The 72,089-nt window shown below is 39.2% G+C and overlaps 4 protein-coding genes and 1 long non-coding RNA gene across 8 annotated transcripts in view; 2 read left to right on the top strand and 3 right to left on the bottom strand.

Annotated features, from left to right (window-relative positions):
• The window catches only part of casp21 (caspase 21, apoptosis-related cysteine peptidase), a 2,674-nt gene extending 1,037 nt beyond the window's left edge, over positions 1–1,637 (bottom strand). The window contains exons 1-3 of the mRNA XM_056258271.1: positions 1,434–1,637; positions 1,231–1,319; positions 22–156 (exon numbers count right to left, since the gene is read on the bottom strand). Of these exons, the coding sequence (XP_056114246.1) occupies positions 22–156; positions 1,231–1,319; positions 1,434–1,462 (253 nt within the window). The 5' untranslated portion in view covers positions 1,463–1,637. The remainder of the gene's footprint in view (positions 1–21; positions 157–1,230; positions 1,320–1,433) is intronic.
• An 11,401-nt stretch (positions 1,638–13,038) lies between these two features.
• On the top strand, positions 13,039–29,420 carry crb2a (crumbs cell polarity complex component 2a). The gene is made up of 13 exons (XM_056258258.1): positions 13,039–13,174; positions 22,939–23,598; positions 23,972–24,167; positions 24,387–24,526; positions 24,623–24,793; positions 25,023–25,136; positions 25,212–26,180; positions 26,511–27,091; positions 27,187–27,352; positions 27,513–28,383; positions 28,688–28,804; positions 28,901–29,027; positions 29,149–29,420. Exons 1-13 carry the CDS (start codon positions 13,081–13,083, stop codon positions 29,368–29,370), a joined length of 4,428 nt encoding a protein of 1,475 aa, XP_056114233.1. The 5' UTR covers positions 13,039–13,080; the 3' UTR covers positions 29,371–29,420.
• Positions 13,070–23,976, bottom strand: LOC130090754 (uncharacterized). The gene is made up of 3 exons (XR_008807727.1): positions 23,571–23,976; positions 23,245–23,377; positions 13,070–13,205 (listed from the first exon to the last, which is right to left on the bottom strand). It is a non-coding gene; the product is annotated as an uncharacterized LOC130090754 (long non-coding RNA).
• Positions 29,421–32,180: 2,760 nt separating the features above from the next.
• dennd1a (DENN/MADD domain containing 1A) lies at positions 32,181–58,322 on the bottom strand. Of its 4 annotated transcripts, XM_056258259.1 has the most exons (24): positions 58,161–58,322; positions 56,608–56,672; positions 53,366–53,409; positions 49,288–49,337; positions 48,999–49,118; positions 48,811–48,880; positions 48,256–48,336; positions 47,650–47,703; positions 46,984–47,094; positions 46,784–46,884; positions 46,029–46,074; positions 45,785–45,886; positions 44,966–45,091; positions 44,621–44,722; positions 41,993–42,080; positions 41,839–41,876; positions 41,636–41,707; positions 41,355–41,411; positions 41,139–41,255; positions 40,902–40,979; positions 38,634–38,704; positions 37,369–37,497; positions 36,031–36,313; positions 32,181–35,504 (listed from the first exon to the last, which is right to left on the bottom strand). In XM_056258259.1, the coding sequence occupies exons 1-24, from the start codon at positions 58,175–58,177 to the stop codon at positions 34,530–34,532; spliced, it is 2,997 nt and encodes a 998-aa protein (XP_056114234.1). In that variant the 5' UTR covers positions 58,178–58,322; the 3' UTR covers positions 32,181–34,529. The 4 variants fall into 4 exon arrangements, with proteins under 4 accessions (XP_056114234.1, XP_056114236.1, XP_056114235.1 ...); XM_056258261.1 differs by lacking the exon at positions 37,369–37,497; XM_056258260.1 differs by lacking the exon at positions 40,902–40,979.
• A 907-nt stretch (positions 58,323–59,229) lies between these two features.
• Positions 59,230–69,022, top strand: lhx2a (LIM homeobox 2a). The gene is made up of 6 exons (XM_056258267.1): positions 59,230–59,414; positions 59,886–59,929; positions 61,721–61,911; positions 63,343–63,695; positions 67,013–67,200; positions 68,651–69,022. The coding sequence occupies exons 1-6, from the start codon at positions 59,378–59,380 to the stop codon at positions 68,867–68,869; spliced, it is 1,032 nt and encodes a 343-aa protein (XP_056114242.1). The 5' UTR covers positions 59,230–59,377; the 3' UTR covers positions 68,870–69,022.
• The last annotated feature ends 3,067 nt before the right edge of the window (positions 69,023–72,089 follow it).

Below are 72,089 nucleotides of genomic sequence, written 5' to 3'. Positions count from 1 at the left end.
GAAAATGACGTTGAACTGTACCTTTTCTCAGCACACTAATCATTTCATTTGCCGACAGGTTCTTCTCCACCTGTACTTGAAACCCGAGGGACTTGAACGTGCTCGACAGTAAGCGTTCATCTACTGAACAGCCCTTCCTTTGCAAGTGTGGTGAGTCTGGAACAAGAAGGCATAACTAAGGAATAGATGTATAGGGAATTTAATGTTTCTGGTTTAAGTTTCATTTCCAACAATTCCATTGATTCTTTTCGAGTTTTTGAGAAAGTTGAATATGACTGAAAAGAATTAGGTGTGTTTGAATTAAAGCAGCACATCATCAAAGTATGACATCAAAGTCCCGCGAGAATGATTCGTCCGATGATACTGAGCCGTCCGTTCTCTCGGGGTACTTTGATGTCATTGGCGATGTCATCGTGGTACTTTGACTCACCGAATCAATGTGTGATTCATTAGACTGATTCAAACCCAATACAGGATCACTGAATCATTTAAACTCATCACTATTTATTTATTTCATATGTAACCGTGTGTACAGAGTTATAATTTACAGTCAATCATTCATTATCACAAAACAGTTTTTAGAAAAATCCAGAGGTTTTGTTTTTTTCAGGAACGGATACTCTGTGAAATGCCACAAAGCAGGACTAGTGTGCTAAAAAATCACATGAATAGAACTCAAGACTGTAAACCACTGTGGGATTAGAACTCAAAACAGAAGAGCTGGAGTCAGCAAGAATCAAGGTTAGAGGCAAGGTTAACACTTAAGTTAAAATTCAGATATACACTACAGTATAGGGCTCTTGAGTCAATTTTAAAGAGCATTTTATGCCAAAAAGTTTCAATATTAGGAGAATTGTCTAAAATGATTACATAATACTTTTGTGCGTAAAAGGTTATTCTTTGTAGTGATAAAGTGTGTTTATTAGATTTTTTAATTCAGAAAAATAGATTTAAACAAAAATTAATTAATTAAAACATAATCCATAAAATGATCCCATGATGGGAACCTTAAAAGGTTCTATAGCCAATATGAAGTGCCTGACAGAACCCTTTAAGGTTCTATATATAATTGTTTTCTTCCTAAGTAGCATTAAGTTCAACTTTAAAATTATTGTAGCCATTTTAAAGGGCAGATACGTATCAAAGAGCAGTTCCAAATAGCGTACTGCAAGCAAGTCAGAGATTACACAACTTTATAGTTCAGTGGAGATACAGGCTGATAATACTCACCAGGGAAGTGCTCATTACTGATTATTAGACATTTGCCTATGTTTTTATGCTTCCTGTATGGCTCAAATACACAAGACTTCTTGACAGCACTGTGAACACAAGATGCGAGTTAAAACACCTTAACAAAAGTAAAATGAAGAAATTCACTTAAACATGCTTGGCTTGACAATGATCTAAACGTTCGGTTTTAACCAGAGTCTTACCTGTGATCTTCAGAAACATGCAAATTCATTCTGAGACTTCATTCATAACACCACCGCGTCTTCTTGAAAGTGACGAATAGCTTCCTACAATCTCACTTCTTTCATTCTAAATTTCCTCCTCCTTTTACTTTCATTTTACAGCGACAGATTTCAAAGTCTGCTGGCTCCCAGGCGGGGCGTTGCACTGGATCTGTGACCAGCTTCCTACAGAACAAGGTTCACACAAAACATTCATATCCTTTTATTAACAAGAAAATGTTTTTATAACATCATAATCATGCACTCTATAGCTTTTTATCATTTTACTTCAAAACACAATGGTTGTGGACAGTGGTACTGTGCTGTATAGTTCCCTCTGCTGGGAATTTGCAGTATCTACTCCGAAAGGCCACTTCATTGTGGTGAGAGCGAGAGAGCGCGAGAGAGAGAGAGAGAGAGAGAGAGAGAGAGAGAGAGAGAGAGAGAGAGAGAGAGAGAGAGAGAGAGAGAGAGAGAGAGAGAGAGAGAGAGAGAGAGAGAGAGAGAGAGAATTATGTAAATATACATTACACTGATCATATAATCACTTTAATATCGTTTACATTTATTTCAACATGCCACTATACTTGCGGAAAACGTCTCGGGTTATGACTATAACCCTTGTTCCCTGAGAAGGGAACGAGACACTGCGTCGAGAATCGACTCTTTGGGGACGCTCCCTTAGCGTGCGCCTCTGAAGTATGAATGAAACTATTCCAATCCTGATTGGTGTTGCGTCATGACGTAACATGTGACGGCATAACCGGATGCATAAAAGCTACGCCGGAACAAACACAAACTAGCCTAGCGATGAAGCAAGCCGCTCTCAGGCCTTAAGGGGCGTGGCAGAACGACGCAGTGTCTCGTTCCCTTCTCAGGGAACAAGGGTTATAGTCATAACCCGAGACGTTCCCTTTCGAGGGAACTTAACACTGCGTCGAGAATCGACTCTTTGGGGAACGAGTGCCCACTAGGCCACGCACCGAATAGGCCTGTCCCGGAGTGAAACTGTCTAGGCACTCAGCGAGGACTAAGCACGTGTGCACCAGGCGTACTAGGAAGGTGGAGACTGTAGAACCTAATAAAAGTATGTGGAGTAGCCCAACCGGCTGCCTCACAGATCTCCTGTAGGGGTACTCCCGAAAGAAGGGCCCTAGAGGAAGCCATGCCTCTAGTTGAATGAGCCCTCACGGCTAAAGGTGAAGGCAAGTTGCGCACCTTGTAAGCCTCAGTAATAGCTTGAACAATCCAATTACTAATAGTCTGCTTGGATGCTGGGAGCCCCTTCTTAGGTGACCCAAAACACACTAATAATTGGTCCGACCTTCTCCAAGAAGAGGACCTCTCAAGGTACACGCTCAAAGCTCTGACGGGGCAGAGCAAATGAAGCTTCTCTTCTTCTGCCGACACATGAGGTGGAGGATGGAATGCCTGAAGGACTGTAGACCGAGCCGTACTAGATGGAACTTTAGGCACATAGCCCGGACTCGGGTGCAAAAAAGCTTTTACTCTGCCAGGGGCAAACTCCAAGCAAGCTGGTGTCACTGCCAGGGCTTGGAGATCTCCCACCCTCTTAAGTGAGGTAATAGCCAAGAGAAATACCACTTTTAGCGTCAAGTCCTTAGGCGAAGCCGACTGCAAAGGTTCGAAGGGGGCCAGGGATAACCCTTCAAGAACTATTGCCAGGTCCCAGGTAGGAACCCTGGACCTGGTTGTCGGTCTCATCCTCCGAGTACCACGGAGAAACCGAATGACCAACTGGTGCCTCCCCAGAGGCCCCTCACTCAAAGGTGCATGGAAAGCCGCAATGGCAGCCACGTACACCTTAAGTGTGGAAGGGGAGAGACCCGCAGAGAAACGATTTTGAAGAAACTCCAGAACTGAAGCCACTGGGCAGTTAACTGGATCTAACTCCTGTTCTCTACACCAAGCGGAAAAAACATTCCACTTGAGGCCATATAATCTCCTAGTAGATGGAGCCCTAGAACTAAGTATGGTTTCAACCACTCCGGCTGATAGACCAGCATCTAGGTACTGAACCCCCTCAGAGGCCAGACCCACAGCTTCCACAGCTCTGGGTGAGGGTGGAAGACTGTGCCCTCCGCTTGAGACAACAGATCCCTCCTCAGAGGAATCTGCCATGGCGGAGCTATCAGGAGTGATATTATGTCTGAAAACCATACTCGGGTCGGCCACCTTGGGGCAACCAGAAGTAAACTGATGCCCTCCTGACGGACCCTCTCCAGGACTCCCGGAAGCAGAGCGATCGGGGGAAAAGCGTACAGGCGAAGCCTCGGCCAGGCCTGTACCATGGCATCCAACCCCAGTGGGGCTGGATGTGAGAGGGAGAACCAAAGTGGACAGTGGGACGTCTCTCGAGACGCAAACAGGTCCACTTCCATCGGTCCAAACCTCTCCCATATTAACTTCACCACCTCTGGGTGAAGTCTCCATTCCCCGGGCCTCAGCCCCTGCCTCGACAGGATGTCTGCTCCCTGATTCTGAACCCCCGGAATATACATTGCTCTGATAGACAGTATTTTCCCCTGGGACCAAAGAATAATCTGATGCGCCAGTCTGCACAGAGGGCGCGATCTGAGTCCCCCTTGTCGGTTCAGATAGGCTACCACTGACGTATTGTCTGATCGTACTAATACATGGTGACCTTTGATGTCTGGGAGGAAGCTCCTCAGAGCCCTGAACACAGCCATCATCTCCAGGCAATTTATATGCCAAGAATGATGATGGTCCTGCCACAGACCCCTGGCAAAGCGGCCGTCCATGACCGCGCCCCAGCCAGTGAGGGAGGCGTCTGTCGAAACGGTTTTCCGGCGACAAGACACTCCCAACACTGGCCCTTGGGACAGAAACCAAGGTTTCTTCCATATTTGTAGAGAACGAAGGCATCTGCGCGTTACTCTGATCATACGAAACGGATTTCCCTTGGGAGAAAACCCCTTGGTTTTTAACCACCACTGAAGGGGCCTCATATGTAGAAGGCCCAAAGGAATGATGTTGGATGCCGCTGCCATGAGGCCCAGCATTCTTTGAAATTGCTTTACAGTGATGGCTTGGCCTAGCTTCAACCTGGATACCATCCCCAGAATTGACTCGATACGTGCGGGAGACATTCGTGCCTGCATCGTAATCGAGTTCCACACGACTCCCAAAAACATCGTGCACTGGGATGGTTCTAGCACACTTTTCTTTGTATTGAGTCTCAACCCCAATTTCTGAATGTGGCCAAGGACGACATCTCGATGCCGAACTGCCATCTCCCGAGACTGAGCCAGAATGAGCCAGTCGTCGAGATAATTCAATATACGAATGCCTTGAAGTCTCAGTGGAGCAAGGGCTACATCCATACATTTGGTAAATGTGCGGGGAGAGAGAGCTAGGCCGAACGGAAGAACCCGATATTGGTAAGCTTCGCCCCCGAAAGCGAACCTCAGGTATCTCCTGTGACATGGAAGGATGGAGATGTGAAAATAAGCGTCTTTTAGATCTATCGTGACAAACCAGTCCTCGGACCTGATCTGACTCACGATTGCAGGAATGGTTAGCATTTTGAACCTGAACCTCCTCAGAGACCGGTTCAAAACCCTGAGATCTAAAATTGGCCTTAACCCCCCATCCTTCTTTGGAACTATAAAGTACCGGCTGTAAAACCCGGACTCCCTGTCCAAAGGAAGAACACGTTCTATGGCTTCCTTTAGCAGCAGAGTCTGTACCTCCTGTTCCATCACCTGAGCCTGCTCTGGAACCACTGTAGTCTGCACTACCCCTGAAAACCTGGGGGGGCAGCGCGCGAACTGCAGTCTGTACCCTGATTTTATTATATGCAGGACCCATGCAGATATGTTGGGAAGATGACACCATGCCTCTACAAAATCTACTAGGGGTACCAGCCTCTCGAGACTGGCCTCTGGTGTTTTTCGAGCATCTTTCTCGACTCCCTGAAGCGGAATACCGGCAGGGTGTAGTCGATACGGCTTTTGTGACCATAATTGATGCTTTTTCTTTATTAAAATATTTTCGCTGGAAAGAGATGCGGCCCGAAGCGTCGTGGACGGCGGGCAACATACATCGTTTCCTAGAGGGCTCCGCTGTGAGAACAACCTCGGTTGCCCTACAGCGGAGGGGACAGCCCTCAGAGGTCCTACCACTTCGGTTAGGACCTCTTCCCCGAAGCCCTCCTAGCCTGAATGACGTCCCTCAGGTCGCCCTTCTGGCTGGAGGACTTCGACTTTTGAGAGTGTTTCCTCTGTTGCCAAGCTCCAGGAGGAGGGGCTCTAGAGGAAACGCTCTCTCTCTGCTCTGCTCGGTGTGAGGAGCCGGCTGATGGCTGGGGCTGATCTTTTGGCCCCACCCTACTCGATTTGGATTTCGCCTTACGGGGGAGGTACTGCTGGAACGCCGCAGATTGTTTCTTCGCCTCCTGAAACCTGTCGACGACCGATGTAACGGCGTCGCCGAACAGGCCAGAAGGCGAAAGCGGCGCATCCAGCAGAAAGGATCTATCCTTCTCTTTCATGCCAGATAAATTCAGCCACAGATGTCTCTCCGTGGCCACCATAGCTGCCATAGAGCGGCCAATAGCGCGGGCCGTCTCTTTTGTGGCCCGAAGAGACAGATCTGTGGCTCTCCTTAACTCCGCAATATCTTCAGGAGTTGGCCCCTCCCCCTCATCCAAATCTTTCAGGAGGTCGGCCTGGTATGCCTGCAAGAGTGCCATAGAGTGCAGACATGAACCAGCCCGACCTGCCGCCATGTAAGCCCTGCCTATTAATGCAGATGTATCTCTGCAGGGCTTACTAGGCAACGCCGGGGTTTTTAGGGAAGATGCCGACTCAGGAGAAAGATAACCCGCTAAAGCCTCTTCCACCTTAGGCATCTTCCCATAACCCATATCCCGTGCCCCCATAACATTGCTGTAATCCACCATACTGGGATTGGAGACACGGGATGAGTGCGGTTTATCCCACGATCTCGAAATCTCTTTGTGGAGATCGGGGAAAAACGGCAAACCCCGGCGCTGAGGTTGCGATCTGTGCTGCAGGAAACGCTCATCAAGCTTGCTTCTCACTTGCGTTCCCTGCTCATCATGTGGCCAGCTGATGTTAAGTCTGGCCACAGCACGAGTCACAACCTCCACCAGCTCCTCATAACCTTGGCCGTGAACTGGCGCGCCTAGATCACGGTCATCCGCATCGATGCTGAGCACATCTACTTCCTCGGAAGCAGAGAGCTCAAGCATCGGGACCTGATCATGGGCAGGAGAAGCCGCGATGCGGGCTCCTGCACCACTCTCAGAGGCTACGAGATCCTCGGATGAAGAGTGAGAAGGTGCCTCAGCAGTCTCAATCTCATCCACAAGATCCCGCTGCGAACCCCACGATCTCAATCGCCGCGCCGCCTCAACGGACGCGGGACCAGAACCATGGGGAACGCGAGCCTGACCGTGCTCATCAAAGCACGCCAGCCGGGAGCGCAGCACTCTAATGGGAAGTGCTTCACAGTCTACACAAGCAGCTCCCTCGAGAGCTGCCCGTGCATGCTGCGCTCCCAAACAACTCACACACAAAGCATGTGTGTCCCCACCCGTGATAAAACGAGGGCAGGGAGGCACACAAGCTTTGAATTGTTCGCTGGCCATAATATACAATATATGTGACAAACAACACCAAATAAGACACACAGTTTCAACACAGAGCGCTTGCTGAAGAGCGAAAGCTAGTTTGTGTTTGTTCCGGCGTAGCTTTTATGCATCCGGTTATGCCGTCACATGTTACGTCATGACGCAACACCAATCAGGATTGGAATAGTTTCATTCATACTTCAGAGGCGCACGCTAAGGGAGCGTCCCCAAAGAGTCGATTCTCGACGCAGTGTTAAGTTCCCTCGAAAGGGAACCAGAAAGCACATACAAAAAATAGTTTAAATGTTTTTAATCTTGAAATCATGTTTTTTATATATATATATAAATTTCAAATACAACTTTAAGGTCATGTACAGAAAAACAGAAACGGTGGCTTGTAAAATCAAAGATGCTTTGTAGTTATATGCCGCATTGAAAGGATATAAATTCACCTGTATAAGTAAGACTATCTGTATGAAGAGTTTGAGGTCATTACATTGTGACAGTGCAGTTAAGGGCTCATGGTCTGGGTGCTGTCAAAAAGATTTACGACTAATAATCCAATCACAGTCATTCTTCTGTACTAAGCCTTGCGGTTATAAGCGTGGTGTGCATGTGTCACTCGTATGCAGACAGCTACAGATTACTGTTTATTAGTGTACTTAGCGTTACATCTCGGGGGTCTTACAGCAATGAGCCTGGGACTCTTTTGAGCCTGCCATATGTGCCGATTTTGAAGACCCCATGGTCGTTTAGGGGGTGTTGATTAGGTTTCTGCTGGCGAATGACCAGTCTGACTAGCATTGTCATTTTAGTGCATCTTAATCTTATTAAAGTTCAATATGGGGAAGCTGCAGCTGAGCTCATGAGTAACTGAAATTAAACAAATGAAATGCATCTCTTCAGTTAGGTTACTGCTGCATTATATTTACATATAGGCCCTCAACTACAAATATATCAGCAAACGTTGATCAAGTGTGGGAAATATTATATTTATAATATGTTAAATATGATTTTTCTTTTGTATTATGTAGGTAACGTTGGGTTTTCAAACAACACATTTCTAGAAATGCTTTTTCTGGTAACACTTTACAATAAGGTTTCATTAGTTAACATTAGTTAATGTATTAACTAACATGAACTAACAATAAGCAATAAGCAATTGTTACAGTATGTATTGATCTTTGTTAATGTTAGTTAATAAAAATACAGCTGTTCATTGTTTGTTCATGTTAGTTCACAGTGCATTAACTAATGTTAACAAATACAACCTACAACTTTTATGTAAATGTTGAAATTAATGTTAACTAAGATTAATAAATGCTGAAGAAGTATTGTTCATTCTTAGATCATGTTAACTAATGAACCTTGTTGTAAAGGGTTACCGTTTTTCTTTACGTTTGCCTTGTAATAATACTTAAGTAGACAGGCAGGCTCAATGACAATGCATGATGCAGCAAGCTACAATCTTGTTTTCTCAAACCTGCCTGGCATAAAGATCCAATTTGCTGAGCCACTTAAATCCAGTTCATGCCTACATCCAGTATAGCTGCTAGCCAATCAGATCACTGGACCCTTGACCATTTTATCCACTTAAATCAGTACTTTGTATTTGGGGAACTGAAGATTATGTTATGTTTAGTGTTATTGAATAACTTTTACATCCACATCCACATGCATTAACTTGCTCTACATTGTACTGGGGCTCTGGGACTTATAATAACCGCACGGCTAAACTGGGAAAGGAAATAATGGGAAGACAGGCAGTAGTGGGATCAAGAAATGACACAAGGCATGCTTGAAGTCGGGTCATCCACAACACGTCGTAGCACGTGCGCTTGTGCACAGTCCGCCAGATCATGTCAAACTCAGATTTATCTACAATTCTAAGATGTTTTGATTCATTTGTTCTGTTGAAATACCAGTTGGCTTTAGATCGGAAAGTTATACTACAAAGAACAGAATGCTGTAGATAAAATCACAAATCTCAATAGTATCTCACAAGTATCAATGAGAGCACAGCTTGGATACAAGAAGAGTAAAACAGTAAAACACTCAAAAGAAACACTAAAGAACATCTCAGACTAATTTTAAGACTTAATTCAAGAAAAATGTTCTCATTTCACTGTCAATTCATTTCAAACCTGTATGACTTTCTTTCGAGTAAATTCTTTCTTCCATGAAAGGGCACCCTTTGTCAAGCTCCAAAAAAAGACAGTTGATATATATATCCGCCTCAAGGTTGCAAATTGTAGCCTCTTTTTCCTATTTGTAGTGGAGATGAGTGGTACCCGGTGGGGTCTTCTACTGTTGTAGCCCATCCGCCTCAAGGTTGTGCGTGTTGTGGCTTCACAAATGCTTTGCTGCATACCTCGGTTGTAACGAGTGGTTATTTCAGTCAAAGTTGCTCTTCTATCAGCTTGAATCAGTCGGCCCATTCTCCTCTGACCTCTAGCATCAACAAGGCATTTTCGCCCACAGGACTGCCGCATACTGGATGTTTTTCCCTTTTCACACCATTCTTTGTAAACCCTAGAAATGGTTGTGCGTGAAAATCCCAGTAACTGAGCAGATTGTGAAATACTCAGACCGGCCCGTCTGGCACCAACAACCATGCCACGCTCAAAATTGCTTAAATCACCTTTCCTTCCCATACTGACATTCAGTTTGGAGTTCAGGAGATTGTCTTGACCAGGACCACACCCCTAAATGCATTGAAGCAACTGCCATGTGATTGGTTGATTAGATAATTGCATTAATGAGAAATTGAACAGGTGTTCCTAATAATCCTTTAGGTGAGTGTATATATATATATATATATATATATATATATATATATACACATGAATACATGACTCATGACTCTCAATATGATTTCATTAACACCATTTATGGATTTGCCACGACTTCCTCTTGTGGCACAGAGATAATGTTCTAAACTTATGATGGTGCATGTCATTCCAAACCTATAAGATTGCTTTATATGATCACATGTAAATGAGGTTTGTTCCAACGCATCGAGCAAGCATTCTTGAGCTTCCGTTTACCATATTTGAGTGCTGGACGTAGTATGTCAGAGTTTTGGGTGAATCTATTTTTAATGGAGGGACAGAAATCGCTCGGATTTCATTAAAAAAATAGCTTGATTTGGGTTTCGAAGACGGACTAAAGGTTTAGAATGATATGAGAGTGAGTAAATGATGATTCACCCTTTAAGCTTTGTAAAAGATGTTTAGATGTATGTGAATGAGTGTGAGAAGCCTCTGTCCGTATCTCAAGGCCAGTGACACACTGTCACAGGCTTTAAAGCAAAAGTCAGCATCCGGTGTAATGTGCACACGCACTCACAGATAGGACACCTCATGCTATTCCTGGATCAGAGAACAAAACACTATGGAAATTTACTCTTGTAAACAAAATGTCTGATGAGTCACAGATAAACAAAAATGAGTGTGAGAGGAACAGAATCAGTGTTTTTATTATCAGTAAATATAGTTTTCTTGGTTAGAATGATCATTACAAGAACTTGTGCAGACAGACACATCATATTTTATATCATAACATGAAAATAAGGATTATAACAAACGGCTTTGGTAATTGTATTGCAGATTTATTTAGTAAGCAGTCTTGTAGTACTGTAAGTGGGATAATATTGCAGTCATTATTGCAAAATAAAGCCCAACATGGTGATACCATAAGACCATTTCACTTCGCACCAGGGTCCTGATCACTCTGTCTTGCTTATATTTTGCGATAATGATCGGCTGTTATGCTTACATATTTAATATAGTGCTTTTTATGGCTGCATTTTTTAAATCCCTGCATTGAAATTTCCTAAACTAATTCTTAAGGCAAGAAGCTTAGTGGAGTTTGTTTCAAAACATGTTTTTTTTTATTCTCACAGCACACACCAATAACAACTTACACTGGCAGTCCACCAGAAAATGAACCCAAACAACATCATGCTAATCTGCGTGTGTGTGTGTGTGTGTGTGTGTGTGTGTGTGCGTGCGTGCGTGCATGCGTGCGTGTGTGCGTGTGTGTGTGTGTGTGTGTGTGTGTGTGTGTGTGTGTGTGTGTGTGTGTGTGTGTGTGTGTGTGTGTGTGTGTGTGTGTGTGTGTGTGTGTGTGTGTGTGTGTGTGTGTGTGTGTGTGTGTGTGTGTGTTGTTTTTCATTAATTGGGTCAAACTCTTCAAACAACCAATAAGGAGAAGTTCAATCCAAATATAGTGTTGGATCAAAAAGTTGCGTAGTTCATAAAAACAGGTAGTTGTGGGTTTAGTAAGTATAAAGAAATGCAGCCTTGAATGACGAATGCAAATGTGATAGCTGAACTCAGCAGGATATAAGATCTCAGCTGCTCATTATACACTGTTGGAAAAAATCAGCAGGGAATCACTTAGGAAAGCTTTTGTGATTGTCTTGATTTGTGAAAGAAAATATCCAGCTGGGCTCAGTGTTTTCTAACAAAACAAAATCCAAATTTCCAACTTCACATCACTGTGGCTATAGTGTAGTATGTTTTTCTAACACAAAACCCAGTGTTATTATTGTCAATACCTTGAAAAATCAGTTATTGTTAACAATATAAGTAATTGAAATAAAGCTGAAATAAAATAAAATATAGATTTTAGAAAAAAGGCTAAAAAACAAACAAAACTTAGAAAATGTTGCCTTAGAAATGTTGCAACTAACTGAAATAAGTTAAATTTGAATAAAAATAAAAAATAATTTAAAGCTATTTAGAAATATTTCTTAAAAATGAGGTAAACTTTACAATAAGGTCCCTATTAAAGTGCTAACTAACATTAACTGACAATGAGCAATACATTTTTTACAGTATTTATTCATATTTTTTAATGTTAATTGGTTACCTACTATAATAATATATAAATAGTACTAAAATAACACTGACCTGAGCCGTCTGCTGTCCACCTGCAAAAGTGTAGAAAAGTTAACTAATAAAAGACATAAATCATAGCAAACTTACTTTTACAATAAATTAGAAATGTTGTCATTGTACTAAAGGGATAGTTCAGCCAAACATTTACTCACCCTCAAGATGTTCCAAACCTGTATGAGTTTCTGTCTTCTCCTAAACACAAAAGTAGATATTTTGAAGAATATTGGTAACCATTGTTTATGGTTGATGGACCCCATTGACTTCCATAGTGAGAAAAAGTGGGGCACATCAACTGTTTGTTTACTGACATTCTTCAAAATATCTTATTTTGTGTTCAGCAGAAGAAAGAAACTCATACAGGCTTGGAATAACTTGAGGGTGAGTAAATGATGACAGAATTTTTATTTTTGGGTGAACTATCCCTTAAAGCTCTTATCATGGTTACACTTTATTTTACAGTATGTGTGCTTACAGTGTAGTTACACAAGAAAGTACTGGTAATATAAGATAACTACATTGGTTAAACTTAGGTTTTAGAGTAGGTTGAAGTTTAGTATCTATAACCCAGTTATTTTAACGGAACAGGACTGTAATATAAAGTGCTACTGATATCATTGTTATTAAAACATTTTTAACTGTATCTTTATCTTTGAGGACATCCCTGAATGTCCCTATGTCCTGTTTTGTCTGAATTAGTTCCGTTCTGTTCCCAAAGTGTAGCTAAGCAAGCCCATCACACACACAGGAGTCCTGGTGCTGAAGTCCACTTCTGGTTTTCCGGCCCCTCCCCTCTCAGGGTGATTAGTGTGGTAAGCCGCAGTGGGATTGGGTGAGAGAGTTAGTCTCATTACTACACGTACAATGTGCCACTGCTCTCAGCCTGACCGTTCTGATGCTGGACAGAGGAACTTTATATGAACTACACACCCTGACGCTTAGGAATTAAGAGACCAAAGAGAATTTCAACAGAGCAGACTTTCAGCTTCAGAATCATGCGGGAACTCAGACGTTTGATGTTCCCCAAGACGGTTTAATTTGAAGGTTGCTCCACTATGAAGGACTCAAAGAGACATTAAGCTAGTTTGGTATGTTTGGATTGTCTCACGTCACCATGGAGATCAGGAAAGTGCATCTGAAATGCCCCGGGACATTTTTACTGACCATGATGATGTTCAAATGGGGTAAGTTCCCTCTCTCCTTCTGTCTCAATGCCTTGAAAACAAGATATAATATTTTATGAACATATATTTTCATAAATACATATTTATAGAACATTAAGTTAACTATTACTTGGCAACCCTGAACAATGAAAGAAGGAACTTCTTACAAGAGGCAAAAAATGGGACACTGATCATTAAAAGCTGTTGAGAACATCTTTCATAAAATCAGGGATAGAAATAGAATGTGATGTTTTGCTAATATTTGCTCAATTAGGTGTGTTTTATTCTAAGAAAGACCAAGTTTAATCGTATATGTCTTTGCTAGAGTCAAAAGCAACAGGTTGGATGTGGCTCTATACTGGTACTTAGATTTTTTGGGAAACTTTACTTTTTAAAAAGGCAGATGAAAGCAAGTAAATTTACTTTTATCAACACTGTAAAAAAACTAAAGTATTAGTAATAATTGTTTTGTAATCATGCTAGGAGACAAAAGCGCGAGGAAGGGGGGGCTCTTTTGACTTGTACCTGTAAGCAGCCACCTAGCAACCCCTCAGAACACTCTAGCAACCACCCACAAAACTCTAGCATCATGGTGGTTTAAAAAAACTGCATGGTAAGCCCTTGGTGTTCATTTAGCTATTTATTAGATATCATATCTTCTACACTTTAAAAAAATGCTGGGTTGTTTTAACCCGTAAAATTTTATTTTGAAACCCAACGGTTGGGTTTGTCCATATTTGACCCAAACATGGCTTGAAACAACTCAGCATTTTTTCTTTTTGTCTGTTTTTACTGACACAGAATTCCTGGCTCTGTTACTCGCATTAGTGTTGTGGTCATTTTCTGTTATCTGGGACTCCCAAAGATGTGCACTGGAGTGTAACTCGCGTCCCTCCTCCTGTCTGGACTGGATATGACTGGAGCATGGTAGACGGGTGTATGGGGGAGGTTACCCATCTATTTTCCCTCCCTCCATCCATCCAATCTGATTCATCCAGGGGGGGGGGGGGTTCCATTGTTTCCCGTTGCCATGACACCAGGGCTGAGTCATTTGGACGTTGTGTGCGGGTGGAATCTGCGTTAAGCACTTTTAACAAGCTCTGTTTACTTTTGCGTCCTGTAGGCTTAACGCTCTTTCATCTGACTGCACAGTCAAGCTGTCTCTGAGTATTTAACTCTATGATGATCATATCCAGGATAATAACAAAGTTTTGAGTCTAAAGTATTAATGGTTGTATATAAAAGCAAGTATACATTTAAGTAGAGTAATAATAATAATTGAGTAATAATAATTAACTACATGCATTTACTACAGGGTTAGGATTAGGGTTTGGTTGTGGGTTAGTTGCATGTAATTATGCATAATTTATAGTTTTTACTACAGTAACTACATGTGTAACAGGGACACTGTAAAATAAATAAAGTTGTATAAAATCGAAATGCGTTTGGCACTTACAATAATACACTTTGCTAAGTCAAAACTCATTGTTCTGACTCACAGATCCTGCTGTTTAGGTGTCAAGTGTTGTATGCAATTACAACACTGCATCTGTAGTGTATTTGCATAGACTAATGGGAGTCAATGGGGGAATTCAGCGAGATGAACAGTGAAACTGGTCTAATGTCCTGACTGAGCTGATAGTTCATGTCAAATCACGCATGCAAATGTAACATCAAGCGCTTAGGGAAACGAGGGGGATCCTGGAATTCACATGACTTTTTCAATGAAAATGTCTACAATGGACCCTGCCCCCAACCCTAATCCTAACAAGAACACTGAGAGGGAAGAATAAATTCACATGACAAAGTCCACTGCATTCTCACAGTCAAGATTCTGCTAATAAAAGTGAGCCTATACTAGCTAGAGGAGCCTGCGTTGATGCTAACATTAACAAAAAACACCTTTCTGTTGATCAGGGCTCAAAAATATCACCTATTTAGAAGGTTCAATAAATGTTTTGGGTAATAGAGTGTAATATATAGCTACTGCATGGCCAAAAAAAAAAAGTTGAGTCTATGATTGGATCATTATTGTAGTGATTATTATGTTTCTAGAATGATATATGTTTGGCAACAGTTCTTTGGAGTGTGTAGCTTTTCATTTCTCAAACATCCATGTAGGAAGACACATCTGACCATATTCCAGGATGACAATATCAGGCTCAAATTGTGAACGAATGGTTGGGAGGGAGCATGAAGAATCATTTCCACACATGAATTGGCTCCTCTGAATCCAGACCTTGAATTCAGTGAAAGTTGTTTGGGATGTGCTGGAGGAGACTTGACAGAGTGCTGGACTCTTGCATTGTCAATACAAGATCTTGACCACACATAGATGCACCTATTTCCATCAAGAGGTCCATCAATTGTTGGTCAAGATCTAGTATATTATAGTAAATAAATAATATTATTAATAATAGTATAACTTTTACTAGCTAGAGGAGGTGTTAAAGGTGCCCTAGAATGTTTTTTTTTGTGTTTTTTTTATAATGTTTCCTATAATGTTTCCTCAAAAATAGTCATAATTTAGAAATAAAAGGCATTTTTCCTAGCCTGATTTTAGCCTCTGATTTGAACGCTCTGTTTGAAGGGGCGTGTCTGCTGTGTGTAACCGGCCTCTGCTGTGATTGGCTGACATGCTTGCATATGAAATAGCTATGTACATGTGAAACTCTCTCGAATAATTTTACTACAGCTATTATACGTTTTTACTATTACAGCTATCGAGATTAACGAATCGTGAGATGTTTTTAAAGTATTTCGATCTATTCCCATCACATAAAATGTTGCCGTGATGAGCATTGAGCAGATCACAGTCTGTTGATCGCGAGCATGAAGATCTTATCATTGCAACGCAGTTTCTGCACTCTCTCTAATGCTTTCACCAATGCAAACACGATCATGTAATAAGAGCTTAGTTGTGCAGTGTAACGTGCGTCATTGAATTCATAATGAGTTTGGCAAGTGCATTCTGAACGGACTGCAGACCTCTTTGCGTGATCACGAAGCGGAATTTATAAGCAAGATCACGGGAATCAATAGCCTAATACAGCCCAGTTGCGCTAAAATAAATATCATGAGATGTCCATCATCAGATGAATGACATGGAAAAGTTAAGTTAGAGCCGCTAAAGCCAGTGCTACCCATGCGAACATGCACACTAGCGTTTCCCTCCAAAAATATAGCCTAAAACTTATCTAAGTTTTCACCCTGCCTCTCCAAATGCAAAACTGACATTAACAAAATGCAATAACAGCTGAAAAAGTACTTGGGTGTGTGTTTTATTTTGTATCTACCGTTTAATAATGCAATCGCTGCTGTCTGTCCATAGAAGAACATGACAGCCCGCGTATGTTTTGGAACTATTGGGGCTTACATGAACCACGTGACAGCCGTCGCAGCGACATCAAAGCGTGTCGCAACTCTTTCTCTCTATGGCTCTGGGTAGCTCGATCCGAGGCCAGCTCTGTATTGGCCCAAGTTGAGGAAACAGTCGTCGGTGAAATGTTTGGAAATTTCCAGAGAAAATAAAATTAACCCATTGTTTCTTCAGAGGCTCGGATGAAGGAACTAAAAAACACTTTTGTGTTCATGTGTACATCAAAACACTGAGCAACTGCCATGCTTCGGCTGCGCAGTTCCGCCTGACATTGAACATGGGCTGGCATATGCAAATTTTTGGAGTCATGCATATTAATGATCCCGACTGTTGCGTCACACTCGGTGTTATGTGGAGATTCGCCTATTTTTCAGGGGTGTTTTTCAAAAACGAGGTTTAAGGAGAAAACAATGGTGTTTGAGACTCACTGTATGTCATGTCCATGTACTGAACTCTTGTTATTTAACTATGCCAAAATAAATTCAATTTCACATTCTAGGGCACCTTTAAAGGAGCTGTATGTAAGACATTTATTTGAATTAATCATAAAATGGCCCTGATATGTCACTAGACATTGAGAAATCATGTTCATTTCAAATACTTATATCACTGACAACAGTAGTCCGGCCAGGATATTGTCATTCAAAAAGTGAAGTTGCAGCCCTCAACTGATGTTGATGTTGTCATGTTGTGTTTTGGTCTGTTGCTCCACCCTCCACCTATCGACCATTCACGAAGTCAGTAGTGTTGCGGCATCCGGGTTGCCAGCTCTGCTCTAGTTACCACAGCTGCAGCTACACACGTGTCGGATAAAAAAATGCAGCCGATCTGGCAACCTCGAGTCAGGGGGAGGGGGAGGGGGAGGGGACACACCGCTCTACAGTAATTTGAAAGTGATTGCAGTACCAGTTTTGGCCACAATCTTACATACAGCTCCTTTAATGCAAAAATTGACATGCTTTTGTGTGGATTAATGCTCACAAATATCACCTTGTATATTTAGAGGGTTAAATTAATGCTTTGGGTAGAGTATTATATCAGTGCTATCAAATCAATTAATCACGATTAATCGCATCTAACATAAAAAAGGACGATTTACTTGCAAATAATAGCTGCTTAATAAAAAGGTTTTTACAAAATAATTCACATGTGCTCTTACAAAAAATCAAGCTTCACATTTCTGCATTTAAACTCTCCAGACGCTGACCATGCAGGTTTACTTAAGTAGTATCTGCTACTTAACAGATATTATGCAAATTTGGTTGATAAAACAGAAATCTTTTAAATTCTAATATTATGTTTTGGTTTTAAATTTACTTGACAGAATAAAGCTAATTTCCTTCAGTGCCAAAAGCCTTGTGTTGATGCTCATGAGGCGTAACACTCAAAAGCATCACCTATAGAGTGTTAAAGGTTAAAACTTTGTGTCTAGGTTTAGATGCAGGGGGGGATAAAGCTAATTAGCCTATTAGCATCTGAGTCTAGAGCTAATGACAGAACTGTGCTAAGTCTGAGTTCATATTAATGCTAAGAACAACCACTACTCTCATATTTACAATGAGTCAAAACTATATATTTAGTCTGAAAAGTTTGATTCTTAATGTTAGAATTCTTAATTTTAGGTTCACATGAGAAAATGAAGCATGCATAAGTACAAATAAACTTGCACACACCTCTCCAGTGCCTGTGAAAATGACCAGACCACAGGTTATCAGAAAGTCCTGTCACACATCACACACACGTCCCAGCTGCCCTCTTACTGTCATTCTCTCTGTAATCCATCCGTTCCCACTCATATCTCTGGACAGATGCATATTAGTGTTATCTCATTCAGATGATCTCCCCATCTGACTGGGCCACTAACCCTGACAAATTTCACAGCCATTGTATAGGCAGTTGATCTCTTACCTCCAAGATCCATACAGTGTGTTACAGGGTTAACTGAAACTAAAACTACAACCATTAAAACAAAACAAAAAACTAAACTTCTTACTTGAAATAAAATAAACATAAACTGAAATACTGTATGTATACTGTATATATTATGACAAATGACAAAAACACACAACAAAATAACTAAAACTTGACATAAATTTCAAATATAAAAACAAAAACGGATTCAAAATAGTAATAAAAACTACAATAGTATCTTAATTATATTAGAATAACGCTGGTGTTACACACACATACAGATGCCGTTTCCCCGCCTGACCCCTCTAAAACAATCTGTAACCCCTAAAATTGTAAAACTAACCATTCACGCCCCCTCACAGCAGGAAGTAAGACAAACAGGGATGATTGACAGGGATGTAAACAAAAGGGGAGGAGTTCTCCTTGATTGACAGTCAGTATCAGTGTTAGCAGTTTAACTCTAAGAACCTGCGTGGCTAACATTCTTCCAGCGGCCTCACACAGATAACCTTAAACACTGACACAAGTAAGCCGTAGAGCTCAAGACAGATGTCAGGAGAATGTCTCCGTCTGCCACGGGATGCCAAAGACTCTCAGATCTCTGTGAAACCTCAATGTTAAAGTCTGTATAATCAGAACCACTACAGCCTGTCTCCACTATGAACCTAAACGCGTCACATCTGGGTGCTGTCCACATTCCAGCGAGATCACATTTAAGAGAATACAAATACTGTATGAATATGAATGGAACATGACCAGATCAAAAGGTGACGAGCTCACATTGGTAGCAGACAGATATTGTTGCAGTGCAGTGGGTAAAGGCTGCACATAATTGATCAAAAATACAGTAATATTCTGAAATATTACTAGAAATTAAAATAACTGTTTTCTATTTAAATATTTTTAAAAATGTCATTCATTCCTGTGATGCAAAGCTGAATTTTCAGCATCAGTGTCACATGATCCTTCAGAAATCATTCTGATATGCTAATTTGCTGCTCAAGAAACATTTCTTATTATTATCAATGTATTATCAAAAGTTTTTGCTGCTTAATACTTTTGTGGATACTATGATTCATTATTGTATTCTTTTATGAATAGAACGTTCAAAGGAACAGCATTTATTTGAAATTATAAAATGTCTTTACTGTCAGTTTTGATCAATTTAATACATCCTTGCTGAATGAAAGTAGATTAGATAGATAGATAGATAGATAGATAGATAGATAGATAGATAGATAGATAGATAGATAGATAGATAGATAGATAGATAGATAGATAGATAGATGGATAGATGGATAGATGGATGGATGGATGGATGGATGGATGGATGGATGGATGGATGGATGGATAGATGGATAGATGAAAAAGGTATAACCAGCACTTTTTAAATCGGACAGATGGTAATGAAAAAATAATCACTCTCTGGAATCTCTTGCTGGCACAAGGTGGGAGAACTGGATTCTAAGGTTACAAAAGCTGTCTGGCTTAGCAGTGTAGACTAACCCTAAAGCTGTCCTGTTTTACACACACCACTCTGAGAGGATTACGTTCAGCTCAGTACGTGAAGACTTTGGCCTACTCGCTCTTTTCTCTCTGATGGTATAGGCACCGTCTAATGAACTTTAAATTGAGTCTTTTCATTGTATATGACAGACAGAATGTAAAAATATTTCATCTAAAATTATGATGAAATTCAAGGTCTAACATGTGAGCAGATAACACAGATATTGTGAATTAAAGGTTCAGTCAGTGAGAGTGTTCAAGCACACGTGTTTGTGTGAGAGTACATAAGCTAAATGAGGTACAGACAGTTTAATCCACCTTAATTTTCTGTAAAGAGTACAACACAGGTTAGCAGAGGGCAAAACAGAAAGCAGATAATCAGTGTCCTTCCGTGACAGGAAGGGGTACGTAAAAAAAGAAAACTAGAAGAGGAACTTCATGTATGTCTGCCGTCAGTGGACAGGACGCTTCTGTCGGGCATCATTATCCACCATATGGCTTAGTGACCCTTCATGGCAGCGTGAGCTGGGAAATCTTCTTTACTTATCACACTATACTGACAGGAAATGACATTAGCTTTAAAGAGATCTAAGATGGTGAGAAAGACAGAAAATAAAAGGAGAGGAGAGGAAGAGGGGAGGTGGATCTGAGGTCACAGAGGTCAGAATATCTTCGTCTCAGGGCCAAATTAGCTTAGGAGTAACTATGGAAACTGAACACTTGCTGGGTCAGTCTGAGTGGAGCTCGTTTTCCTGGGCCGGGGGTGGGGATTGAGTGCTTGTGTGGGTGTCAGACGGATCTGCATCCTACACAGTAAAACATGCTAAAAGTGTTCTTAAAATAGTTTTTTGGGAACATAATGTGTGCATGAAAAATACTCCTAAAATATCCACTTTTTCGTTTTGTTTGCTTTAAGATCGTTGTGTAAGCCACATTTTAAGATAGATGTGAGTGTGTTCACACTAAGATCAGTGTGTAAGCTCTCAATTGTGTTGTGTAAGAACAGTCTGTGTGTTCTGAGAGTGATAAGATGTTTCTGTTCTAAAAGTAACACTTCCGTGTTGATTAAAGTGTCTGGGCAAATGCATTGCAAAGTCTGGAACTGACAATCCGGAATTCAAAATCGAATTTATTTCTGGAAAGAAACAAAGATTTGGGATTTTTAACAATTTAGAGTAAAGGAACATTATGATGTTCTATCTTACACTAAAATTAGAAGCATTTTCGCTTGTAGTATCAGACTTTGGGAACCTACTTGTCACTGCTATTATGATCTGTACACTGGTTGCTCCCCAAATCGAGACAAGTTAAGTCATGTTTATCCATTTACTCCTTCAAAGCAGCTTCACAATAATAGAAAAATAAGAGAATCAATGATGCAAACTTACAAAAATGCATCATTTCGCTTCAGAAGGCATTTTTTAACCCCCTGGTGCCGTATGGATTACTTTTATGATGGATGGATGCGCTTTTTGGAGCTTCAAAAACTCTATTCACTCCCATTATAAAGCGTGGAAGAGCCAGGATATTTTTTTTATATAACTCCAATTGTGTTTGGCTGAAAGAAGAAAGTCATATACACTTAGGATGGCTTGAGGTTGTATAAATTATGGGATCATTTTAATTTTAGGTGAACTAACCCTTTAATGTGACCGTAAAAAGGTTTAAGAATCAAATTTTACCCTTGTGGGGACATTTGATTCCCACAAACATATCAAAAGTTAACACACATACACACTTCTGAACTATATAGACCCCTTCACGCTTCACCTTATTTTCACAAAACGCTGCCCCATTCCAGCTACGCTGCCTTGCTACACACAATGCTCAACATGTGCACACAGACACACACACACAACACCTCATTCCTTTTGCCCATTCATTAATATCTTCCGCCTGAATGAATATTTGGGATGAAGGTCTGATCAAAGCGACATTGAGGGGGCCAGGGCTGCAAAGTGGTTGAGAGAAGTTGAGGGAGTGTTTAGGGGGACGAGGGGCCCCACAATGGTTAAGGATGGGTGGGCCACACTAATGGATCTGAATTGGATGCGCAGTGGGGGTTGAGGGTCGAGGTCATGCAGATAACAGGAATTTGGACTGACTCAAAGAGCTCTCATGGGATTGGTCGATTTGCACGAGAAAATCCCCTGAATGCTTCGCTCCACATTCTGATCTAAAAAATACACACTCATATAAGCAAAATAGGCGATTTACAATACACACAAGGTCGCAAATTACAGGGGATCTCTCAAATTTGAAGAGTTGTTATGACTAAGAAATGTAAAAAAAAATATATATATATATATTCTGAACCTCACAGATGGGCTTGGTATTTGCAATGCTAACTTTTAAGAGATTCTCTCACTTTATTCCTCGGGCTCAGTCGGTCTTACCCAGGATTAAGGTTTGTGATCAACAGCCTGTTATTAACTGATGTCAGTATTACCTTTGTCTTGAATGGTATATGTCTGTTTTTCATTTTTCTGAAAGGTTTTCTGAAGAAAACGCACATGCAAAATTAATCATCACTATGTAAGAATCACGCTATGTGGTTGCTAAGGTGTTCTGTGTGTTTATTTTGTTTGTTTGTTTTTGTAGTTTGCTAAGTAGTTTCTAGATGGTTGCTTACCAGCCTAATCAAATGAACCCACCACCTCCAACTTTCTATGACATTATGGGCCCTAGAAGATATCATATGTTTGTTATTCAAGGTCTATGGGATTTATTTCCCAAAGTTATTGACAAGACATATAGACATCTATCATAAATCTGATTGCTTAAAAAGTTTCAGGACATCTCTCCACTCATGCCTCTTTTATTCCATGTCTATTGGGCAAAATGGTGTAGGTCACCAAACCCCAAGCCCCAAACCCCAAGTATGATCAAAGAAATGACATAACTTTTACTTGGAATTTACATCGGGTTTCCCGTCTGTGATATGCATCAGTTAGAGGTACCATATTAAATCCTGTCTTTCTTTCTCTAGGGATATTCTGTTCCGGGTCATCTGATTTGTGTGCATCTTCTCCGTGTCAGAATGGGGCGACATGCGTAGATACAATGGATGATTACGTGTGTTTGTGTTCACGGGAAGGAGTACGGTACATGGGGAGGGACTGTGCGGAGCTGTACAACGGTTGTGTGTTTGCTGAATGTGAAGGGTGTGTCGGTGAACCTGGCACAGAGCACTACACTTGTCCAGAGGACATCAATGAGTGTGAAAGTGGGCCGTGTGTCGGTGCCCACTCTGAGTGTGTGGACGAGCTGAATGGCTTCAAATGTTTGTGCCCACCTGGTTTTGGAGGAGAGGACTGCAGTCGTCGCATCACAGACTGTGTTGATGAACCCTGCCTCAACAATGGCACCTGTAGACGTATAGTGGATGGATTTGAATGCACTTGTTCAGACGGTTTTCGTGGTGAGACCTGCGAAGAGGACCTGGATGAGTGTGATTCACATCCCTGTCAGAACGGTGCAATCTGTCTGGATGGGGCCAACACGTTTTACTGCTTCTGCGTACCTGGATACCAAGGACACAACTGTGAGATTGACATTAATGAGTGTGCATCGAGACCTTGTAGGAACAATGGAACATGTATTAATGGGAAAGACCGCTACCTGTGTGAATGCCTGCTGGGATATACAGGTAATCTGTGGGTGTGGGTGAACATATTATTAACTTGTTTGAAACCTTAAGTTTGCACATTTTGTAACTGTATGCTAAGAGTCTAAAGCAGGGGAGCCCAATCCTAATGCTGACAGGCAAAGGTCCTGCAAAAAATAGTTCCAACACACTAATTTCAGGTAATCCTAGTAAATCTTAATGGCTGATTCAGATTTGTTTTATTAGGGTTGGAACTAAACTCTGCAGGACTATGGCTCTCCAGAAGTAGGATTGGGCACTCCTGGTCTACATGGATGTTGACAGCAATTAATAACGGGTACTTGCCAAGTCGCAAGCTGTTCTTTATAGGGCATCTGATTTTTTAAGTCATGTATTGTGTTTTATATCTCTGTAGGAGTGAACTGTGAGATGGAGATTGATGAATGCCAGTCAAATCCCTGTCAAAATGGAGCCACCTGTCTTGACCTAGTGGGGTTGTACACCTGTGACTGTGTGCAGGGGTTTGAAGGTTCCGACTGTGAAACCAATATCGATGAATGTGAGAGTGATCCATGTCAGAATGGAGGAATCTGCCACGACTTTATTGATAGGTAACGGAACTCTAGAATTGTGGGAATGCCTGACAGAGTCATGTCCATGCACTTCCCATTATTGTTTCACTTACTCACTGTGAGTAAAACAAATGTTACATGTTAGTCAGACATACTCTTCCTATCTAAGTGGTTGATTATTGGCCAAAAAAAGCTGTAATGCAGAGCAGATTTTATGCTGATATTTAAAATAGTCTGATTCTGTGTGTTTGTATGCAGTTATGAGTGTGAATGTGAAGGCACTGGTTTTATGGGGGACCACTGTGAGGAGGATATTCCGGAGTGTGCATCTCATCCTTGCCAACATGGAGCTACTTGTCTAGAAGCCATTAACCACTACAACTGTTCCTGTTGGCCAGGTAGCTCTCCTTTATCCAAAACCGCACTCAAGTCTTTCAAGTCTTTATATAACCTTAACTCTGCAACAAACTGAAACAATGTTAATGTGTGTATAGGTTTTGAAGGAGATAACTGTGAGGTGGATATAGATGAATGTGCTGATACTCCCTGTGAGAACGATGGTGAATGTTTTGAGAAGTCAAATCCAGAACTCTGGGAAACGGACTGGGAGTTCACCTACGCCACAGCTGTGGGTTACGTCTGTCAGTGCCAACCAGGATACACAGGTACCGGAAACATAAAAACAGATGTAAATGTAAAACAGTACAGTAAAACAATACACCGACATTGCAACCGCTTTCATTTTAAGAACTTGTTCCAGAGTTGAGCCTAACTATTTTGTGACCCAATATATGATTGAATGGGTGGTGAAGGTTACTCAAGTAATGACACAATGTTTTACCTGAAAAGAGTTTTGTCATGCTGTTTATGTGTTTTGTTTGTTTATTTCCACAGGAGAGAACTGTTCAGTGAACATAAACGAGTGTGTATCTGAGCCTTGTCACAATGGAGGAAGCTGTGAGGATTTGATTAACGGATACACGTGTCTATGCCCGGAGGGGTTTGCAGGTTAGTGTTTGCATATGGGGAAACTGTTTGCATGTGTATTTGTCTTTATTGTTCATTTTGGTCTGTCTTTCTCAGGCGTGGAGTGTGAGGTTAATATAGATGAGTGTGAGAGTGCCCCCTGCCTGAATGGAGGTGTATGTGAAGATGGAGTAGCTGAATACAAGTGCCAATGTGCAGAAGCTGAGGAAGGTCACCTGCCATGGGGGGGTCCCCAATGCACTGTGCAGCTGCTTGGTTGCATTGAGCATACCTGCCAAAATGGCGCCACCTGCTTGCCGTGGTTAGATGAACAGACACATGGACATACTTGCCTTTGTCCTCCTGGTTTCTATGATGACATATGTTCTACACCAACCACATTTTCCTTCTCGTCACTGAGGTTCTTTCTGATTGAGGTTCCACCACTCGAGCGCAGAAGGAGAGACACAGAACACGAGCACCCTCTGGGGGTTCGTCTGCGCTTCCGAACCACTCTGCCGGACATGCTGCTGTTCTTTCGTGGCAATGCTGAGCTCTTCTTATCCCTAGAGATTGTTGGGGGTGAGCTGCATGCTAAGGCAATATCTAAGGAGGGAGGGTCACTGGAGGCACAATTACCAGGGCTTGTAAGTGATGGAGGTTGGCATGAGGCAATGGTGACCATTGATGAACAGGATATCAGACTTGTGCTTCAGGTCAAAGGTCCAGGCTGTGACAATCAAGTATGCAGAGCTGAAGACAAGCAACCAAATGATCATGAAATTTTCTTGCACCACGAGACGTTCACAAAGGTATATGTGGGTGGAGTACCAGAGGAGTACATGGAGCTTACATTGAGCGGCCATGGCTTTTTGGGCTGTATGGAGGACCTACAGATTGATGGCCATCCTGTCCTGCCCCATGATCTGGATGACAAGGAGGAAAGTGTAGAGTTAGGCTGTATAAAGACAGAATGGTGCGAGGTGGACCCACATCCTTGCTCTCAACAAGGGCACTGTGTTGACCTCTGGACGAGCTACCGCTGTAACTGTTATAGACCACACTATGGACATGACTGCAGCCAAGGTGTGCATAAGCATATCCTCATACACTCAAACATTGATCTTGTTGTAATGTGTAGAGCTGGGATATTCCGATCTGGTGCTGAAGGGCAACTGTTCTGCCAGGTTTAGCTCTAACCCTATACAAACACACCTGAACAAACTAATCAAGATGATTACTTGAAAATACAGGCAAGTGTGTTTGATTCTGGTGGGACTGAAACTCTGCAGGACAGTGGCCCTCCAGGACTGCAGTTGAATAGTTTTGGTGTAGAGGAAACCAAACTTATACAATAATAAAACATTGGCACATTATCATACTTGATTTTTGTCTCTATTTCTCTTTATTTTCCAGATTTTTCCTCTTGGACATTTGGTCATGAGAATTCCACAAGCTTTCTTCCATTTGCACTGCTGTCTGATATTGGCAGGAACTTTAGTGTCTCATTCTTCCTACGATCACTTAAATCAAGTGGATTATTATTTCAGCTACGAAGGGCAGGCCTTCAGGAGACCGAGGGAGATGATCCTTATTTTACCATGTACCTGGAAATGGGACGAGTACAGGTGACCTCTGTAGCGGAGTCACCCACCCTATCATCACCAGTGTTTGTCTGTAATGGAGAGAAGCCACTGCTTCAGTTGGACATACAGGAGGGTCAGGTATTCTTTAGTCATGGAGGATTGCGCTATAGGCTTGGCTCACTGCCTGACATGGAAGTTTTGAAGGGAGACCTGGTGTATGTTGGTGGAGTACCAGGTGAAGAGGGTGCAACGGATTGGGGTGGGCACTTTAAGGGATGCCTGCAGGATCTGAGACTAGACGATGTGCATCTGGAAGTGGAAGCCTGGAATAGTACCCTCAGTGAAACTATATATTTCTCCAGTGATGCAGAAAATGTGCTACCTGGATGCATGAGTGATGACACATGCAAGGTATGTAGACTTACATTTTTGTTTTCATTTCATGAGACCTGTTTGCAATGATAATTACAGTTGGAAAGAGCTGTCGTTGTGCAATTGGTTTGCAGGTGGAGCCTTGCTTGAATGGTGGAGAGTGTACAGTCACATGGAATGACTTTACTTGTTCCTGTCCACGGGATTTCACTGGAAAGACATGTGAAACCAAAGTTTGGTGTGTCAGCGACCCGTGCTTAAATGGTGGACGCTGCATGGATCTGTTGGATGGTTTTGAGTGTATGCTTATCTCGAATACCTAGCTGATATTCTTCAGTTTCTTGTTTGCTTCCTGAACATCCTATTGGCAAAATAATTCAAATATTATTAATGTATAAATGTTTATAATCGAGTAGTAAATATAAATGTATGTAAAAAAAAAATGTTTTTTTCTTACCAGGCATTGCTAATGCAACCTTTGACAACACACCCTTACACTACAGTGCTAAGGGATCTGTAGTTGACCCAGTGACCAATGTTACCATGGAGCTCCGTACAAGGCAGGAAAATGGTGTGCTACTTCGTGCATGGAGAGGGGTGGAACTTCTACTGGTTGGTCTGTTGGATTCAGCCATTTATGTGGAGCTTCATACAGAGAACAGTGTGGAGCCAGTAAAATTCTCTGGACAGAGACACATTGCAGATGGAACCTGGCATCGCCTGCTTGTTGCCATGGCCAACCCAGAGCGTGATGCATCACAGTGGTTGGTTTTGGTGGATGGCATCATTGATGGTAGCAGTGCCCCAGTGCTTGCTGGTAGTTTAAGTTTTCTTAAAGACTTGTCAAGTGAAGTTGCACTGGCAGAGACGTACACAGGATGTCTAGGTGCTGTCAGAGTAGGTGAGGTGTATCTTCCATTTGTAGACAATGCCAAATCACCCCAAACATCTCGGTTTTGGCGGAGACAAGATGAGCGTGTGCACATAGGGTGCTCCGGGGCTCCAGTGTGCCACTCTCATCCTTGCAGGCGTGGTGGTACATGTGTGGATCTCTTCAATTCTTTTGGCTGCCAGTGCTCACCCGGCTGGGAAGGGATCACCTGCGAGAAAGAAACAGACGAGTGTGTCTCAGGACCCTGTCTCCATGGCAAATGCAAGGACAAGTTTAATGGGTTTGACTGCTTGTGTCACCCAGGATATGCTGGACCTACATGTTCGGAAAACATAGACGACTGCAAAGGATCGGAGTGTAAGAACGGGGGAACCTGTGTGGATGGAGTTAATGACTACACCTGTATCTGTCCCCCTAAGTACAGTGGAACACGTTGTCAGTGAGTTCCTACAGATCACACATTGATGCCTAGACTTGACTCAGCCATAACTTAGACTCCATTTACAATACATACGCCATTCCACAGGGTTATAATGTGGCCTTCATATTACAACCAATTGCAAAACTGCTTGCAATTGTAAATACTAATGAACGCCAGTGGAAAAAAAATTAAATAGTTCACTATCCATTTTTCTATTTTATACAGTTATTTCTTGTTACCCAAGTTTGAATGAACCAGTGAGGCTGCATCCTTATCTGTTTGGGAGTTTGAGCATTTGTTTGTTTGTGTTCTTGTGCATCAGGTATAACTACCCTCCTCTTAAATGTCAACTGGATTTTGAATGTGAAAATGATGGCATTTGTCATGACACTGAGTGGGGGGCAAACTGCTCCTGCCTTCCAGGATTCACAGGAGACAGGTGGAATTAACACTTGCGTTCTTGTCCAATAGAAATAAATTGAATATACAAATACTGATATAGATGACTAAGTCTTCAAGTTTTTTCCCCCCACAGATGTGAGAGAGAAATGGATGAGTGTGCATCTAGCCCATGTCTAAACGGTGGATCGTGTCTGGATCGGCTGAACCGGTTTCAATGTTTGTGTCCAGCAGGATTCAGTGGGCAGTTCTGTGAAACAAATGTAAGTAAACACAGAGTATAATACAATTTAGGAGCTAAAATAAGAATGCAAACTAGTTGAGTAGTGTTGATTGTTACTTTTTATACCTGCCAACAACATCAATTTGAATCTCTCTCTGCAGAAGCAGGCTCAGCAAGATCATATACCATGGCTGGCGATTGCGGTTCCATTGGTATGTGGCTGTATCCTCTTGGTGGCTATTGGTCTCATTTTCATGTTGATGACAGCACGCAGGAAGCGGCAATCAGAAGGAACTTATTCCCCAAGCCATCAGGAAGTTGCAGGTGCTCGCCTGGAGATGGATAGCATGCTGAAAGTACCACCTGAAGAGCGTCTAATTTGAGACATGTGGACAAGGTGACAAAAACAGATATAGACAAGGGGGCTCTAATACTATCGGAGTGACTAAACAACCTTTTCAAGACCATGTAGTGTTATGGAGCAACAATAATAAGCAAGTGCTACATCAAACAAGCAACCTATAGATCAACTGTAATACAAATAAAGAGGAAAAATTTAAATGAGAAGTCATTAAATATGGTTGATCTTTCACCATAGATTTTGTCGAGACCAACAACTCTGGAATTTAACCAGCAACTCTCTCAAGTCTAGTTGAACTTGAACGTTGTGATTCTTTACCTCACACGGCATTATATGCCTGAACGACTTTGACAAAGTGTCATACAGTAAAGAGGCAAACATATGAGTTTACATTCTCCCCACACTTCCACAGCATTTAAAATCTTTAACAAATCCCTCTCAAAGATAAACGCTGAAAGTAGTGCTAATGATGGAGAAAGCACCATTTTGAAAGTATTTTTTTCCACAGCATTTGAATGTACAAGGTATGATATCTGTAGCAAGACTGTTGTGTTAACTAGCTACTATTTCTGCTGTAGGCAACACTGGATATGATAATTGACACTAAGGAATGTGTCTTCATATTCATGCCAATGTGAATAATTAGCTATACATTAGCATTTACAGGGGAGGGGAACAACAAACTAGTTACCCTTTTAGGCCCTGTTTACACCTGGTATTAAGATGTGTTTTGGTCGATCGGATCACAAGTAGACGAGGGAGACACATTCCTGTTTACACCTGGTGTTTTAATCCATCTCTTTTGTCCACTTTCGACCACTTCTGTCCTGATCTTTTTTTGGGGGGGGGGGGGGGGGGGGGTCTGTTGGTGGGTAAAAATATGGGCTTTTTTCAAATCTAATGGACGAAATAAGCTTGCGCAATTAACAAATGAACGCAAAAGGGGACGGCAGAAAAACTATGGAGAGCATCAGCTTTCTTTTTTGCTCTGATAGCCGCAAGACCACACCGAACGCTGTGAATGTGTGTTGGAAATCAGGAGAGAACAATGAGTTTGGTACGTTTTTATTCTTCAAACCAAACTGAAGTCTTCTTCAGCTGGCAAAGTTTAAATCCTTTTGCGGTTGTTCGAACACATTCGATAACATGAGCGTTTACAGTACGAAAAGTAATCCGCAAGATTACAAGACCTCTGGAAGTGTTCGAAAGTAAACAAGCGCAAAATGTTTTAGACCCCGTTTACACCTGTATATTTAGCATCGTCCACTTGTGATCGGATTGACGAAAACGCTAAATACAAGGGCCTTAACGTAATAAAAAATTATATATTTTTTGCTTTGGGGCATAACTTTTTAAGCATTGTTGCGTTCACATTGTGTCAGAATTACCCTACGCATTTATGATTACTAAAAACTATTCACTTTGTCTTTGTTGAGCACATTTCTGTAATATAAACAACCAAAAAGACTACAATTAATGCGAGTTAGTTGGCAATATCCCTAGGTTTATATTTGATATGACATTTTATTTTAGCCAATAACCTGCACTTTCACTATTCAATATTTGAGACAGCAAAGAGAAATAAATTAATGTATTGATTATTTTTTTTTTGCTATCATTGACAAAGCTGCATATGGTGCTATTAATCTGTCATGGATGGAGTCACAAGACAAATAACTTTAAGTAGAATCTGAGCATTGTAATCTTGTAATTATGGTCATTCCAACAAAACTGTGAATGCAGCATAATCTGATTGAGACCGTTATTGGAAAAACTGTGAACATTTTACTGTTTGACAATCACCGCACTTCACATTTTTTTTATGGGGGGGGTGCGATTATACACATACCAGTGTGAGACTACTAAAGATACAAACACCAAACTCAATGTTTATACACACTTACCTCTGGAATACACATGCAAACATGAACGCCATGAGTGGTAAAATAAAATTCTGCCTGTGTATATGAAGATAAAAACAGAGAGATGAGATGAACATAAGAACAAATCCTTGCTGATGCCTAAATGCTGTAAAAACTGAGTGAATGCAAGTTGCATTAATTTTACAAGTTGTATGTATATGTTGTAAATTGTGGCTATAATTTGTGTTTTCTGGTCTGTTGTGTATCTGGCTTCCTTCAAATGTATGCTTAGGAATTACTAAAACTAAAAAGTACAGTGTGAACTGCAACATCAACATAGGAATATATTTTTGAATGTGTAAATGTGCAAAAACTGTTTAATAAAGGTGTTTGTGTTTAAATGTGTAAATGGAGTAAAGGTCGGATCCATGATTATTTGTGCTTGACTTTTTAAAATGTCATCACTATTGCTTGTAATTAGCAGCACTTAATTAACATGTTAAACACCCCTAAAATAATAATACATAACAATATGTGCAATAAGAATGAGAATGGTTAAAAATAAATAAATGGGAGCAAAACAAATGTCAAGCTCACGACTTTCACAGGAATACTGTGCTTTTTAATTATGGCAAACACCAAAAATAACATCCAAATAAAAATTAAAAAAAGTGCAAAATGATAAACAGGATATGAGTTCACATTAGGATACATTCCAAGAGAAAATTGTATTTTACACATCAGAAATGCATTTTGATAATTCCATCTTGCTGAGAGCCGCCATATCCAAACATCAAAGGATCCTGTCAAAATACTATAGGTCGTATAATGGTTGTTAAATCCATGCTAAGTCATACTTTCAAAACCAGTTTTGTATTTGACATTTTTTTCGCTCTCAGAATACATGGTCACATTCAGGGACGTGCCTCTTTGTCTGTTGTACAGTGATGTGCAACACTTTACCCAGTACAACATTTAACACTTAACACACTTTAATGACTTGCCAGTTAAATATTGCCTTTTAAACCACTGTGTATATCACAGATTCAGCTCATCTGACAGTTGAAGAAAAAATAACAAAAATACTGTATCTGCTTCAGCCAAAATTGTAAAGGTACTGTTTTTTTTTTTTAGATATTTCAACTTTAAGTCTATTTTTGCCATTTTAAATTAGCACTTGATATGCGAACACACATTTTGATGTAAATAATGTAAAGTTTTGCATTTATCAAACATTACAGTCAGTGTATTCTTTAAGGGTGACTCGTAAAAAGTTCCAATTGTGTTTTAGCATCCATTTCTGCTAAACATTTTCTTTAAAACTTTCCGTATGAATGATTTACTAAGGACAGTGTTTGCAGTACCAATCATATATCAACCTAACAGCCCAAGTGAACATGTGGAAATCATCTTATAACAAAGTCAATATTTGAACCAAAATGTCTGAACAACCCATGCTGTAAGACTAGGTATACACAACAAACCTCAGCAAAACAGCTCTGAACTTCCACACACACACACACACACACACACACACACACACACTTGCAAGGACCAACTTAAACTCACTCTTTAAGGCCCAAATGAAAAGGTGGTCCAAACGGATCAACTAACAGAAAATGTGATTTTTTTTAACAGCTCTACAGGGTGGATACAGATGTTCAAGAACACTTTAATAACACAAATAACATTATTTCATATATTTAAATACAACAATAAAACCAGAGAAGAAGAGACACCAATTCACTCCCTGATGTTCCCTGACATGGACAAAATAACAGGTTTCTTTTGGATTTGAGCATTTGGTTGTACACAATTCTTTTCCATGTCAAGATCTGCACAAACAGTGTTCTCCTACTTGCAAGTCTCAGACAAAAATATAGCAAAAAATGGCATGAAACAATGCTCCTCCAAAACAGATTGTGTATCGTGCTAAACTAAACCCAATAAACAGGCACAGTCTATGACAAGAAAAACAGCTTTTAGAGTTAGGATTCATTTTAACACACTTTATAGCAGTATGTATGTTTAAAAAGCGCAAAACAGATCCATTCGAATAAATACCCATAATGCAGAGTGCATGGCAGTAGCAGATTAGATGGAACGGGTAGTGCTAAAAAGAAAGGTCTGATTGGTCGCTTTATGAAAGCTATAAGTCTATTATATGATGCTCAGAATAAAAGAAGATTTCAAACTTCGACATCAAATCAAAGCAAGTGGACAATTAGCATCTAAACTAAACTATTTTGAAACTGAACAGAACCCAGTTCCAGGAGACCCATTTTAACACTTTTGGACTGACACGCAGGCAAGCGGAAGAGGTAAAGCCTGTACCAGTAAGGGGTTTCCCACATATTTAATCTAATAAAATGAAAAAACGCACTCTTGATCAGTTTACCTTATTTAATGACACTTTTTGGGTCAAGAGCTAATGCATCAAATGCATCCTGCATTTTTGACCTCTAAAATAACTGACCTCTAGGGGCAGTGTTGTGTTCTGCAGGGCTGTTAATTCTGACCCGTTCTGAGCTCTATGCAGCGAGTAGTATATAGCTTGTACTAGGGCACAACATGTAGTGCAGTATGCACTGTAGTATAACGTATGTAATGTAGTGCAAATATGAAGTACACAGCAGGTACCGCAGCCACAACATGTAGTATGCAATGTGTATTTTAGGGTGCAGAATGTCATATGCTCTTGTGTCATGTAGTAGGTAGAGTGGAATGTGTAGTATACAATTTACTAGGGATACACAATATTTGTATTCAAGTGTGTTAGAAATGTCAATTTAACAATTGTTTGTATACGTATGAACAAGAATGTGGATGTTAGGGTATGATGATTTAAATCAATATATGTGTATGGTTAAAAATTAAGCTTTTTATTAAAACAGCACTGACTGTTAACAGGATGCAGTTTACTGCCATAAAAGCAATGTCAGTATAATCGCTAATGTTAGGATGTGGGTCATTATTGTATGGTAATGGTATCTTTAATATTGTAGTCTGATCCCTATGGGAACTACACTGCTAGCTACAGAAAATACAGTGTTATTCTGCTAATATGTTTTTCAGTGTTAAAATTGGTGCTATTGGAGCAACACGGTTTATCCAGTTGTTATGGGAAATACAGCATTAGCATCAGTGTGCATAAGGCTAAGTGAGTGAGCTAGGCGCGAAAAAAGCACAACACACTCTGGAGGAAAATGTCAACAGTGCTTTCAGGCCACTAGGAGGCGCAGTCTTAAATACCCACTGGCTCTAAATTTGCAGTCCTTCACTGGTTGGTAGCAGCAGTAGAGGAAATATGTGGGCAGAGCTAGTCGAAAGTTTCCCACCTTCTCCGTAAGTCCTCCACCTTTTTTGGGGGGGGCGTGGCCATTACTGTTGGTGTGGTTGCCATGGTAAGAAGGTCACTAAACGGGTCTGTGGAGACTTGCGCAGGCTGGGCAAGAGTAGCCGGAGCAGGCGAGTCTAAGAGGCTTGAGAGAGAGCCACTACTGCTGGAGGATGGAGGAACGCGCCCAGTTGACCACGCCCCTCCTGTTGGGGTCACAACCACAGCAGACGCCTGACCATATACTGAGAACGGGCGAGCAGAGGTGGGGAAGTAGTTGGCACCTGGGGAAGGCATGTAGGCTGGGGTGAAAGGGTTACCTGGGGCAACAGGACTATAGTGCCTTTGTGGCGGGTACTGGGACTGTTGGGTGAAGGGGTTCAGTGACACTGGAGGGGGGAACGCGGGCAGGTTTGGGGGGTTGGGTCGAGGAGGTATAGGGGGTTTAGAGAGGGATGGGGCAGCCTCGTTCTTCATTGTTCCGCATAGAGGGTCCAACAAGCTGAGCAAATCCAGTCCCTGTTCCTCGTTTGGCTTCAACAAGTCTGCCTGAGTTTGGGCTTGGGAGTGGGGAGACATGTTCAGCGCTTGCCGAAACTCCTGCCCTCCAGTGGACCCCCCTCCCTCCTTCTCGCAGACCTGCTTGACCCCGCGCAGCAGGGTCACAGCTGGTGCCAGCACTGCACCCGGTTCGGGTGTTTTCCGACCTTGGGGACGAGGGATTGTGATACAAGCCCCCTCGGTCTTCTCTCCACTGGGATTTGAACTGTCTCTGCTGGGTGGGCGTGCCTCAGGGGGTTCCAAGGGTGGCACGGAGAGAGGTCTCTCCCAGGATAGTGACTCTCGGCCAAGCAACGTAGATGGGTCCTCCAGTTGGCTCCAGAGCTTGTTGTACGGATTGGTGGTTTTAAGACCTGGGAGAGTGCGTGTGCGCTCGCCAGAACTAAGATCCATCCGCTGGAGAAAAAACAATTAGAACAAGTTTTTAGATAGATAGAGACCATGCACACAGATAAATATGGTTGCTTTGGAGTGTTTCACGGTTTAGAGTGTTTACAGGAGTGAAAACTGCAATCCAATCCTAAAACAATCAAGTAGTGACCAGCAAATGTTTGTTAAATGCTTCTCGTTTACCGCCGTGAGATGACAATGCATTGCTATGGTTCTCATCATCAATTATTGTGATTTGGGGAGTGTCTTCTGTATTCTGTGCAAGAGGAACAATAATTTAGGACAGTGTTTATCAAACCTGATCCTGGAGACACAACAACAGTACACATTTTGGATGTCTCCCTTATCTGACACATCCATTTCAGGTCTTGAAGCCTACTAACAAGCTGATGAGTTGAATCAGGTGTGTTTAAATACAAAAAGTTGTATTGCTTCCAGGAACAAGGTTGGGAAACAGTGATTTAGGTGATTCTCTCATGCATTAAATTGTGGCTGTCACTCCCAAAACTTTTCAGTGCTTACATAGGCTAACCTGGTAGTTGAAGTTGGCATGTTGTGGGTCTGCCCGAAGCTCCTCCAAACTCCGTGCAGAACTGATTGTAGTGTGTGTGCTGAGAGATGGTTTTGTGTTATTTGTAGTTTCTGTACATTCTGGTTCCCCCTGCTGACTACGGAAGGCATCCTGCAACAGGCTCAGGTCAGAGAACTTGTGTAGCACAGGGCTGGACGGAGCAGTGTTACCTTGGAAGCGCTCCCCAATCTCCTCACCTTCTTCCACAAGCTCCGCCTCTTTTAGAGACCTGTATGGCTGGGGCCTAAGTCACATACGCAAACAAAAACATATGTGCACAACATCCACGCCACAGAACACAAACAAGCACACGCAACACACAACACATGCACAAACAAGTACAGACACACATTGTAATTTTCATGTTAGATGAAAAGCTGTTGAAATGGGCAGACGGTCAACATACAGTAATAATCAAAATCACTTTACGTAAATAAGCTGTTGCATTCCACAGGCATAATTTTTTTTAAATCTAGCCATGCAATAACACTGATTTAAGCCAGCATTAAAAGACATTTAGCAGGCCGCAGAGTTACTAAATATCATGGTGAGCAGTGGCCCCAAAAACTATTTGGACAATTAAAACACACTTAAAGGTATAGTGGTCATTGCATTAGATAACAACAGGCTCTCACAATAGGCTAACATGCTCTCAGGGCCTGATTGAAGACCAAATACTCTGCCCTATTTTGGATTACTTGCAGACCTTTAATAACATATGCATTAAGGCTGGCTAGAAGAGCACTTCAATAGTCTAAACAAGTCAAAAGATAACAAGAGTTTGGACAAGGAGCTATGTGGCATGCTCAGATCCGAAAGGTTTGATCTTTCTGTTGCTGTATGGAGAAATCTGCATGACTGAGAGGTCGTCATAATATGGTCTGCAAAACAGAGCTGGTCTCCAAACACAAAGTTTGACTATCAAAAATATTTCAAAAACTTTATCATTGGAGACCAAACACACCACCTTATCCTGGGTAGAACACTGGAGAAAAGGATGGGGCCAAGCACCAAACCCTGAGGTACCCCTGTGTGTAGTTGATACAATTCATACTTACAAATTGCTTCTACATGTACCATTAAATTTGACAACTTGAATGTGTTTTGAACAGTATCAGTATATCTAATGCTTCAACAACATGGTTTGATATTTTCTAATCTAATGCAATGACATCCAAACATATTTTAGTGTGTCCAAATACTTTTTGGGGGCACAGTAGGTAAAAAGGCCATCAAATATTCACATTAAGACTTATAGACATTAGAGAAATCAAGAATGAAAACCACTTGAACAGAGACCATTCAAAAGGAGCAGAAAGCACGAAGTGTTCAGGAATAGCAGCAATGGAGTCGTCATCCTGAGACAGCTCGTCACCCGAAGAGTCCTCACACAGAAACACTGTATAGTGACGAGTTGGACGCACATAACTACAGCGTCAACACGCACGCATACAGAGATGCACAGCAGCAACAACAAAAAAGAAAGCATGAACACAAATTGGCAGAGACAGAAAGCCAAGTATCAGGTGTAACCACACACAAATACACAGATCACAAACAACCATCCCAGTGTGAAAGAGAACACAAGAGTGAGAGAGAGAAGGAAAGAGCAAGTGAGACATGCAATCACACAATCAAGACCACAACATTTTTGCTGTGCTAATTTGTATTTGAGGGATAATGTACAGCCTGCCAGCCACCAGTGTTATCGCTAACTAAAAATATTAAAAAACATATTTGTCAATTGAAATAAAATGTAAATTTTAAGTAAAAAACTTTGAATTGAACATGTTAAAATAAAACCAAAACATAAAAATATATATATATATTTTTTTTTTTAAATAACGAAAGTGACAAAAGTACATCAAATTAGTAAACATTAAAATTAAAAGGAAAACTGAAAATGTAAAAGTAAAAGTACAAGCTAAATCAAAAAATGTAAACAAAATTATAATAGTATATAAATTATACTAAAATAACACTTCTACCCACTATTGCAAAATGAAAGGAAATCAGGACCCAGATGCAAAGCAGAGGCATCTTGTATTAAACCAAATAAGTTTATTTTAGCATAATGATCAGCTGGCTGTACATTATCCCACTTATTACATGGATACTAGTCAAATAAAAAAAGAGGGGATTTTTTTTCCCCTTATTTTGAATTAAAGACTGGCTTAAAGCTTCTGCTAAATAGTTCATTACAAATAAAAACAATTGGCCAAACAACAACATAATGTTACAATATTACATTTATATATTATTATCAATCTGCAACTCAAGTTACTTTTTCCTAAGCATTGCTACAATATAGCATGTCTTCTATTTTAAGTTCTCTTTCATCCAGCTCTTTGTGTTTCCTACCAGTTCATTGTTCTTCTGAACAGACAAATATACAGTTTAGAGATCATTAAACAAAAAAAATCTGACCACTCAATGCCATGGTTGTGGAGCAAAATATTCCATATAGCCGTGCAATAAAAACCAACAGAAGCAAAAAGACCATTGTCTATTTGTTTATGTTTTGCAAAAGTATATGTGAGAAGGGTTAAGCATTTAAGTCTTACTGTTCAGGGCTTCCCTCTACCCCAATGTTACTGCGTGGTCTCTTTGCCACCAGAGGACGAGGAGGTCGAGCCTGCAAACACACGCAAATACACGTTTTAAACAGCATTCTAATGTCTAAAAAAGTTCAGGACTTGTTAAATCACTGTTAGGTCAGAGGTTAACTGCTCCCGTCAGGTCAGAGGTCAAAATCCTGTCAAATGTAAACAAAATTGCGGTATCCAAGACCTAAAGAGTGGAAGCCTGAGTAAAGCGCCTTTTAAACCATCCCAAATTGGTAGAGGTTTCCACATTCATTCGGCTCACAGTTTCTTCTATACTGATAGCAAAAGTAAAACTGATTCTGAGACAAAAATGAGCTGAAAAGCTTTTTAAATACACTTTTTCTAGCTCTCAAGATCCAGAATCAGGGCTCGACGGTGTGAGCATTTCACTTGCATTTGTGACTAAAAGATGTGTGCGAACTGTAAAATGTATTTAGAAGTATACGTGCGAATAAACAGTAGATCCCCATGGGTTGTGTCAAATTTAAAGTAAAAAAAACAATTCTTATATATTTTAAAAGTCCTAATTGTCATTTTAGGAGGTCTTAAATTTGAGGATGGAAAACATGAATAGCAATATGGCTTAATGTGATTATTGGCGATTATTTATTTGTGAGCGCTGCACGTTCAAAGTCATAACGTGGCCCTGTTGCGCATTCTAGAGGCTCGTGGTTTCAGAGCAGTTTGCACTCAATGTATTTATTTCAAACGATTGCTTATGAATTATGAGAATGTTTACTTTATGGTGTTTGTATTGTAATGTTTTAGATGGTTGTAAGAGTGCATATTTTAGCTGCCTCATGTTTGATTGAGCAGCTGGAAGCAGTAAAGACATTTCAAAATAAGAGTCCCGGTGTATTTTGATTAAAAGTCCTTAAAAAAAATTCTGGTTATTATTGGCATTTCATTACAAAATAAACTTTATCTTTACATTAATTAAATGCTTAGAATATACATAATTATTAAAGTCCCCATGAAATCAAAGTTTTTGGGCTTTTAGTATGAATATGTTAGCCTTAAGGTTGTCTATCTGTGCTCCAAAACAATGACAAAATTCACATTTGGGATATAAGCTTTCAAAACCTACAGCCTCTCACTTCCGCCAATATGGATCAATGATTTTGATGACATCACTCTGCACTTCAGCTTCTCATCAGATTTTCTGTCCAATCAAATGCTCTCTAGAATCTAAAGCGTCCCGCCCCCTACATTATAAATAGACGTTGAAGCTGTGGCTTAAATCAATCACTCGTTCACAGATTTACTATTTTTTATATAGAGAATGGCACAGTGCACTATATAGGAGATAGTGAACGATTCAGACAGTGTATACATGCATTTCATTGGGGCGAATGAAGTCTGGTTTCACGTTAGTGTCTCGCAAACCACCGTCGCACGCACACAGTCTCCTCCGGTCCGGAGACACGGTAGCACAGAGCGGATCACATGCTCTAGTCGCCGCAGACCAGAAAATCTATCGGACCCATATGAATTCTACACAGAATGCTATATTTTAATTGAGGAGATTAGGAGGAGAAATGGTTAGACACACACGGCATTAGAAACAGCACTGACGAGTAGTAGAGATAACTTTTGTGCCATACACCAACATAAATTACACACTTTTCAAACTACACATCCTCAGCATGATTGTTCAGTTTTTCTTTAGTAAAAGTTTCATATTAAATCTTAAAGTGGAATCTACTGTGGCTTTCATAAGCTGTCAAATTCGGCTTTGCTGAGCTCAACGGCTCAGGCTGAGCTATGATATAAACAAAACACTATTGGCCATTTTTAAAAAGGGGAGGAGCTGCTCTATGTCCCGCCCTGTCTTTCTGCTTCAATGGAAATTACATCAACACATTGAATAACGCTGAGCGTTTCAAGGCACTTCAGTGACCCTTTAAATAAATACAGTTTAAAGCAGAAAAGAAAAGAAAAAAGTAAGTGTCAAACCCTGAGAAGAGATTGAAACCAGAGAAAAAAAGTTTGTGCGGTGGGAAAGTAAGTGCAAACACACATGATAAACTCACTCATGTGTGTGAGCGAGCATTAATCTGTGGAATAGGAACTGAAGTTAGATCACACAGACATGTGAATACACACGCATGCACACAAACAGTGTCCAGCAGAACCCAAATATAACAAACTCCAGTGCAGACGCCAGGTCAGAGGGGAATATTTGAGCTCAGGGTGACAGGTCAGAGGTCAGCGGCATGTACTCACTGGTTGTGTGCTGCGCTGCAGTTTGGAGGGATGGGGGGGAGGGGGGCGTTGTGGCCGCGGGGGCCGTGCCTGATCAGTCTGCTCCAAACATACAAACATGCACACTTTTATCTATGAAAATATGGTTTATCTTACACACTTTCTAAAAATGAACAATTCAACACAGACTAAATGGACTGAATCCTAATTACTATGTCCATGTTAACTGAAATAACTTAAATAATTCCCCACACCCACCTGTCCAAAATGAACTGTGATTGGACGTCTCTGGTCCCAGGTGAGGGAGTCTTTGCTGTGTGTGGAGGGTAAGTTGGTGGAGCCAGGCTCTTCTGAGTAGCCATTCTCTGCAAGCTCCTGGAAGTGAACGAGTTTGAATGACAATGCATGCACATTTGTTTATGCAAAAACAATGAATAATTGTGTTTTTGTGTGTGAGGGTGAATGTTTGAACACCTTTTGTTTGAGTCTACTCTTGACTTCTTTGATGCCCATCTTGGCATGGTCTTTGGCCTGTAGAGGAAACATCAGAAGATCTCTTACACACAGAAAGCACAGAGAAATCTCTCATAATTAAAAGAAAGAAAAATTATGAAATTATTTATATCTTATATAAAAGAGTATAATAAAAATATAGAGAAAATCATAGAGAAACCCCTCTCATGGAGAAAACGATAATCCCCCCACACAGAGACAGCTGAGAAAGAAGTAGCAAATATTTACACATGGATACATACAAATTTGTAAACTGTCTTCATTGCAGGATTTGCCTTTGTCTTCACCGTGTTTAAGATGGCCCCACTGCCCTTCTGTAAGCGAAAGATGAAAAAAGACATCATCAGATATGAGCAAATATTCACACTCACTCCAAAAGAAATATTAGAATAAGTACAGTTCAACCTCTTCAGCACACACACAAACAAAAAGCAAGAAATTTCACCTTCACTGTGAAAAGCCACTGATATGTCTTATCACTGCCTGTAACCGAAATTTTGAACAGACACAGAGACAAGCAAATATAAAAACAGTAACATAGAATTACATTAATTTATTAGCTGTACAGTGACCATACAGACAAAGTGGGAGTCTCTTACCAGCATACTCTCCAATGTTGATCTCCTCCTCAAACTGATCGCTGAACCCTTCACCAGAGTTCAATAGCTCCAGACGGCCGTCTATAAACTGCAAACACACACACACACACAAAATAAAGCAATGATCTCTATGTAGGCGTCTCGCACTGAGAGAAGAACAAATATGACACTTTATAAAAAACAAACAAACATTTTTTTTATCCATTTAAAACAAGTGAAGAAAGAACTCACAAATAGCTTGAACTGATTATGACTAATAACATGTTATGACTAATAATCAGTGTTGGAACACATTACAAGTAACGTGAGTTACATAATCAGGTTACTTTTACAAGTAACTAGTAAGGTACCGCATTGCTTTAAATTTAAAACAAAATATGAGTTACTTTTTCAATCAAGTAACACTAGTTACTTTGTTTTCCCATTTATGTACTGAGTGCTCTCCAGTCCCCATGTTGAGAGAAATAGTGAGTAAGTGCCAAGGCTTTGTATGTGCTGTGTGAGCAAGCATTTACTCAATTGCACAAAAACAGATTCAGCATTTCTCAAAATGAAGAAAAACAGTAAATGCAAACTTGGAATATTACGCAAACCTGCAATAATTAAATATGTTAAAGGTGCTATATGTATTTTTTAGCGGCCTCTATCGGTGATGTTTCGGATTCCAACCAATTTTTACAAGATCGCTCGTGCTCTTGCGCGTGCTCGAACACAAGAGCGAGCACTCATGGTACCGGCCACACTGAGACTTTCAACACACCGGAGAAAGCATCACACAACATGCTGGAAACTCATGTAAACTCCCACTGCAACGTTACAATAATAGGCTACTTTTATCAGCTTGACGTTGAACTAATGCTCCATGCTCGTACCATGATAACGTTACATTGACAGCATTTAGCCGACATGTGGTGTTATCTAGCATAAGGCATTTCACTAACTATTCGTGTATCTTTCACAATCAGCAATGTCAACATAGATGAATGTATAATATGATAACGAAAACGGTTAGTGAACTAGACTGAACAATTTCAGTGTAACAGTAAAATCGTAGGAAGTAACATTACTGTACTGTGTCTGGAAATGTGTATTATAAACAATATGATAGTAGTGGGATGATTGACAGTATATCTAGTACATAAAATAAAAGTTACATCCTAAAGCACCTACTTTTTGTTATCCTGGAACAGTCTTTTGTATTAATTTCATATCTCATGTATGTTGTAGTTTAACTTGCTATTTCATTACAGTTTACCATTAATTATTTCAGCATATCTGAAAACTTGTAATTTATCACAATAAAAATAGCGGAGGTCTCTCCGTAATTCAAACGCTCTGCCGATGTTGATCCGTGTTTTCGTCCTAAGTCGATCCGATTCACGTTTGGCCTGACAAGCTTCAGCAGATACATTACATACATACGTTTTGTTTTTTATATTTATGTGGAGTTTGTGTTGGAGTGTGTGTTGTGCTGGAGGCAGGTCGTTTTTTGGTGTTATCAGACTCCATGTCGTTAGCTGCAGTGCCGTCGCATAGACTGTATATAAAAAGGAGAGAGCCTCAGGAGCGCGCATGCACGTCACATCCGATGGCTTTCGCAGAAAATCCGACCCGGAGACTTCACATAGAAATAGGAATACTGGCCTTCAGAGGTAATAGCAAAACCCGACAAGTGGATCATTGTAAATTGTGATTACAACCCCTTCACACACAGACAATAAAAAAAGGATTCATTTTAGAAGAAAAGTTACATATAGCACCATTAAATTACACAAGTATACTTTATGTATTTAGTCTCACTTTATAAAAACAACAATGTCTTTGTTGCTGACCTTCGATGATCCAATTCAAACATACCAATAGGCAAACATGACTTTAGCTGAACATCACATTTGTGTTTAATTAGTTGTTTTTATTGCTAAAGTAAGAGTGTTGAACTTTCTTCTCCTGCATCCTATTCTTGTGCAATCCAGAATGGCAGCAAGGTTTGTTTGACCTACTGTACAGATGTGAATTTGCATTTCCTTCAGCCTGAGGCTTATTAATTTCACTTTTGGTGTGAAAGGGCCTTTACATTTACCATAAATAGCAATTTACTAAAATGCATTACTTTTTAATAGTAACTTTCCTCAACACTGCTAATAATCATGATGCATTAATCAAGTGCTTACAATATAACTCAGCTATACTTTGGGGACAAAATTCTCTGAAAGTTAGCTAAAGTTGACAAATGCTCTGTGTTTGATTCTAAAATTGCTATTTATACAGAACATGTAAAGCATGAGTATGAGAAGTATGACAGTGGTATTTCAGTATTATTTACATACAATTATAGCAATTTTTTGTATTTTGTTTTTATTTAAATTGTGGTGCAAGTATTCGCAATTTTGTATGAGCCTTTGCCATTTTTATTTGGTTTGGTTTTTTTATATTTCTAATATAGCTTTAATTCAATTTTATTTCAGTTTTAGTCATTTTAGAACTAAAAACCAAATCAACTGTTGTTTTATAATACAAAAGATAAACGTATAAGCTTATAGAATAAATTGAGCAATATTCATAATTAGCTTTATATGAAAACAATAAATGTCTATTGCATGCTCTCGTATAGGTAAACGCATGTAATACCTGTTTAAAGAACTGTAGTTGGATAGCGTTCTGGAGAAACTGTCTCATTGTGCTGGATCTGTGTGTGATGAACGTTTCCTCACTGAACGTGATTGGCTCCTCCTGAACATATGGACACATGGGAAGGAAAAACATGCCGCTTTATACCTGAGCAGCATTTATATTCAGAGAGCTACATGTACTGTCCACTAGAGGACAATGTCTCACAGCTAGCCTGAATATTCTTGCACATTCAACTGCACAAATACCTCATACCTCAAATGCTCAGAGCCAACATTTATAACCATTTCTGAACTTCACTCAGCACATCATAAGCACATCAATACTACTAATGATCTCTCTCACCGGTTCAATGTGTAGCGCGTTCCTGTAACTACCGAACAGAGCTGCCTGCGCCTTCAGAAACGCCCTGGCCACCCCGTCTCCTGTCGTTGAGGAAACTTTCCTTAGGCGGTTCTTTAACGAAGACACCTACAACACACACACACGTATATCACTTATATCATCATTATAAATATATTTCGTTAACACTTTACAATATGGTCTCATTTGTTGTTAAACGCAACTATGAAACAAACAATGAGCAATATATTTTTACAGCAGTTTTTTAAGTGCCCCTATTATGCAAGGCTTGAAATTGCGACCATTTTGGTCGAATATGCTCCCGCAATTTAGTCTGTGCGACCTCAAAAATATTTGGGAGCATTTGTGCGAGTGCACATAATTGTTGTGGTGCTACCTGTTTTTATTTCTCTAAAAAAAGTTTGCTAATTACTGCACAGTATGTGCCTGATGTGAGCTGATACAGTGACCTGTGTTACAATACATTCGGCTCCTGTTATGCTATTTTAAAGGTTCCTAATTTTGCTTTAGAGGTCTTTTACAATAGGTTTGCATGCAACCAAAAAAAACTATTCTCAATCATTTAAAAAAAATTATTGGTAAATGTTGTAGAAATTAACATTAACTAAGATTAATAAATGCTGTAGAAGTATTGGTCTTTGTTAGTTCATGTACCGGTAGTTAACTAATGTAACAAATGAAACATTATAGTAAAGTACCTATATGTATATATATCAGATCATCCCTTCCCGTCATATCAAATTACACACTTACAACTTTTGTGGAGATCTGAGCAGGTTGTGCTTATGCTTATTTACTTACCACATCATTAGGAAGGTTTTGCAGGTCATCAAACGGCGTTTCAAGAGTGTTTGTGTCTACATTGAGAAGTACCACATCATCTAAAGCCATACCTCGCACCTTCTGTTACGACAACAAACACAGATACACACAAAACTTTCTAAATACAGCCTAGAATTTAGCTATGCCTAAACCAATAACCACAACATGGAGAAATATGAATATGCAGTTATGGTAAAATAAGGTCAAATGAGGTCAAATATACCTCCATGAGACTGGAGTGCACGCCGATGAGGTATGGCATTGGAGCGCTAACAAAGAAAAAAACACCACACATCAGTATACTTTATGCCTTTTAAAATGTATTAAATATATGATTATATACAAACATATTGAAAAAAAAAATTTTTTACATTATTACAAAATATTTCTATTTTAAATAAATGCTGTTCTTCTGAACTGTCTATTAATCCAAAAAAAATTAAAAAGGTATCAAGGTTTCCACAAAAATATTAAGAAGCACAACTCTTCTCAACATTAATAATAAAAGAAATGCTTCTTGAGCAGCAAATCGACATAGAGGGATCATGTGACACTAAAGACTGGAGTATTGATGCTAAAAATTCAGCTTTGCATCACAGGAATAAATTACGTATTAAATTGTAATCATATTTCACAATATTTCAGTTTTTACTGTGTTTTTGATCAAATAAATGCAGCCTTGGTGAGCATAAGTGACTTCCTATCTTACCGACTATCTTACCGTTAATGTATTGTATGTAATTGTTAAAATATTTTCGTCTTAAAATATATAAATATATTTAATAAAACCTTAAAATATATTAAAACCTTCTACATCTTGTGAGGAAAGTCTCATGGAGATAAAAGTTAATAACTGAGCCAAATAATGCCCTTATTGATATATAAAAATTGAGGTGAAGTACTAAGCAGCTTAATTTAAAAACAATAGAAATGGGAGGCCCTTCATAAGTATACATGAATAAATGTGAGTGTACTCACCAGCAGTAGTCTATTAAATGCTGTGGCAGGACTGGAATGTAAACATGCTGCCAGAACATGGGATATAACATGGCTGCTGCACCATGAACACATGCGGTTAACTGAGAGAGAAAGAGAGAGGGGGGGGTTTATTAATGCCCCTAAAATGCATAAAGAAGCGACCAATGCTAGAGAGAGATGGTGGTAGAGATGTTGCTCACAGTACTCAGCTTGCTGCAGCTAATAAGGATTCGTCTTTCGTACAGCATGCTAGCGTACAGATGCAGCATGTTATTCACATCCACTGCTACGAAATACTCGGTCAGATTTCTCTGCAAATAAAGAAAAAGACAAATCTGACCAGTTAAAACATTTTGCATGAGTTTCAATGTGTTATATGGCTTAATGACAACTAGTTAGAAGACGTCAGATAATTTTATTTTCAGACAAACTTTATCATTTTAAACGTGTATTCTCAGACATCCTTTAATATTTGTAAAAAGTCTGTTCCAAATTGTAATTAGTCACCATTGTGACTAAATGGTAAAAATGGTAAATGGACTGCATTTATACAGCGCTTTCACAGACACAATGGCCACCAAAGCGCTTTACAATTTGCCTCACATTCACCCATTCACTCACTCATTCATACACCGACGGGCGACGGCAGCCATGCAAGGCGCCATCCAGCTCGTCGGGAGCAGCTGGGGTTAGGTGTCTTGCTCATGGACACCTCGACACTTGGTCAGGTGGAACCGAGGATTGAACCACCAACCTTCCGGTTTGTAGACAACCAACATGAACCACTGAGCCACTGCCGCCCCTAATAGGGTTATTTAGGGACTAATAGGGTTAAGATAACTTGGTCAAGGTAAAGACAGACTTACATTTTCAGGTATACTGGGTAATTCCCTAGGATCAGGCACTGTGAAAAACAAATGCTAGAGAGGGAAAGAGAAAAGTAAAATCGAATTAGAAATGCAATTAGATTTATACAAGAGATGAATGTAATATGAACATCTTGTCGGATGAAAGCATGTGTATTTCTGTATATTAGAGGTCTTCACGGGGCCACTTGGATCTGAAAACCTGAGGTTTCGGGTCCAAAACTTTGACGAGTGCCTTGGACACGGATCGGGTCTGATATTAGTAGCTTCAGGTCTCGGGTAATTTAAGATAAATGTGCTTTTACCAAATGGACCTGAGAATACCCGAATTATTTTATTAAAATATGCCAGCTTTCCACTATTCGTTTCAGGTTTTCAAGTATTTTTATTTTAAACAAATAGATATTAAATAATTATATGACAATATTATCTTTCTTCCTTCTCTGTCAATAAACACTTCTATGGGTAAATTTCCAAACACTCTAATTATATCAGCTTTTGGCTTTTTTTTTTTTTTTTTAAGTATTTATGCACTTCAAGTTTGGTAAGAAGTGATTTGGGCTGATTCAGATCGAGGGACCAGAGAAGACCTCTACTGTATATTACCACACTCAAATGCACAGGCACTCCAGGAACAGGGATGCTTAACACATGTAGAGACTCTAACAATTCTCTCCATTGACTGTCCTGTAACACAAATACACACAGATTTAAAAAAAAACTTTTTACACTTTTGCTACACTTCTGGGGTCAAACAGCTGAAAATATCCTCATAAATGATTTGCACTACCATTCAAAAGTTTGAGGTTGGTAAGATTTTTTTTAATGTAAAAATGTATGTCTCTTATGCTCACAAGGCTGCATTTATTTAATCAAAAATGCATTTAAAACAGTAATATTGTGAACTATTATTACAATTTAAAATATTTTCAAATATAATATTTAATAATAATTTAAATGTAATTTATTCCTGTGATTTAAACCTATAATTTAGGGTCAGGGTTACAGTTTTTCAAGGGAATTGTAATTAAGGCCTTAATGTAAAGTAGGAAATCAGTGAGAAATCCTCATTTACATGGCTAATTAAATGTGTAAATTTGTGCATAAAAGACCCAGTGACATATGATATATGACATATATTGTCATACGTGCACCACTGACCTGTCCTTTGGTTGAATAGTCTGCCAGGATATTCAACAGCTTGTAAAACACCTCAAACCAGGGCAGGTAGCTGAACAGAGACAGATAGACTACAATTAGATCAACTTGATCTGCAGGAGGTGGATGACCAAAATTGTTTCTTTTAAATGAAAATGTAAACTTGTACTCTCAAAACCAACAATTTGTACCTGAGGATGCAGTGACAGCTGTGAGCTCCCGATGAGAGGCGACAGAAACCAAAGCGCTGTTTACTCTCGATATCCGTTAGAACAAAGGTGAAGTTCTGCCCCACGTGGCCCACTGACATACTGAAAGACAAGACAGGGTCAAAGACAAAATTAGAGTCAAAACGTATAAAGAAGGATTTAGAGAATCTGGAATTAGTAAAAGACAGTGATGCTGGAGGCCCTTCAGAATACAGTGTAAAAATGAGGTTCCTCAATAACTAAACATATTAAAGCTTGCATGTAACATTACCTGTCCATATTGAAGGGGAAACAAAACTTTGGGATAGTCTGTAGCGTTTCCTGAAAACAGATTGAGAGAAAAAAATAACTCATACACTACCAGTCACAAGTTGAGTAATTAAAAACTCGTTTATGTTTTTATATATTTTTAAGTCTCTTATGGTCACCAATGCTGCTTTTATTTGATTAAAAATAAAGTAAAAACAATAATATTGTGAAATATTCTTACAATTTAAAATTACTGTTTTCTATTTGAATATATTTTAAAATGTACTTTATTCCTCTGGTGGTAAAGCTGTATTTTCAGAATCATTACTGTAGTCTTCAGTGTCACAGGATCCTTTTTTATATGCTGATTTTGCTGTGAATTATTATCAATGAGAATCGAAAGAACAACCTTTATTTGAAATGGAAATTTTTTGTAACATTGTAAATGTCTTTACTGTCATATTAATTTCTTTAAATATTACTTACTCAAAACTTTTGAATGGTAGTGCATCACAGTCTCCCAAAAAAATATTACTCCAGTTTTCAACATTGATAATTAGGAAATGTTTCTTGAGCATCAAATCAGCATATTAGAATGATTTCTGAAAGATCGTGTGACACTGAAGTAAATTCAGCTTTGCGTTACAGGAATAAATCACATTTTGAAATATAGTAAAATCAAAAACAGTTGTTTTAAATTGAAATAATATTTCGCAATATATTATTACATTCACACAAAAGGCCCAAATGTAAAGATGACACTGTGTGTGGGACTACCATAGTATCCAAACCCTTGTGTGTGAGCGGTCGCTCTGGTGCCCCTCCATATGGACTTGAGCTTGTGTGTGTGTGTGTGTGTGTGTGTGTGTGTGTGTGTGTGTGTGTGTGTGTGTGTGTGTGTGTGTGTGTTTTCCTGCCCTCATCTGTGTCAGGAGTTAGGGATTATCCCTGGAACAATAGCAAGGGAGGGGACACGGCCCAGATTACAGAGCTTCACCGCTGGTTTCTGAGACCCAGATCGTCCTCTGGGACCACCGGACCCAACAATCAGGGTGAGTAAAGCTGCATGTGCTGTGAAATTGCAAACAACTGGTACACACTTCAGTTCCAGTTATACGCACACACCAGCTTTAGTAGGTGATATCGTCATGACAATGCATCATTAACGTTTCAAAGCAGTTGCTGTGTCAGATATCGCTTCCCATTCCCTATTTAATACATTATAGATTCCTTGATTCCTCCAATCTTTATTTCACTATTTTTACAAGTCATCATCAGTTGATTTTTAAAAATTTTATAAACTATAATATTTCTTAAAGTAGGAAGTAGTGTATATATATACTACCGTTAAAAGACTGGGGCAGTAAGAATTTTTAAAAGAAAGTAATATTTATATATTTTTATTCGGCAAGGACGCACATTTATAAGATTACAAAATATATACATTTCAAATAAATGCTGTTCTTTCTATTCTTCAAAAATCGTGAAAAAAGAAAACCATCACTGTTTCCACTAAAATATTAAAGCTGCAGTCCGTAGCTTTTTTTGGGTTAAAAATTATCCAAAATACATATTTGAGGAAATACATAACCAGCCAGTGTTCAAAACTATCTGCTTGCCTTAGCTCGATTCAAAACGGTAAGCTTGTAATAATGTTTTTAACTCCAGTGGTACTGGTGGATTTCCGCGGGAGATTCGAGCATGTCTTTGCATCATTACGTCACATCTGTACACATAAAGAAGGAGTCTTGGCTAGTATAAGCTATATTGCGTGTGAGGATGCTGGAGGTGGAGATTTATAGCCTTTTCTCACAGCACTTGATATAATTAAACTTATCAATTTGATGGCGGATCCTAGCCTGGGAAAACCCAGACAACTTCTGGCAAATTTAGATTTGCTCTGAAAGTTAGGCTGGTAAAGAGCTCATTCAAGGCCATTTCCAATCCGTCGAAATCGAGGCACCAATCAGAACCCACCGGCCCAAAGTTGCAAGGGTGGTTTTGCGGCTCACAGGCACCAGGGGGGTGCGAGACGACCACCATTCAACACGAAATCAGTAATATAAACATTACAATGACTCCAAAGCTGTTCGGTTAAGGTAAAAAAGTTACTTAGTTCACCTTTAAGCGATTTGAACGTTTTCTTTTTGTTAAAAACCGAGCAAAGAACAACACTCGGCCGCTCTGCATACGTCATCTCCTTCATCGCTCTGATTGGGTTTAGGTCTATCCGCGACGTCCGTTGGGGACGCCCCTCTGGAAATGATTTGTCTCTGACGCTTTGCCAGACCATAACTCAGTTACAACTGAGAATGGTCTGGTGTTAACCAGGCTAGGCGGATCCAGAAAGGTTCAAACGACAATCACCAGTGACAACTAGAGGTTCACCCGCTGTAAAATGCAAAAGACTTCGTTCGGACTTCGGAGTGGCTACAGAAAAAAGACTGCAACCGGCCCATGCGAAAACAAGGATAATATCGGATGGACATTACATGTAGTCACGCAATGCTGACGTTGTTAACATTAACAATTTGAGAACAAAGTATAATTTGCACGGTTTTGCGTGATATAACTTATAAGCGATTGTTAGATTTAATCAGCGCGATTTACTACAATGTCAGAACCAGAACAAAAGTGGATGTTACTTACTTGTTCAGATGACATTTTCCGGTGAAAATTATTATGTTGGTCATACTTCCAAAAAGAATAATCTGTGATTCTGAACGCCAGTATCCACACCGGCGCGGTGACTGACAGCCACACACACACTCTCCTCAAACATTGTGTTCATCCGCGCTGTGCGGTGTGGAAGTACAACTCACGTAAAGTTGATAATTCCGCGAATGACTGCAATTGCAGATTTCGAACAGAGATGGCGACAAAGAGGAAAAACGCCGGACTGCAGCTTTAAGCTGAACTCAACTAAACAGTTTTCAGCATCATGAAGAAGAAGAAGAAGAAGAAGAAGAAGAAGAAGAAGAAGAAGAAGAAGAAGAAGAAGAAGAAGAAGAAGAAGAAGAAGAAGAAGAAGAAGAAGAAGAAGAAGAAGAAGAAGAAGAAGAAGAAGAAGAAGAAGAAGAAGAAGAAGAAGAAGAAGAAGAAGAAGAAGAAGAAGAAGAAGAAGAAGAAGAAGAAGAAGAAGAAGAAGAAGAAGAAGAAGAAGAAGAAGAAGAAGAAATGTTTCTTGAGCAGTAAATCAGCATGTTAGAATGATTTCTGAAGGATCATGTGACACTAAAGACTGGAGTAATGATGCTGAAAATTCAGCTTTGTATCACAGGAATAAATTACATTAAAAATATATATTAACATAGAAAACAGTTATTCAAAATTGTAATAATATTTCACAATATTACTGTTTTTACTGTATTTTTGATTAAATAAATGCAGCCTGGGTGAACAGAAGAGATTTCTTTTAAAAACACATTAAGAAATCTTTCTGACCCCAAACATTTGATTCGGTTATGTACAATTATAAATTAATTAATACAATTATTTATAATTAGAAAATAACTATTCTAATTATGAACAAATAATTTTTTGCTATTAATTTGTTGGTAACGCTATTGTTAAGATTTAATTCAAATGACCAAATAAAAGTTATCACCTGAAGGTAACATGTTTGTCAACTATAGTGGATGTTATTGATGTCTTTATTATAGATTTATACAAAAGTGATCTTATCCAGGTACAAAAAACTGCTCATTACAGATAAAAGAGTTAAGATATTAAAAGACACGGAGCACTCTCAGGCACACAGTATTTACATCAGCATATATGTATTTGCTTGCTAAGTCCCCTTATATAGTGTGTCATTCACTATATGTGGAGTAAGCAGATTTTGGATCCAGCAAACGCATCTTTTCTTTCATTTCCTCTTTGTTAGCCTGAGTCTGAATCCTAAGCAAGTTTGGTAAAACTGCATAAAGACGGTGTTTGGTACCATGGACCCTCTCAGAGAATTACACCCAATCTCTAGTGGTTTAAACTCCATCTGCCAGAACAGGTGCTCATTGCATTATCACTGAGGTGAACAGCAATTATGAGATCCCCACCCCAACATCCCCAGAGAGAGAGAGAGCAAATAATGAAGCGCAAACCTGGTCAGCGTATGTGTCGGGGAAACTCCTTCGCACCTCTGGTCCTGAGAAGAACACACAAATCATATTATTAACAATATATAAACAAATGCACAGATAAAAACGGCTGTTTTCTATATAAGCATGGTCTCAACATGTTGCCAGAATTCAAAACACAATGATTTATTTTCTTTGGTTTAATATGTAAAAACGATGAACCATACACAATAAGACCAGGAACATGAAAATTTATGATTTTGATTACATCCAGATACATACTTTCAGCCAAACTGCATCTTTGAGCACCGTACATGTTATTGTCAGACTATGATGAAACAAACCCTGCATAGTGACATATTTAGGTTATCTTAAGTTTCACAGTCAAATATAAATAAGGGTTGAGATACTGAGTCTGACACAACACTTCTGGGCTGATCTGAAAGGGTTTACTGATTTTAGATGAATATGTGACTGTGTGGATGTGTGCATCATGGGAGGGCTTGTCTCAGGAGAAAACACCCAAGATGCTTTGCTCCTGCTGCCCTCATCAAACCATACGGTCACTAAGCAACAGTCGCCTAGAGGTCTGCATTGGGGAAGTTCTCAAACGCTCATGTACATATTACCAAAGACTTTAGATATAAAAAGATGGTGCACTCATATTACTATGAATGAGAGAAAGTGCAACGCGCAATATAGCGGAATTAGCCCCGCCTTCTTAATAAAAGAGCCAATTGGCACTGCAGCTGCAGTTAGAAGCTCCGGTTGCTTTAGAAACAGTCAGTGTTCTGAGACATTGCTAAAAAAATGTCATAACTTGAGCATTTACAAACTAAATTTATGAGACAGTTAGATATCATTGGTGATTTCAAATATAAAAGATGGCTACAGAGTAAAATGACTTGCCTTAAAGGGACTTTGATTTTACACACACTACCATTCAAAAGTTTGGGGTCAGTAAGATGATCTTTTTTGAAAGAAATGAACACATTTATTCACCAAGGATGTATTAGATCAATTTGACATTAAAGATATAAATGATGTTACAAAAGATTCCTATTTCAAATAAATCATGTTCTTTTGAAATTCCTATTCTATTCCATAAAAATATTAAGCGGCACTCATTTTGAACTCATTTTAACATTGATAATATTACGAAATGTTCCTTGAGCAGCAAATCAGCATATTAGAATGATTTCTGAAGGATCATGTGACACTGAAGACTGGAGTAATGATGCTGAAAATTCATCACAGGAATAAATTATGTTTTAAATTACGTCAAAATAGAAAACAGGTCATTTAAATTGCACTAATATTTCAAAATATTACTGTATTTTTTAATCAAATAAATGCAACCTTTGTGAGCATAAGAGACTTCTTCCAAAAAAAAAAAAATTTAAATCTTACTGGCCCCAAACGTACATAGTATATATTTGTTTACTTGCTACTAAATGTCTCAAACAACTCTTGTCTCAATCTCTTTCAAATATTTAATGACATCAAACTCATTAAAGTGCCCCTATTATGGTTTTTCAAATCTAGCCTATTACCTTTCATGCAGTGTATAATAAAGCTGTTTGTGACTGTAAACGTTCTGCAAAGTTGTAAAGTCGAAAGTGCACGATAAATAAAGTTATTGTCTCCCAAAAGAAAGAATGGACTCTGAACCACCCGGCCATACGAGTCGTTTGTAATTCGAATCCTACTGCGTTACGGTTCTATGTCACTAGATAAGACATTTGCATAATGCTCATCTATGTTGTCCGCATGCGAACAACTTGACCAGCCCTCAAACACGTCCTTTTACTGACGACTGCTTCTCAAATCTCAGAGTTCAACGCGGGATTCGCAAAACGCTTGCTCTTGAAATATGGGTCACTCAGTACCCAGTTTATTTGGACCAGCTTGCTTCTCAGAATCACAACCTGTAAGTATGAAGTTATTGATGTATACATTTTCTACCGGGTGTTCAAAAAACGTAGTTTTGTGTTTTATATTGTGTAAATTTCCAGCGAACTCACGTTATTACTGTCCTGCTGAAATACTTTTGCTAATCAGTTGTGGGCCACTATTACCTAAAACGGTCTATTAATGCAGATTTTCTGTCGTTCTCACTACTTTGAGTAAAGATAAAGGATGGAGCAAGATTTGTTTTACAAACGTTTGTTACATCAGTCATTAACCTAGTGCTGGGCGAACATATGCACCGTTATTGATTCAGTTCCCACATGTGCACAGCAATAAATTAGAAACATACACATCTGTTTGTTGATGGACATACTCTTGTTAATGCTGATGGGGAGGAATTACAGTTTGCAACATCTCATAATGTACCTCAAAATGAGTAGTGTTTCAGAAACGCCCTGCTCGAGTCGTCCTTGCGATGGAGGTTCAGGTTGAATAACTAGTTCTTCCAAGGTTTCATCGGCGTTACTGTATTTACAGTGTGTACAATCACTGAGCTTTAGAAGCCTACGGACGGAACTGAAGTTCAGTTACGGTAATCGGAGTTTAGCTTCTAACACGCGCTGTACGCGGTAGACCAATCACAACAGACTGGGCCATCTGGCCAATCAGAGCAGAGTAGGTTCGCGGAAAGGAGGGATTTAGAGAGACAGATTCTGAGATTCTAGATTCTGAGACTGATCGAGTCGTTTGAGAATCATTGAAATGTAGTGATGTGCAATGTATATTATGAGAAAATGAAACTCTTTTTTGACCTTTGATGCATGTAAACCTGTTGTAAATAAATTTGGAGCCTGTAAAATAGCATAACAGGGGCACTTTAACTGTAGTGGCCAGTTCTTCCTCAGAAGTGCTCACCATAGCAGCCTGTTTCCTTGTAAACAGGTTTCCTGGTTGACTGATAACACACACCACGATCTTTTGTTCATTTAAGTGCTTGAACCCACACACTCCCAATGCACTAAATCACTCAGCAGGCCTTTGACTGCATTCCTGATCACAAACCAGGAAATGACGCGAGTTACACACTTAGGCCAAGTTCACTTTAATATTTGTTTTTTAGATTCACTCATTGAACCACTACAAATTTAAGTCACTCCAGGCTAACAGCCAGGCTAATCTTGTAGATGTATCATATATCAAACCAATTTTTCTTATATTGCTCTTCCTTCCTTGATACTGAGAATTCTATTTAAAAAGAAATACAACAGATCATGCTGAGGAAGTACAGTATGTGTGGGCGACATGAATATTATTAGAAGTATATCACATTTCTGAAACAGTGTGCGAGGACTCACCAGAGCCAGCCGTCCCAGAATGCACCACCTCCATGTACACCTCAAAGGTTGAGCCGGGGCTCTCCCTGAAACATAAATAGCACAGGAAGGGTCAGAGGTCAAATATGGATTTACTCTAAGGAATGTGAAGACTAACTAAGGCTTTTAAAAGAAAATCAACAGTACGGTAAAATTTTGCATTCAAAAAGCTGCCCTTGAGATATTACAACAAATTCCCCCATTTGAACCCAAAAAGTACGGTTCCACTGACTTGAGATGTAACAACAACATAGCTGACCACATTACTGAATATCTTGCCCACAAAGATACACACTGTCTGCAACATAGCAAAAACATCTTACTTGTAGTTTTGAGAACAGGTTTTAACATTAATTTATATGAGCACTTTGACCTATATAAAGTCAGCCAACAAATTCAAAGCAAAAAAATAGCCTAACTAAATTGCTCTTGTCGTAGTATAGCTAAAACTAAAGACGTGTGGGACCATGATCTGACGTTAGATTAATATGGTCACATTCACCACATTACAGAAATTAGGCTTGTCTACAGTAGTGAAAAGAGGATCTTATCTGACTAGTGACTACCATAACAGAAACCACAAAATAATCTTTTCAGCAGAAATGAAAATGAAGTTCCTAAAAGTCAATAAACCTAGATCACCAAAAAATAAAACACTAACAGCCTTAGCGCCGTTTCTTTAATGTTTGCAAATATTTTACAAGTATTGCAGAAACCATGTTATGGAATAATTAAAAATAAGATGGTGGTCAGAGTGTGAATTAAATATACTAGACACGAATGCATAAGGATACTGAATATTTTCAACAACTTCAATATATATAACCTAAATATGTTCTGGAAATGATTGTTTAATTTAGGATATCTTATACCTCTACTATCAACTATGAAGAGAAAGATCAACAAACTTCACAAACTGAATGACTGTCTTTTCCATGTGTACAAGAGAAGCTTTTTAGTGAGCGAAAATATGTTTATATCTGACTTTGTTCTGTCCTTCATGGTGTTTCCAAAACATCTTATCGTGGGCCAATTTTAAACCCTGAAAAACACTGTTACCACAGACAGCTCATTCATGTCTTATTCATTCAATGCATTGAATTACCAAAGCAAGTAAGCGTCACTGAGCTGGAAACAATGTAATAGACTCCAGAACCTCCATTGAAATACATGTGTCTGGTTTATTTTACATAGATTTGCATTTCTTTTATCAAGCTGTGAAAATTATTTCTTATTAACATAACAAAATGAACAGTAATTCATCCCTGCAGGACATGTAAACAATCAGTCTCATGGACTTCATGTGTCTCCAGTAAGTTACTGCAAAAATGCACAGCCCTCCAGGTAATATAATACATGAAAACATAATTAATTGCTGCATTTATTATACAAATAACTAAACAAACACCCAAATCCGCAAAGCAAAGTATCTCTCTGTCGCAACAAGTCTAAACAGGCCTTTTAGGGAGGTCAGAACTCGCATTTATAACAACACTGTATGTCACACAAAAGGGGAGAGAGACATTGACGCTTACTTGATACGAGAGCCCATTGTATCCTTTATTCAAATCCAATCCTTTCCTCAGAATTATGTGACAATAACCCGCTGTCGGAGTTATATTTCCCGTTACCCCGTCACATACTGCACAGGAACGCCATGGTCTCCACGCGCGGATCACGGTACTACGGCCTTGGTGGATTATGGGAGTTGTAGTTTTCTGGTCGTGTCTGCGGTTGTCAGTCGATAAGCGCCGAACTACATTTCCCACCGAGCCGTGACGTAAGAGTCGCCTGACACAGAAGGGAGTGTAGTATGATGCCTGGGCATTGCAACAATGAATTGCAATAACAACTGTTACAGCTGTGTGACAGATGGTCAGTGTGGATGTTTGTGTTGTTAGGAGTGCAGTGACTGAGTCAGAGTCTAAAACTACTGTGGTACACTTTATGAAAGGAGAATACAGTGGTATTTTGATTATGGTTGCCAAACGGAGCCTGTTGATGTGAAATAAACTTCAGATCAGGGTGCTGGTGGTGTTTATGATATTGTTCTTTCTTTCTTTAGACTTCTCATAAACAAAGATTTTCGTCCTAAATTAATGTCAGGCTATTTACCATATCCTACCCCTATATCCTAACCTATACAAACATTGTTTCTGAATGTTGTGAAAACTTTTTAAGATTAAATCATGCCTGCTGTAGGCTATCCTGCAAATCCTCTAAAAATTGTTGGCCTAATTTTGTATCCAAATTGTCCATTAGCCTAAATAGCCACAATAAAAAAATTAGCTCCGATTGGATGGCAGCCTATTTCTATGGTGATTTTGAGATTCAGTTTCAGAAAAGAATATTTTTCATGGGGTTGCACTGCATAGGCTACATTTTCCTTAAAATAGAATAGAATAGAATAGAATAGAATAGAATAGAATAGAATAGAACAGCTATCACACAAGCAACGTAGCCTAGGCTACACATTGTTTAACGTGAAGGAGCTATTTCTTCATAACTGATTTCTAAAATGACTTTTATTATAAATAGTCAGGTAAGATGAGTTGCACGCGGGAAACAGCGATAACAAAAGCTGCTGTCTCTAAGCGCGCAGGACTAGCCTATTATTTAAAAGTCTGTTTAAGGCGACAGATCTTCACAAGCCCTGATACTGCGCGCATGCAAGTACAACCCGTCCACTCTTACCGAAAGGAAACGGACAACTAAAGACGGCAAGACTACAATTAAAGACAACTGGACTTCCATGACCGGGGTATCAATGAAGACAGGCACGCGCACAGGTGACAACCCGCAGCTTCTACCTGCATCTCCGCGCATCCTCCCTCGACTCGGGATCTGTTCGATCTGTTGTCGCAAACAAAGTTTCTGATTGCATTTATTTAGACTCTGATTTGTTAGTTAGTTTTGGACAAGTTAGATTAGAGCCGGTTACACTTGGACCACAAGTGTGGAGCATAGCCTACATTTTTGCCCTTTATTTGTTGCATTTTCAATGTAGCCTAAATGACAGATTGTTTTATAGTCTATATATTTATTTCACACACACCTACACCTGAGATAGATAGATAGATAGATAGATAGATAGATAGATAGATAGATAGATAGATAGATAGATAGATAGATAGATAGATAGATAGATAGATAGATAGATAGATAGATAGATAGATAGATAGATAGATAGATAGATAGATAGATCTGTTCATATCATCATTTCCCACTCAAAGGAGGTAAAATATTCATATGTGCTGCAGGAGAGGAGCTATCAGCTGCTACTATCAACATGGAAAACAAACCAGTAAGTTATTAATGTTATTCTCTTATGATACATAAATAAATACAACTTTTTTATATTATTTTAATTTGCAGCAATGTGATGAGTTAAACCTGTTTATTTTGATGTTAATTTTGTACATTTTTATTTTATTAGATACATTGTTTACAGTTTTGTACAATAGGTCAATATATAGCGTTTAGACAATTCATTAATTTGAAAAGTGGCAATTCTATTTTAAAATAGGCCTATATTAAAAGTAAAATTCATTATTATTAAAGTTACCGATATTGCTATTTAACTGTATGGTTATTGGTTTGTGTAGGACAAATTCTAAATCATGTTTTTAATATCCTTCACAAGTTTTGAATGGCAGTGTGCAGACAGTAAACCACAGATAGACTATAAATCCATGGTAAAGAAAGCTTCAAAACATAATTTATTCATAGAAATAAATCAATTCAATTAAATTCACATTTATTTGTATAGTGCTTTTCACAATACATATCGTTTCAAAGCAGCTTTACAGAAAATGCATGTTTCTACAAAAAACAATTTAATGTAATTTAGACAATTTAGAGTCATTTGTTATCAGATGTGACTGTCCAAGTAATGTCCATCAGAAATGTACAGTTCTATAGATTATAGAAATCATGCAGTTTGCTAACATCATGCATTAATTTAGGCAGAAATGATCTCATTAAAGTAGTTATTAGTTGTTATCATAATTACAATACATAGAAAATTTGGCAGTTGTGTATGTTGATTCAGAGTTGGTGTTGGCGTCATCTCTTCACAGGGGATCGGTCATCCCCAGAGACAGAAAAGCAAATGGAAAATAATTAGCGTAGCTGCTGTTCATAACATTTCAGGCAAATGATAATCATGTGCATTTGATCTGATATAAAGGTTATGAGATGCATTATGTGAATGCTTGGCTAAAGAGATGTGTCTTTAATCTAGATTTGAACTGGGAGAGTGAGTCTGAGACCCGAACACTCTCAGGAAGACTCCAGAGAATTAACTAAATAACTTTTTTACAACAAAAATGAACCATTACGGAACTTACTTAAGCTGGACTATGATGCTGTTCTTCTAGAAACAAACTTTGTTGCATTATTTTCCTGTTATCACTGGATAAAGCTGCTTTGAAACAATCTGTATTGTAAAAAGCGCTATAAATAAAGGTGACATGACTTGATTGTAGGGCGATGGAAGATCAGTTAAATACACAGGAGCTAAACCGTTTAGGCCCTTGGGTCAGTAGCAATAGGGTACATAATAATAATAATTAATAATAATACTTGAGATGATCAAATTGGTGTTATATGATCATATTTTCTTTAACGTTACCTGGTAAGAATTCTAGCTGCATTTTGGACTATTGTATAGCTTGTTTATTGAAGATGCATTACAATAGAGGTCATGAATGCATGATAGCTTTTCTGCATCAGAAACAGATAAGCTGGAAGAAGGCTGTTTTTGAAACATATGAAATATGGTTTACGAAAGACAAGTTGCTGTCTAATATAACACCAGGTATTTGGATGAACAGTAGCCTAGCCTAATTCTACATGCAAAATGTATTCTAAGAGATTCTGCAGGTGTTGGGTCCAATAAGTCTTTAAAATAGGCCTATTAGTCTTTTTTTTTAATATTCATGAATTCACATATGCCAAATATTAAATAGACAATTCTGCTGTTTCGGCAAAAAACCTTGCACACATTTCTTTGAACAGATTTCTGTAAAATATATGGCAAATGAGATTTCGGATGTTTGATAATAACGATGGTGAATGTTTAATGGTGTTCCAGGACCCGGGCTGTGAGTCACCATTGTGCGCGGGCTGTGGCGCGCGGATCTCGGATCGCTTCTACCTGCTCGCGGCAGACAGACGGTGGCACGAGCGCTGTTTGAAATGTAGCGCGTGCCACGCTGACCTGGAGTCAGAGCTCACGTGCTTCAGTAAACACGGAGACATTTACTGTAAGGAGGACTATTACAGGTAAAATAAATGTAGCCTATACAGCTGAACGTTGGTTGTTATATTCAACATCGAAATTAGACCAAATTGTTACTCACTGCATATTATTGCTACGCTATAGAAGACCGCGTTTAGTTGTCACGGTTTTACCCCAGCGAAGGTTTATTTGAATCCTTTTTTCAAAAAAGTTATTGAATTTCCAAAAAGGATAGAGTTACAGAAATTTAACAAACGTTGACCTTTCACCCCAAAAGCGGGGTAATTTGTCACAATGTAGGCCTAAACCCGCTGTTTATTGACACTAATTTGAGTAGAACAGCTAGCCTATAACATTTCATATGAAATCATCTAAAGTAAAAAAAATAAAATAAAAAAAATACAGGGTTTCTGCAGGTCTTAAAAAAGTCTTAATTCATTCTTACACAAATTAAGGCCTTAAATAAGAGCAGAAAGTCTAAAATTCATAAAGTAAGGGAATTGCATTCTCTGCAAAAAAGATTATCCTCAGTATTTTTGTCCTGTTTTCCAATAAAACTATCGAAACCTCCTTTAATCAAGATATATTTACTTGAGATGCAAATGTAAAATGAAATTGTGAGTTTATGCTTAAAACAAGAACAAATATCTGTCAATAAGTTAAAAAAAAAAGTTATTTAAATTAAGTTGATGTTTCTGAGCCCATTGCGTGAGCTTAGAATTATAAGGTTCTATCTCCGTTTAGGGTAGTTCTGAGATATTGAGCATCAAAGTTTTTACATCCCTGCTGGTTTGTGAGATGGAACCTTTTTATTTTACTAACTACTAACAAAATATTTTTTTTTACAAAAATAACACCACACAGGCATTAATAAACACCTAATGGATAAGATTATGTCAAAAACTCAATTTCGACCAAAAGTGGAGATAGAACCTTATAATTCTAAGCTCACGATTGGCAGATATTTGTTCTTGCTTTAATCATAAATTCACTTCATTTTGACAGAGAACAAGACACATTTTTTGACAGAGAACAAGACACATTTTGACACAATATTTTATGTAATTTTGCATCTCAAGTAGCCTAAATGTGTCTTGATTTAAGAATCTTTTTTGTAAAATTAATTAAAAAGTTATGGATATCTGTTGTATTTTCAAACTCTGAAGTGTTGCCGATACAACTCATTGTGTTTCTCCCTAGACATTTACATTTCGAGAACATATGTATTGCGTTCCCTTCATTCCTTAAATTTTCTTTACTTGGTCTTTAAAAGTCTTACATTTACCTTCATAAAACCTGCAGAAACCCTGAAAAAGTCTTATGAAATCATGAATCAACAAAAATGCAAAATATGCTAAATACCAGACCACTGATCTGTGACAACTTGCCCCATCACTTCTTTCCTGAGTTTTCACAGTTCACACATGTGAAAAGCTTCTTAATAAAGCCAAACAATGATGTCTTCTCTTAAGTAGTAGGTTTTCTTCGCAAAGATGTGCACGGTGTCACCTGGGAATCTCTGCTGCAGAGATAGTGATGCGCGCCAGGGATCTGGTGTACCACTTGAGCTGTTTTTCCTGTGCCACCTGCGACAAAGTGCTATTCACTGGAGATCACTACGGGATGAGGGAGACGTCAGTGTACTGTCGGGTACATTTCGAGATGATGCTACAGAAGGAGTGTCTTAAGGATTTGTATTATTCTGACGTGTCTCCAATAGAGCTAAACTCTGAGAGCAGCACATACAATGAAGGGACACCTGTGCGCAGAGGACGGGCCCGGAAGAGGAAACATTTTGATGCCGCTGACCATGGGACTTATAACTCAGGTAATGCATTTTAGAGATTAGCGTTATTTTATAAGTGCTGTCAAATCGATTAATCACGATTAATTGCATCTAACATAAAAGTTTGTGTTTACATAATATAGGCTATGTGTGTGTATATATTTATATATATTATATATGTCTGTGTGTGTGTGAGTGTCCGTTATACAGTGTTGGGGGTAACTCATTACAAGTAACTTGAGTTACGTAATCAGATTACTTTTGCAAGTAACTAGTAAAGTAACGCATTACTTTTTTAATTTGGAACAAAATATCTGAGTTACTTTTTCAAATAAGTAACGCTAGTTACTTTTTCACATGTATTGACTGACAACTCTCCTGTCCTCATGTTGAGAGAAATAAAGTGAGGAGGTGATGTGTGTGTGTGTGTGTGTGTGTGTGCGCGCGCAGTGTAAACATGGTTATTGTAGTTCTAGACTAAATATGAACATGCATTTACTCATCTCACTTGCACGAAAACATTCAGCATTCCTCAAAATGAATAAAAACAGTAAATTTTATCAGAATTTTATGCAAAACTTTTATAATTAACTATCTTAAATTACACAAAAATATTTCATGTATTTAATCTCACTTTATTAACCAATGCTGCTAACCTTCAATGATCTAATTCAACTATACTAATAGGCAAAAATTACTCAAGATTAGACGAAGAAATAAGCGTGTTGAACTTCCTTCTCCTGTATCCTATTGTTGTGTAATCCAGAACGGCTGAACGGTTTGTTTGAGCGGCGCCCTCTACTGTACAGGAGTAAACATGCATTTCCTTGCATTTATCACTTTTGGTGTGAAAGGGCCTTAACATTTGCCAAAAATATAACTTTTTTGTTGTTATTAAAAAACAAACAAGCAAGCCCAGCCCAGATGAGAAAAAGTAATGCAAAAGTAATTTTACGCATTACTTTTCATAAAAAGTAACTAAGTAACGCAATTAGTTACTTTTTTTGGAAGTAACGCAATATTGTAATGCATTACTTTTAAAAGTAACTTTCCCCAACACTGCCGTTATACATACATACATACAGTTTATATATACATAGTTCTGTCATGAAACTCTAGATGGCGCAGGCTGATGGGTCCTTAATGCAACCTTACATTATATTTATATTTACAACATTAACTACTGGCACAAGCTGATTGGTTCATGTTGCATCTGCATATACACTCACCGGCCACTTTATTAGGTACACCTGTCCAACTGCTCGTTAACACTTAATTTCTAAGCAGCCAATCACATGGCGGCAACTCAGTGCATTTAGGCATGTAGACATGGTCAAGACAATCTCCTGCAGTTCAAACCGAGCATCAGTATGGGGAAGAAAGTTGATTTGAGTGACTTTGAACGTGGCATGATTGTTGGTGCCAGAAGGGCTGGTCTGAGTATTTCAGAAACTGCTAATCTACTGGGATTTTCACGCACAACCATCTCTAGGGTTTACAGAGAATGGTCCGAAAAAGAAAAAACATCCAGTGAGCGGCAGTTCTGTGGGCGGAAATGCCTTGTTGATGCCAGAGGTCAGAGGAGAATGGCCAGACTGGTTCGAGCTGATAGAAGGGCAACAGTGACTGAAATAACCACTCGTTACAACCGAGGTATGCAGCAAAGCATTTGTGAAGCCACAACACGCACAACCTTGAGGCGGATGGGCTACAACAGCAGAAGACTCCACCGGGTACCACTCATCTCCACTACAAATAGGAAAAAGAGGCTACAATTTGCAAGAGCTCACCAAAATTGAACAGTTGAAGACTGGAAAAATGTTGCCTGGTCTGATGAGTCTCGATTTCTGTTGAGACATTCAGATGTTAGAGTCAGAATTTGGCGTAAACAGAATGAGAACATGGAACCATCATGCCTTGTTACCACTGTGCAGGCTGGTGGTGGTGGTGTAATGGTGTGGGGGATGTTTTCCTGGCACACTTTAGGCCCCTTAGTGCCAATTGGGCATCGTTTAAATGCCACGGCCTACCTGAGCATTGTTTCTGACCATGTCCATCCCTTTATGGCCACCATGTACCCATCCTCTGATGGCTACTTCCACCATGTCACAAAGCTCTAATCATTTCAAATTGGTTTCTTGAACATGACAATGAGTTCACTGTACTAAAATGGCCTCCACAGTCACCAGATCTCAACCCAATAGAGCATCTTTGGGATGTGGTGGAACGGGAGATTCGCATCATGGATGTGCAGCCGACAAATCTGCGGCAACTGTGTGATGCCATCATGTCAATATGGACCAAACTCCCTGAGGAATGCTTCCAGCACCTTGTTGAATCTATGCCACGAAGAATTGAGGCAGTTCTGAAGGCAAAAGGGGGTCCAACCCGTTACTAGCATGGGGTACCTAATAAAGTGGCCGGTGAGTGTATATATATACATAATTACACTATATATGTATAGAAATGTGTGTGTGTATAGTGTATACATTACACACAGATGCACACACACACATATATAATATATACTGTATATATAAATATAATAAAATATATACACACACACATTTTTATGTAAACACAATGTTTTATGTTAGATGCGATTAATCGTGATTAATCGATTTGACAGCACTAATATTTCCATCAACTTACAGGTTATAAAGTTTATTGTAGATATGTGGGTGCTCAGTTTTTCCTGTCTTTTAATACATTTGGCCAAAATCTTGTGTTATAAAAGATGAGTTGCTTACACAGGCTGTATCGGCTATGATTAGGGCAAATACCAGACTAAGACACTCTTCTCGGCTCCTCAAATACATAAAACATTAGCCTTCACACACATTGTGGTTTTTGAATAATGAAAAGATTACTTACCCTTGCACTGAATTTTCATCATATATATATATTCCAAACTTTTGACCTGTAGTGTGTATTTAATTTTGGGATTATCAAAATAAAAATGTTAATAGTTATTATTAAACGATAGGTTAGCATTACAAAAATAGTCAGATTCCATTATAAACATACACAAACAAATATAATTAACAAATAAAATCCAATTGTTATTTTAATATGAATACAATTAAAAAAATAATTAAATAGTAATAATTATTATTAATTATTATTACTATATAAATATTCTAAAATGACTTTAGTAAATCATGTTCTACACAAAACAGTTCTTAAAAAAATTAGTTAAGAGTAAATCGTCATAGTTGTGGAACTTTGTTCTCAAGTAAATGTGTGCAGAAGATGAAACTGAGAAGACAGTGTTTGCTATTGTTGACTATAGTGCCCTGGCCTTTAGTGTTTCAGTGAGTCATATCAGTGATGATTAACTGTGTGTGCATGTGCTCTAGACGTGAGCGATATGGGTGTGGAGCTGTCGGAGAGAGTGAGCTGTCAAAAGTCCAAACGCATGAGAACGTCTTTCAAGCATCACCAGCTGCGGAGCATGCAGTCGTTCTTCACCCACAACCACAATCCAGATGCCAAAGACCTCAAAGAGCTCTCCCAGAAAACCGGCCTCACCAAACGTGTGCTCCAGGTCAGAAAAACATCACTGGGAGTTGAACAGAATGACCTCTGTTTGAGTTAGATATACAGTGGGCTCCAAAAGTCTGAGACCACGTTGAAAATGTGGCATTAAAAATCGAATGTAAAATGCATAAGAAATGAAAAATGCATAAGAAATATTCGAGATTCGGCATTATTTGTAGATCACTAATCAAAGTAAATTTGCAACATGGGTCATGTGACTCCTTTGTACAGATGGTCAGATTTTCTTGTTTTCAAGTTTTCTTGTTCGATTTCATGCACAGACCGATCGGCATTTATGGAAACTTGTTTCCTTGCAATTTGCTGCAGGAGCTCTGATGATGACACAGCTGTTTCACGTTTGGCCGGACATGCGGACATGTTTATTCAGACACCTTAAGTTCTGCTAATGATAATTTCACTAAAAATTAAAGTTTTTTTACTGGCATTGATAGTTCTATGAAGAATCTTTAACATCCATGGAAACATTCCATTGTACAAAATGTTCTTTTTATTAGTTTAGATTATTATAATGTTCTTTACACTGACAAAAAAATGGTCCTTTTAAGAACTGTTGACTGAAAGATTATTTGAGGTAGCCGACATGGTTCTTCTATGCAACACCCGACTTTATTGGTATTTAAAGGTAGGGTAGGTAATTTTTGGAATGGCTAGCAATAGCAAGCTAGCTTTGAAAGCATGAGATCCCACCCTCCTTTCAAAGCATCTTCAAAGCCACGCCTCCTTCAAAACACATGAAATAGAGTTTGCAAAATGTCACGAGACGAAAGACGGCGTTAAACTACCTCGTGTCTCAAAGCACATAACATTACAGTAATAATGAACATAAACAACTTAAAGAGCCCTGACCTGTACCACCTGACTGCTGCAGGTTCATTACGCCGTTGATAGTGTTGCCATTGAAGCGCATACATTCGAGTCACAAACCGCTCCGTGTATAACGTCACGGGTTTCCATCTCTTCCAAATGACAGTAGTTATGGCCTGAACGCAGCATAAGCTGGTTGTTTTGGTTCAGGACGAACTGTAAAACGCGGCTGCTGTTTCGGTTGCGCTGCTCGGTGACTGACGTCTGTCTAATTCTGCATAGCATTAAACTTGCTGATGATGTGTGATGTCTGCGAGAGCTGTGACCAGTGAGTGATTGCTATCAGGATGTGAAAAGACTTTCAACCAGCATAACAAAAAAAAAAATTCTGGAACAAATCACCTACCCTGCCCTGAAATAGTATAGGCTTATGTTGAACCTTATTCTTGTACACACAGGCCCTGTAACACTTTTCAACTCCTCCACTGACTGCAAGCAGAAAATCTCGCCGATCGGTTCGATCGAGCCACAGCCGAAGTCAAACACACCTAAAAATCTCTCATTCCCTCCCTCACTGATATGTAAATAAGCCTAATGGAGTCAAATCCTCATGTTGTCTTTATTTTCTGCAGGTTTGGTTCCAGAATGCCCGAGCAAAATTCAGGAGAAATTGTCTATATGAGGAGAGCGTGGGAGTGGACAATGTTTCTGACAATTCCACCATCACGTCCCCATCGGTGCCTTCACCTGAGCTTTCTCACGGATCCTTGAGCCCATCAAGCCCCAACACCGGCACCTCTCCATCTCAACACACACACACACACACGCAACACAAAACACAACAGCATTAGCCATTCACAATGTACACTCCCCAATTTCTTCAGAGTTCCTCTACCAGTAGTTTTTGATTGTTGTTATACTATATTATCTTTAAAGTTAGTGTATTTGTTAGGCCTGTTGGAGTCTTTGAAGCACCAGCACACAGTAAAAGAGAAGCCACCTCCAACATTGTCTACTGCTGTTATCCCATTTCAATATGTTTCGGGATGGAATACTAAGTATGTACAGCATTCTGCATATAATATATGGTATACAGTCTGTTGCATTTTAAAAATAGTTTGTTAAAATGCTATATCATATGCAAGCATGAATGTTTCAAACAGTCGCATGTTAAATTGTTGTCACATGAGATCATTGTTTTGTATGTCGGCAAATTGCATCCACATATCACCTTGAAAATAAAAGTTATATAGCACTTTTTATTCCGTTTCATATAGACATGTCTCATTTTCATTAGTAAGATGTATTGCAACGATTCATTAAATTGATCAAAAGTGACAACATTTATAATGTTACAACAGTTTTCTGTTTTAAAGGAACACTCCGACTTTTTGGGACTTTAGCCTATTCACCTTATCCCCCAGAGTTAGAAAAGTCCATACATACCTTTTTCATCTCCGTGCGTGCTAAAAGTCTGTTTGACGCAACCACCGCTAGCCTAGCTTAGCACAAAGACTGGATGTAAATGGTTGCAGCTAGCATACTAATCCAAATAAGTGACAAAATAACGCAAACATGTTTCTATTTACATGTTGTGATTTGTATAGTCACAGAGTGTACAAAAAACAAAGTCACATGAGACACAGACATATTTTAACCGTATAAATACTGGGAACTATATTCTCTGAAGGCGACTATATATTTTCTGAAGGCGAAACACTGCTACTTGGGCGGAGTGATAACCGCAGCACCTGAGACGCGCCGTGGTGAGGAGCAGAGAGCGCGTCTCAGGTGCTGCGGTTATCACTCCGCCCAAGTAGCAGTGCTTCGCCTTCAGAGAATATAGTTCCCAGTATTTATACGGTTAAAATATGTCTGTGTCTCATGTGACTTCGTTTTTTGTACACTCTGTGACTATACGAATCACAACATGTAAATAGGAAAATGTTTGCGCTATTTTGTCACTTATTTGGATTAGTATGCTAGCTGCAACCATTTACATCCAGTCTTTGTGCTAAGCTAGGCTAGCGGTGGGTGCGTCAGATAGAGTTACAGCACGCACGGAGATGAAAAAGGTATGTATGGACTTATCTAACTCTGGGGGATAAGGTGAATAGGCTAAAGTTTCAAAAAGTCGGAGTGTTCCTTTAAATATGCTGTTCTTTTGAACATTCTATTCACCAAAGAATCCTGAGAAAAAGTATTATGGTTTCCATCAAAATATGAAGCAGCACAACGGTTTTCAAAATTAAGACTATTAATAGGAAGAAATGTTTCTTGAGCAGCAAATCAGCATATGATTTCTGAGGGATCATGTGACTGGAGTAATGATGCTGAAAATTCTACATTTTAAAATATATTAAAATAGAAAACAAGCATAAACACATATACATAGCAGTTCACCCATATGCACACAGAGAAAATCAGATGTGGTAACTTTGATTTGAACTCTCTGAACAAGGTTTAAATAAAGTATCCACATTCTGGGGGGAAAAATATATGTTTGTTTATTCAAGTTTATTCATCACTGGAGTGTGTGGTGTTTGATTATATGTATAAGTGGCGTGTGTGTACTCATGTGTTCGCTTGTTTGTGCGAGTGTGTGTGAGAGTTTATGAGTGTAAAGTTTGTCCTGGGTAATTATCCTGATCCCTGCTGAGGTGATTGTGGTTTGCATTGTGCAGTTTACGAGCTGAGACTGAAGTCTGCCAGTGCTGGCGAGTTACACCATCACAACATCAAAAAGAGAAAGAGATCCGCTGCTGTCTTTCTTCCATGACCGCACTCTTTTATTAGCTGCTAATTAAGTTTTGTATGGCAAAAAACATAAATATTCCGGAATTTCTCTTCGTTAAGTTGTCTGTAAAATTATGGATAGTCATCGCATAAATATTATTTTTTTTTGCATACTGCACATTTCAATGCTTGTGTGTTTGTTTGTGTGAGTGAGTGTTTGGTTTGTGTTTACGCATGTGTGCCTTTATGGATGGCAGATTATACTTGCACACACACACACACACAGTAACTTTGGGCTCGGAAAGATTTTAAAATACAATAAAATAACAGTAAAATAGCAAGTAATATCGTTCTGGCGCAGTATGGCTGCCGTCGCATCATTCAGGATGCTGCACATTGGTGGAGGTTGAGGACAAGTACAGATGTAAAGCGCTATAAAAATGTAACAAATTATTATTATTATATTATACAATATTATTACCATTTAAAATAGGCTAACTATTTTCTCTTTTAATATGTTTTGAAATGTCATTTATTACTGTGATGAAAAACTGAATTTTCAGCATCATTACTCCAGTCAGTGTCACATGATCCTTCAGAAATCATTCTAATATTCTGAGTTGATGCTCAATAAACATTTCTCAAAACAGTTGTGCTGCCCAGTATTTTTGTGGAAACTTCGATAAAAAAATCAGGATTCTTTGATGTATAGAAAGTTAAAAAGAACAGCATTTATTTTAAATAGAAACCTTATGTAGCCTAACAGTATAAATGTCTTCTTTACTGTCATTTTTCATCGATTTAATGCTGAATATTTTTTTTAATCTATATATTTATTACTGTGTGCTCCAAGTAATACCATGATGGTCTCCTTTGTCCAAAAAAAACATGGTATTATGACTGGTCGTCTTTTTGTAACTGTTTTTTTGTTACTGTCTGAGACCTTGAGGGGGCGCTACTGAATTTCAAATGACTGAAATGCCTGATGATTGCTTCATCTATCTATGTGATTTCTTAAGAACGAATCAAAAGCACACATGCATCCATTCATTGTTCCTCTATAGACACACAACCACACACACATACATACGCACTTAAAATGAAAAAGCAGAAGTCCTCCACACTCTCTACAGTTTTATGTCACTTTTTTAATGCCACTAAAAATATATATTTGCCACTTCCTCCAGCACAACACGTGCCAAACAACTGTGTCTGCAACAGCAAACCTTTGACATGGTGCCTGTGAGTGTGTTAAGGCAGACACGTGTCTGAAGGTATTTGCTCATAATTTCCCCACAAGAATGACAACTATTCAGGCTGAAAGTGAGTGTGTTT

Source organism: Rhinichthys klamathensis, unplaced genomic scaffold (assembly GCF_029890125.1).
Source record: "Rhinichthys klamathensis goyatoka isolate OS25496 unplaced genomic scaffold, OSU_Roscu_1.1 h1tg000150l_1, whole genome shotgun sequence".
NCBI lineage: Eukaryota > Metazoa > Chordata > Actinopteri > Cypriniformes > Leuciscidae > Rhinichthys > Rhinichthys klamathensis.
This window is presented reverse-complemented; position numbering and strand designations above follow the sequence as displayed.

Bases quoted from the DNA above. Each gene is read 5' to 3' on its own strand.
- lhx2a (XM_056258267.1), top strand. From the start codon at position 59,378: ATGACCGGGGTATCAATGAAGACAGGCACGCGCACAG. The intron at 59,415-59,885 runs GTGACAACCCGC...TATGTGCTGCAG, and splicing joins GAAGACAGGCACGCGCACAG to GAGAGGAGCTATCAGCTGCT. The intron at 67,201-68,650 runs GTCAGAAAAACA...TATTTTCTGCAG, and splicing joins TCACCAAACGTGTGCTCCAG to GTTTGGTTCCAGAATGCCCG.
- dennd1a (XM_056258259.1), bottom strand. The intron at 47,704-48,255 runs GTAATATACAGT...TTCCCTCTCTAG, and splicing joins TGCCTGTGCATTTGAGTGTG to CATTTGTTTTTCACAGTGCC. The intron at 38,705-40,901 runs GTGAGTACATGC...GTGTGTTTGCAG, and splicing joins TGCAGCGCAGCACACAACCA to GCTCGACCTCCTCGTCCTCT.
- crb2a (XM_056258258.1), top strand. From the start codon at position 13,081: ATGTTTGGATTGTCTCACGTCACCATGGAGATCAGGAAAGTGCATCTG. The intron at 23,599-23,971 runs GTAATCTGTGGG...ATATCTCTGTAG, and splicing joins ATGCCTGCTGGGATATACAG to GAGTGAACTGTGAGATGGAG. The intron at 25,137-25,211 runs GTTAGTGTTTGC...TGTCTTTCTCAG, and splicing joins ATGCCCGGAGGGGTTTGCAG to GCGTGGAGTGTGAGGTTAAT.